General features: G+C 34.0%; 3 protein-coding genes across 3 annotated transcripts; 1 reads left to right on the forward strand and 2 right to left on the reverse strand.

Annotated features, from left to right (window-relative positions):
• Positions 1-6689: 6689 nt before the first annotated feature.
• On the reverse strand, positions 6690-18750 carry LOC124364934 (proteasome assembly chaperone 1). Its single transcript, XM_046820764.1, has 5 exons — positions 18545-18750; positions 13240-13328; positions 9766-9962; positions 7606-7789; positions 6690-6917 (listed from the first exon to the last, which is right to left on the reverse strand). Exons 1-5 carry the CDS (start codon positions 18625-18627, stop codon positions 6709-6711), a joined length of 762 nt encoding a protein of 253 aa, XP_046676720.1. The 5' UTR covers positions 18628-18750; the 3' UTR covers positions 6690-6708.
• Positions 18751-22949: 4199 nt separating this feature from the next.
• On the forward strand, positions 22950-30550 carry LOC124365567. Its single transcript, XM_046821559.1, has 2 exons — positions 22950-23106; positions 29984-30550. Exons 1-2 carry the CDS (start codon positions 23077-23079, stop codon positions 30548-30550), a joined length of 597 nt encoding a protein of 198 aa, XP_046677515.1. The 5' UTR covers positions 22950-23076.
• A 13238-nt stretch (positions 30551-43788) lies between these two features.
• Positions 43789-44373, reverse strand: LOC124364936. Its single transcript, XM_046820765.1, has one exon. The coding sequence runs from the start codon at positions 44261-44263 to the stop codon at positions 43832-43834; it is 432 nt and encodes a 143-aa protein (XP_046676721.1). The 5' UTR covers positions 44264-44373; the 3' UTR covers positions 43789-43831.
• Between the last annotated feature and the right edge of the window lie 27716 nt (positions 44374-72089).

A 72089-nucleotide genomic window follows, 5' to 3' on the forward strand; every position in this document is an offset into this window, starting at 1 on the left:
TGAACAAGGATGGAAGGGTAAGGAAATGTTGACGAGGGAATACTTCTCGGCAACTCTCCTGGCTCCCGAGACTACAAATTACCCTCACAACCTTTTTCTGCAATCTAAAAACCCGTTTGAAAGAGGATGACGATGAAGTTCCCAGAAGGGAATACCATATGATACCAGTAAAAAAAAAAACTATTATAAACCATTTTAAGAATGGATTTATTTAAAAATCCAGATAAATATTTAAGAGAAAAAAATACAACTGTTTAATTTCCTACACAGCTGATCAATGTGAATTTTCCAGTTAAAGTCAGGATCTATGTGCATCCCTACGAACGGAATTCGATTCAAAACCTGCAGCCCTCTTAAATACAGTGGAAGATAAACTCTTGTGAAAAGATAATAGAGCTTGTAACGTGGTACGTAGGTTCCTCCTCGCCCAAGGACGAAATAACCCGATTTATTTTGGAGTCAAAATCCAAATGGCAGTCAGTCTGTTCGTCCATCTGGGTGATAACTTTTTCGTTACATTCCGATGTACAGATTTATCTGTATTAAATTCTACTGTTATTGTGTCAGTGACCACTGGTGTTATTGTATTGTAATACGTGACCTCCCTCGGGATTGCATTTCAAAAATCATAAATATTTATGCACAGCTTATGTTTGTAACTTGTTTATGTTGGTCAATTAAGTCTCTAATAAAATTAAACACTGTAAATAGTGATGAGTAAAATTACTAGCGCATGATAGTCTCTAAGAGCTTCCACAACGATACAAATACCGATTTTTTTCAATTCCCGGTCAAGAATAAAAGATAAGAGGGTTAATCGTAGAGTTTGTATGATTATGTTTTGACGGAGAAGATTTATATGCTATGCCCATTGATGTAGCTTACCACCAGGCAGCGCTACAAAAAATAAGTTTTCAAAACGCCTGGACATTATAAACTGCAACTACGAGACAGTCACGTGTATTAAATAGCCAAACACTATTTGAAGGCGCAGAGTTATGGTATATATACCATATATATTTGTCTTTAAAATACATTTATAGTTGAACTTAAAGTCAGAGCACTTTATAATAAAGTACGTGTGCGTGTACAGTGGCTATAAACATATACTTCTATCAGATTTTCTTGATCTTGGCAACAAGGTAAACTCTAAATCGCCGTTGGAAATATCACTTGAACCAGAAGTGCTCATACACGGACAAAGCTTACGAAAAGCGTGCGAAGCCGCGGGAATTTAAAATTTAGTCTTAATCGATCCGAGTTATGAAGTTTCAAAGTTGCAGTTTGGTTGAAAAGTAACTCCCTCTGTGGTGGCTTTACGAGTTAGTTCGTGGTTATCTTTCAAACTCACGTATATAAAACTTTTGATCCGAGAGTGGCCTATCCGAAGTTAAGCGTTGTTCCAGTGAGATTTATGTAAACCTTTTTCTTTTAAATGCTTGTAATTCCTCGTATAGTTATCAAATTACATTGAAATCCGTAGGAGCACAATTAACGAGCGATGAGTCACTGGAAGCCCTTAGGTTACTTTATGGTCAAAACAGTCATTTTGAAAACCCTTCTTTAGAAACTCCATTTTTGAACGGTGAAAATTCTCTAAGTTTTTATTACGTCTAATGACAATAGAGAATTCGTAAGCATTCGATAGAATTTATCATCCTATATTGTTGAATAAATTGGCTGATTTTACAAGGGTCTCTTTGGAAATTAAAATAACAGAATAACAGAAAATAAATTGAAATAAAACTAGTGACTCAGAATAAATATGTACATTTTGAAGATTAGTAAAACTACCCAAATTAACATTTATTTGAGTATTTTGCTACAGTCTTTCACGCACAGATGGGCCAAAGGATCTGCGCGCGTGGGCTGAACGTTAAAGCGCGGAGGAAAGGGGCGTCTTTTCAAAGAACATTGCACTTTTCCTTATAGCCCATACTTCGGTATTATCGTGACTCAAAAAGCAAGAACTGGAATATATACTGATTTATTCAGTTGTCTCGCGGTTATATTCAAATAAAAGGTGTTCCGGCAGTTCAGTTCTTTTAAATCAATCACAGAATGACAGCGCGCACGTGAGGTAAATGTTTCGTGGATGGCTAGTACAGCCTCGGCCGCGCTCTCAGATCCCTTGGTCCATCTGTGCCATGGCAACTTAACACACAATAGTAAGTATTGAGGGAAAGAAAATTAATAATGAGCAATAAATAAGTTATAGTAATTGTATATTTAAAATTACAAGCACTTACAGAAGAGAAAAAAAACGTGCACAAAGAAAATTAACACTAACCATAAATAAATATGATCAATTATTTAAAATGAACGTAGAAACTAATCCTACCAATATGCAATGTAGAAGCACCAAAGCGCCGTAATGGTATCTACAAAACTGCAGGCGCACATAATAACCAGTTCCGGCGATTGATCAAGTACAGTAGGAGAATCACAGTCCTGCGATAAACTTTTCTTGTTAGTTAGATTCAGCAGGCTTTGCCTACTTTGGGCATGGTTTCTCATTAACATTTATTATGTATTAAACCAAGTTCCACTTTTAACTCAGTTTACTTTGTTATTTATAGAGGGTTGTTCAATTTGTGCTAACAAAATTCTGCTCGTTGGATGTACTGAAAACAGCCTACTTTGGCATAGTACATCCACATTTGACCTACGGTTTGAGACTATGGGGCAGCTGTTCTAAATATAAATTTGATAGAGTATTTAGGACACAAAAGAAAGCTGTTAGATATGATATTAAATTAATTTTGTTGTCTTTTTTATAGGAAAAATTAAATTTATAGAAACTACAGAGCAATCTGCATAACTGATTCTTGATGAACAATAGACCAAAATAGAATCAAACAAGTTACATTGGTACAAACTTGCAAGAAAAGTGAATTATAATTGAACTTTGTTAATAACTTTGATTGAATTTTGGAAATTCAGTAATTTATTAATATTTAATTTGTACTGTTTTATTGTGAATTATTAATTAATTGGAAATTAATTGAACTTTAATAATTGTTTGAGAGAGTTGTATCTGAATTATAAAGACTTGAAAGGTACAACTAGTGGAAAGGGAAGGTTGACTTTTTATTTTGAATTTTGAGTGAAAATTTTTATTTTAGTTATTTCCAAGGAGTATTTGATTTTTATTTGAAAACTTTATTATTTTATTTCAGAAGAGAGCTCTGATTTTTAGTTTGATATATTTGATTGATATTTTTATTTCTTGCCAAAAAAAATTACTAAACGGTTTGTCAATTCTTTGTGGAAAATAGAGTGATGAAAATTCTGAAAAATTGTACTTATTGATTTGCCAGTTTAAAATAAATTCATTATTTTTATTTAGAACTGTGATTTTTATTTAAGACAAACCAGATAACATTTTATATATAAAAATCTAGTAATAAATTTTACTGAATATTCACTCGGAGCTTACTAATCAAAAAAATATTTTATATCGTCTTGGATGTCTGAATATTAATATCTACAATCCAAGTCATTATAGTTTAGTTTATAGATTTTTTAATCAATATTATGATAAATGACGCTTGCACTACAATTTTGTTAATTGTTTTACTGCAATAAAGAATTATTATTATTATTATTATTATTATTAAGATTATATTGTTATCGATTTAATTACTTTAAGGGAACAGCAAGTTGTTATTATAAAAAGAAATACTAGTAACAACATTTATACTTAATTCTATTATCAACACTCGCTATTGTCTGTTATGCTATGTAGGCAGAGCCAACTCGAGGATGTTTCTTTATGTTTTTTATTTGATACTGGAACTGGGGAAATATTATACGCTTTCACAAACACTGTTTCTAATACATTTTTGTTGAAACTCTTTAGCTTAGTGCATGTCCTCTCATCAGACACAAAGGTTCTCACATCAGGCACAGATGCATCTTCTTGAACATTTTGAACACTTTTACATGTGTTACTCGTGGTAATAGTTGCCAATAGATCCTGCTAGGAAGCTTTCTCTAGTCTTCTTGTAGATGGAGTGGAAAATCATCGTCTCCAAATCGATAACAGTCCATTGGAAGAAGACCTGTCTCTTCAAAACCATTGACAGCAGCTTGTACGCTTTCATATAGACTCTGCCAAACAGTTCACCAATCTAATAAAAAGTCACCGGCCATCTGATATGTCTCCTAAGTCACATCTCACCCAGCAGGGATCACTTCTGGCTGGTTTATACCTACCAGTTGAACCCACCACTGCACAGCCAAAACCGATGTGCCACTTTAATCTGGGCAGCCTTATGGATGTCCAGTAGCGGCACATCACTAACTGCAAATGTTGAGATTCTGGGGTTCATGGGCAATTCGATAGGTCTAGTCTACTGTGGAAGATGACTGTTGGAGTTGGTGGGGTTTGTTCCCTTACCTCAGAGGTTCTTGTTAACCTCAACAAGGGTGTGCCACCCCCTGCCTACTTTGACTGGAGAGGCTGGTTCAGAGCTGGCCTCCCCTTCTTCTGGGATGACTTTGAGATGTAGTGCCCTAATTCTTCCTTATGGATCTCGATAGGAGGTGGCCCCTACTCCCTAACCTTACCCATCCTGAATATCCTATCACTCCGGAAGCAGCGCAAAGGTTCTTACAGGTCTAAGTGCAATTTATAAGCTTCTTGTCCTAAGAGAACAAAAAAAAGCCACATCTCAATTTCTTGGGAGTAGAATGTTTTAAATGGTTTCATAAAACGTACATCCATTGGCTGCATCTTGTGGGGTGTTAAACAAACTATTATCACATGACTTTCTCTTGTAAAACTGCCTTTGTTTTGCTTTCATTCATAAACTATTCAACAAATTGTATTGAAATTTTACATGGATATTATTAGGGTCCCTGCAAGAGCATAGCCAGGAAAAATTTTTGGGGTGTCACGACTCGTGGACAGAAAGTAAGTCAAGCGCAGTCAACCGTTTACTCCCCATTTTGTTCCTTACAAAGTTCTTGACCCATTTCAACGTTGAGAACGATCTTTCAGCAATAAAAGTCAGTACACATACTGAATAATAATAATTGTTTGCTAAAAAAGTAATTGAACATTTGAGGACGAGGGGGTTGCGGACCCCCTTTGCTAGCTATGTCCTTGCTTCATTCCTAAAGTGAAGTCTAGGAACCAAGAGCCAATTTGTAATGTATAAGGACACAACCTTGATTTTCTTGAAACCCTGAGAAAATAACTTACCGTTAGCTGTGCTAATTTCAATTGAGCACTTAACCCTTTTGATATACTCACATTTCGACCTCTACCAATATCGGTGCAGCTGACGTGTAATTTCTTAAAGAAATTTTTCATCCATTTAAAGAAAATATAGGTTGTGTGCTTATACAATGCCAGTTTGGCTCTTGGTTCCTTAACTATGACTATTAATTGTACTTGTTGATGCAAAATAAAGTGCTGCTGTACATGTAGAAAATTTCATGGCCTTAATATACATCTTAGAACAAAGTTTTTAACATCTTGTAAGCTCTTTGGGCATGGCAGTATTCCAGCTAGGCTCTAATTAAACTTGTATAACCTCGAAAAAAGGAGCTGAAGATTGACACCTTGTCTTCTGCAGGCGACACCTCAGAATATGAAGATTCACTGGGAGTGGCGATGGCCGAGCGGTCTAAGTCGTTGAACTTTGGGTCTGAGTTAGAGATAACGCAGGTTCAAATCCTGTCAGTGACCATTGCACTTTTTATCAGTACCATCGACCTTGTACTGTATCGACTCTCCCCCTTATTCTGTTTGATAAGATCCTCGCACAGGCCAGTGGCCCATGAGGGCGGACAGAATAAGGCCTTTGAAAAAAAAAAAATCATTAAGAAATTTACCTGCGATTGGATGTGCTCTTCAAAGTTTAACTTATTATAAAATGTTACACTCAATATTCTACGGCTGCCAGCTACAGGGATATATTAATTTATCAACTGTCAAAATACAGTCTACAGCAATTTTTCTTCTTCCAACATATAATCATGTTTCATTTGTTTGTGCTGTTCAAGGTCCACCAATGCCTCTTGTAACCAAACACACACAATGCTCTTTACGACTACAGATCAGAGTTATATCTTCTGCATATAGCAAAGGCTGGAAATTTCTTGGTAGATGCAGTGTACAGTGAAAACAAAATAGGACTAAGAACACAACCCTGAGATACACCTCTGTCCAACAGTTCTAGAATTATACTCTGATTGCTAAAAAAGATCAAAATCCTATTACTTAACCATTTACGAATGTGCAAATTAAATTTTGGAGAACTCCTATCATGTATAGCTTACTAACAAATGTTGATACAGAAACTGTGTCATAGATGCTACTCAAATCTAAAGAGACTACAACTGTTATTCAATATTTGTGAGATTTGTCTGAATATCAGCTATCATTGTCAATAAGAAATCATTGCAACTTTTCATTTTAAATTCAAACTGATTGTCTGAAATTTATTTATATTCATTAAAAAAAAACCATCCCAGTCTCTACTTCACCACTAACATAATGTTTTTACAATACATAAGATTGTAGAAATTAATCTGCTTCGTCTGTCTCTTAAATGAGCACTTTCTCTTCTTTAACATAGTAATATGTCAAAATGATTGCATTTTCAACAATCTTTTCAATTAATTACCTAAATTGTATTAATACAACAAATCTCAGGGAGGGAAATCACAAAACAAAATAACTGTTTAATATATATTTTACAAGTACAAATTCGAGTTTTGTAGCTGGGCATTGTGAATGATAACTTGTAGCTTGTTAGTATCCTGAGAGATGGGAAGGTGACATAAATGTGGTGTTTTCATTAAGTGAAGGAGTGGCTCAGCAATGATGGAGTCTAAGTGTGGGGACTCAACGTATACTGTATATACCACAGCACTCTTTTTGTGACCTTGGCACCATGACATCACTGGAAAACACAATAATAAAACATTATTTCTGATCAGAAATACATGTAGAATATTAAGCCTTTTATATTTCTATCAAAAATAGAGAAGAATCTTGGAGCAATTGGAAGAAGTTTAAACAAGTAGATACTAAAACAACTCTTTTCCAATATAATATATTATTAGGGAATCTCTAAAACTACACAGTATTAACAAAAATAATATTGCAATATCTGTATTAAGTTTCTTACTAAATGATCGAAGACCAATTTTCTTCAATGACTTCACTATTAATTCCATTCATTATCTACAGATCTGTGACGAGTTAAATAATCTTAATGAATGATTCCACAGAAAATAAAGAGTATTGTCACTTCCTGAATATTTAAAAATCATTCATTTGTTGGTTCATTGGCATGGTTCTGGAGATAACTGCAGAGGATTGGTAAAGATTAAAATACAAAAATTCAAGCAACAGTTAGATGTTCTGTGCATATTCAAGAGTTTAGCTTCGGAAGCTGGGGGTCAATTTATAACTGTATCAGGTCAAAATTAACCAGAAGATAGACAGAGTAATCAATTACAGAATCTATTTGAATATTTTTTTGCAAAACGTCTTCCTACGACAGTTTTTGAATATTCAATCATTGGTTAATATCAAGGGGATGTATAATGTGTTCCCAAAACTACTTTCTACTTATACCAACTCACCGGCAGCAGGCAGTCCTGATATTGTGTTCGGCAGTTCCAAATTTGGTGATTCAACTTTCATAGTGCAACAATTTGTACGTAAACTCCTCATAAATGGCTGCAATCCTCCTCTAGGTTTGAAATTGGACATGTGATCAGTAGTCAGCAATATTGTATGTTTCGCCTTTTCAATCCAAGGTTTCAACTATAGACAGATGAAGATTTATTACACTAGTACTAAAGTGGTTAAACTATAAAAATTAAAAAAAGCAAATATCTAATATATTAAATATAAAGAAAAACAAATAACTGGTGAACAATTTTAATATTAATTTAAGTTATTAGGGTAAAAACATTATTATTACATAATATTACAACCTTTTTAACGGTTTTTAGCTAGAGTTATTTATATTTAGATAATAATTTGTATAGTTGAACATGGTGGCTTTTAAAAATAAGTAATAGATTAATATATAATGACAAGAAAATAGTACCGGTATGTAAAACACAGCAAAAGACTGTGTTTACTGGCCAAAAATGAAAGGCCTTAAAGCTATATTTTAATTGCCAAGTATGCAAAAAGTTCAGCAAAGACAACATTGCAAATACCCTCACACAAGACAAAATACCATCGAGATCCCTTGGTTCTTAGGTGCCGATTTATTTGAGTTCGGAGGAATAAATTAGGAGACACTTAATCAGAATATATATTTCCAATTTGATCTTCTGTCGAGCACAATTACCAGAGTATTGATAGAAAAACTTGATAGAATAAGATGTTTTTAAAATCATGGAATACCCGATGAACTAAAGTCAGATGGTGGTTCTTATTTTAGATCAGCAGAGTTTAATAGTTTTACTTAATACTGGAAATTCAGTTACAGAGTTTTTTGATGAAAATTCTGATATAAATTACTATGCTATCACAACTACAACATTCGGGAATCTGGGATCACCTTTACAGAGATTCATGGGATGGAGAACAAAGACTCTTATACCAACTCATGAAAATCATTTAGTCCCAGCCAGCCTTGGCCAAAAATGTGGCAAAGCAACTAAGAAACATCAAAGCGAGAGAAAAAATATTTGGTGACAAGGAAAAGAAAGAGGCAACTACCTTTACAACTGGTGATCGAATTCATTATCAAAATAGGTATAAACTTTGGGAGCCAGTCAAAATCATACAGATTTGACCAGAACCCACTTCTATCATTTGACTCCAAGAATACTGAAGAAACACGTGGTTTTGGCACATGGACTTCTCAACAAATTAAGGTTAAAGAAGAAAAATTACATGTAGATTTCATTCAGCTTGTATCTGCTTACAATGAGCTGTATTTTGATTTGTTATTATTATTACTCCTTTTTGAAAAAATTTGTGAAATTGTTGGTTTCAAAAGTAACAAAACATAAATAAATTTTATTCTCTCATTTTTATAGTTAATTATTTATTTTATTATTGAAAACTGTTGATAGTTATAATCTTTAGAACATAGCCTCTTCAGCTGGCATTTCTCAACAACACCCTGCTTAACACCTTCACTGTAGTTCTATACCGAGAGATTGTGATTAGTGACACTACACTCTGCGCTGCAAGGCGTCTGCTGCAGTCAACACGTTAAACACAGTCGAATCTTCAAGGGTTAAGAATAATTAGAATGTAAGCTTAAACTAACTAAATTATCATTACTGTGATCAAGGTATGTTGGTATTCAAAGATATAGCCATATATTTTAATTTTCATGTAACATATCTTTTAACTTCTACTTTTCATCTTATGGCTATAAAACTTAAATACAAAAATTACAAAATAATAAAAAGAAAATTTTTAACACAAAAAATAACCTTGGCTTTAAAAAAAAAAAATTTATTTTAAGTCTTGTTACATTATTTTACAAATAATCTGGGCTGTTATCAACGGTGTACAGATCTTATATTCACAATCTCATATAAACTGAACTCTGTTAAAATTTTTATATGAAGTTTCGATAAACAAATAAGTTGAGACCTACATATTATTATTACAAATTTTATAAGCTACATTTTATTTCAAGACAAACATAACTACTCAATTGCACTACATCCAAAATTCACTATGGTAAGTGTAAAGAATTGTGTTTAAATAAATTTAGTAAAAAAGTCAGCACGAGCTTTATAAATGCATCATGTACACTTGCTTACCTTAACTAATAAACTGTTGGCAAAGTAAAGATGTGGCAGTTGTTCACACACAAACAGCAATGTGTTCGCTGTCAAGTTGTATAATGTATAAGTCATTTTCTTCTTTGTATACTTGTCACTGTCACTTGGTTTAAGCACTATGCTGTATTTTTCAACAACCTTGGTGTGATTGGAAACCAAGAAAGTCGTGACAAAATCTGAAATAATATATACAACTTTTATATGCATTTTTATTTTAAATTCATTGTTGAAAAGTATATGTTTTCTTGTGAAAAATTATTGATAGTTAAAATGAATTTTATTGTAGTTACAAATCGCAATAAAACAAGTCGGATCAGTAACTGTGGTGACTGGTAAATCAAATTTTTTTTTTTTAATTCATACTTCCAGTTGTTATATATAATAAATGTCATCATGAATTTTATTGATGCAATTACTTATCAGTTACTAGTAGTTACCAGGCGCTTTGCACATAATTTTGTAGGTTTTACACCTGTATGAGCACTTCTGGTTCAAGTGAATTATATTATTTTCTGATGCCAATGTTGAGTTTGCCTTCCTGCCACAAGCAAGAAAATATGTTAAAAGTGTACATTTAAGGTCATTGTAATTTCCTTTGGTTTTTTTCAGTTGATTTTGCCTTGTTTCCTGATCAAGAAAACATATGAACACAGATCAGAGAAGCCTTTCATAGCAGGTTTCATAACGCAAGATAGTAACTTTGTCTTTTATATCTAATACACTAAAAATATACAGTTAAAAGTACGTTAACAATGATACTATTTACGTGTTGTTTCTTTATAGAACAAAAAATGTTTTTAATATTTTAAGACATTTAAACCTGGAATTGGTACATTATTTCACAAGCACAGTCCAGCGAACTTTCATCTTAACATAGGTTTTTCTGACTGCTTCAAAGGGAGTCTGTTGTTAAATTATGACCATCTTATATTTAAGGACATTTTCTAAGCTAAGTTAAGTATTTACTTAATCGCTGAAGTAATCACAGCATATTATGAGGGTGAGTCAAATATTAACCAGACCTTTTTCTTTGAATATTAATTTATAGATTAAATTTTATTTTGAACACATGTAACTTTTTACATAATCTCCTCTTTTATTAAAATATTTTTTTTACTGAATATATAGTTTTTTAACTGCCTTCATCAAAGAATAAAAATGTTTGTGTTTATAACCAATTTTGCGTGAAAGTGTCCACCCCTTCGTCGTTGTCAAAGTGGTAACCCTCAATTCTCCTTGGAGTAACCTAAACATGTGGAAGTCAAGAAGCAACAGATCGGAGCAATAGGGCTTCTATTTAACTGCTTCCCAATAAATTTGGTCAATTTTATTTTTGGTCTCCATGAGTCAAAACAGCTGTGTGTGGCCATGCGTTGTCATGGAGCAGAATTACACTGTGAATATGCTTATAGTTTGTATAAACATGGGTCCGTAAATGCTTCGTTAGCGAGTTATGGCTAGCAAAAGATTTCATCTGGATTTCAACTCACCATGTAAAACAAGGTCTACCTGAAATTCTGGTAAGGTATATTAAAGGGCAAATTAAATAATTTATTATGGTTATTGACCTGATAAATTGGATAAAACTGGCCTCAGAAATATTTGAGTTCAGTAGTATTTGAGAAAATCAGAGTCAAATGCAAAAAATGGAGTGAAAGAAAACATTTTTTTATCTTTGGGCAACAATAACTTTATTATAAAAACTTTACAATAAAACTTGTAGAAAGTTTTTTGGTGAAATAGTAAAGTTATTGTTGCCCAAAGATTAAAAAAAGTGTTCTTTTACTAATTTTTTGCTTTGGTTTTTCTCAAAAACTACTTAACTTTAAACTCTGGGAGTTTTATTCAATTTATCAGGTCAAAAACCATAAGAAATAATTTAAATAGCCCTTTAATCTACCTTACCAGAATTTCAGAAAGACCTTGTTTTACATGGTAAGCTGAAATCCGTGAGCTAGCCGTAACTCGCTAACGAAGCATTTCCGGACCCATGCTTATATAAACTTTTTTCATTATTATTACATTTAGAATTAGCTCAGACATTTACTGCATATCTCCATGAATCACTCACTCTGTATCGCCTTTTATGCCGATAGGCCAGTTTCATGACATCAAGCAATTAGCAATAGTAGGCAGCATTAACTGCACGTTGTTCATGGAGAACATCAATATGTAACTGTAGTAAAAAATCCACAGCATAAACTTCCTTTGCAGAAAAATGGGTCTAGGATTTCCACAGTCGGTATGCATAGCTCTTGTTTTCAAGATTCTTGGCATTTGAAAATTTGTTTGTGTCAGTCTTTTACTTTACTAACTTAGAAATTTATAACTTAGTAGATTCCTTATATGCAAAATATTTAGCAACATATTTATTTTCGTTACAAAAATGTTTTTGAATATCTTAGAAATCTGTAGAAATAAAATGAGTCATCAATTTTTATCTGGCATCATTCATGGTTGGTTGATATAGCTTTCACATGTGTTAAGCTTAAGAATTTCATTGTGGTTAGAATCTAATTTGGACCTTTTTCCTGATCCAACTGCCACTGATGTTTGAAAAAAGTATTTAGGAAAATATGTGTTAGTTCACATTTTACATCGCTACATAGTACATAAGGATATATCATTATGCACTAATTTTATATGTACTGATTACATTATACTATAATAAATAAACTGTCTTCTGTCTTTATAGTTTCTGGATTATAAACTGTTTACCTACACAATTAGAAGTTTTGGTCCGCATTTTCGAAACACTCTTTATCTTTAATACATATAATATTAAAAAGTCAATCTATCCCTCGTCATAAAATATGAGTTAATGAGTTGAGCCCCTAAACTTAAATTCTGCTGAGTAATACTATCAACTCAATCTACACTCCTACCCGAAACAAATGCTTTAACCAAAACTATATACAGCTATTGAGAAATGTTATGGCATGGTCATGAATAAATAAATATTTATTAAGAAGATAAATACTTACATAGTTCCACAAATAACTATGAGGGAAGGGTTATAAAAATGGAAGGAGCAGATGGAGGGGTGGTGGATTGGGGGAAAGGAAGAGAAGTCTTGCACACGTTAAGTTTCTATCTCGGTCCGCCTCTAATAACAGTTAAAAAGAGTTGATTTTCTATTGACGTTACAGTAAGTTAATTGTTTATTTTCCTATTCTCATAATATAAATGTGCAAGAAGTTTTTATTTAAAAATTAATCCTTTCATTTATTATCCTAATCATAACATTTGTCTAAACGTGCTTTGAGTATATAGTTTATATAATTTTGAATTTTTAAAGGGACCCAAAATGTCACACCATTAGCCACTAAAATATATAAATACAGCTTTCTAATTTTTAACTTTGTTACAACAATATTTTGTATGATTATTACTATAATGAAATAGATTCAACTTTAAATTTGTAAAATGTTTATTTAAAAAGTTAAAGCTTACCGTGCATAATTTTTCCACAGGCAACTAAGACATACTCATGTGTTTGTACTTCCTCATCAGTAGTTACAATGTCAGACTCAAGAGAGTACCTATAAAAGAACAAATAGTGTAGGTTTGTGACATTATTATCATGAACTTTTAATAGTATATCTTATACCTCTAATTGAACAGTTTTAAGTAAAAGTATCACCAATTTTGTTTCCTGAATTAATGTCATTGCTCAGAAAAATAACAAGCCAACTTCTAACTTCCCAACTAGAGATGGCAGAAGTGAATTCGCTCAACATTTAGTGACAAATGGAAGTTTTTTTTCTTGATATGTAAACTATACATTCATACTAGCAGTTACCCACGGCTTTGCACACAATGTCCAGCTGAACAACTGGGACACATAAACATATTATTTTTTAATGACACGCCAACTACTACATGATAATAATTCATATGTTAGCTACATACTACAAAAAAAGTTAACAATGTTTTTAAATTGAGCTTTACCGGAGACCTAAAAAAGTACATAATAGGAAAGAACAGACTTTATTGGATTATCTTTCAAAATTAGATGTCATCATGACCATTGGCTCTTGTTTTCTTTTTATATTTTTAGTAACTACATATGTATTTCTTCTTCTTCATCTATGGGGCAGCCTACTGCCATGCACTTAAGCCTCAAGGGCATTTTGCCCAGCCCGAAAGCACACCATGAGGCCTACCAGTCTTTGATTTCAGCAGTTCCACAAACCGCCGAAAACAACTTATCAGGTCCTCCTGGGGAAATTCATCACCCTTGTCCAAACTACCAAACATGGCATGCCGCTCCCTTGCCAATGCAACATATGATATGCAGCCTGAAACGAAATGTAGATACCGAAGTTAATGTACTGAGCTTCACTCTAGATACAAGGCTGACATGGAGTGGCCACATCAACAATGTTTGCAACAAGCTGGCGAGAATAACCTTCCTCTTCAGAAGACTTAGAAACATGCTATCTGAGGCACATTTGGTCACGATCTATCATGCCTTGCTTCATAGTCACATTAGATATGGACTGATGCTCTGGGGTCACGCAGCGGGGTGCTTCTCCTTTTAACAATAGGGACTTACCCTACTGTCAGCTTAGTAAGACAAGAGACTGTATCCCAGTGCTGGTATTCAAGATGTTTAACAAACTCCCTGAGGCTGTTCAATGTTTGGAGAAAAAGGCATTTGAATTCAAAATTAAATTATGGTTACTCTCCAAATCGTATTCGTCTCTTGATGTTTAGGTGGAGGAATGGACTCCAACCTCATGTAGTACCGCCATCTTGCCTAGAGTTTTATTTTAAATAGTATTTATTAATTTTAAGTACAATGATGCAATCTATCCAGCTAGTCTGGATAGTCTTCAGCAGTTTCATCCGACTCATCACTTCTACAGAGCAGAGCCTCCTGAAGGATGCTCTGTGAAGATGCTTCCTCAAGTGACCATGTCCCGTGATCAGACCTATAACCCGTGAAGACTATATTGATCTATTTAGTGAGAGAAGGTCAGAACGCCACTCTGGAGGAAGGTGACTGTAGTACCCTTCTGCTCATTCTCATGCCTGGATGCAACCTCCACCTTCTCTCATGTTCAGCGCGAACCCATTTCGAGACAGCTCCAAAGGATTCACACCTTGGAATACCGCAGAACGGTTGAGGGCCTGTCATAATTGACGCTGAGCCCCGGATGGCCAGGGCATCAGCTCTTTCATTCCCAGGAATCCCCTTATGACCAGGAACCCCCTTATGACCAGGAATCCAACAAACAGTCACATTGTTGATTCTGGCAAGAGAAGAAATGACTTGACAGCAATCCCAGACAAGTCTGGATTTGAACACACAAGAGTCCAGTGCCATCAGTGCTGCCTGACTATCCGTGAAAATATTGATCGTCTTACTCCTATATCGCAGACGAAGATTCTCACGAGCACATTCCATAATGGCTGCGATCTACGCCTGAAAAACTGTAGGATAATGACCCATAGGGACCACCAGCTCCCTGCATGGTCTCACCCCCACAATTCAAGTGCCTGTGCCGCTTTTTGTTTTAGAGCCGTCTGTAAACCATTTAAGCTCCACTGGTGGAAGAGGTTTCCCTACCTCCGACGAATTGTCCCTAGGAGGTATCACAATCCTAAAGGGTTTGTCAAAGGAAAACTTTTGAGATCATGTGCAGAGCATTCCTCTGAATCACGATGCTAATTCTACAGTGCCCACTGCTGCAGCCCGTCCAGAGTCCTGCTTGCTGAAGACAGTAGGCACTCCTCCTGTCTTCAGTCTTATATAGCTCGAATAAAAATGTCCAGGAGGGCGAGGTTGAGGCAACAGTCTAGAGCTACACCCGGCGCACTAGAAAAAGCCACAGTGATAGCAAGGCAAGCCATCCTTTGGATACAAGCCAGACAAGCTACCGCCAACGTGGCCTCCATTTTTGGCCACCCGACAACAGCTCCATACATAGTGCAGGTCTACTTACTTATGTAGTGTATTAACAAATAGATAGGGATAGAATGGTCAACTTCTTGCTGACATCCCTTCCTTTAGGTAAAACAAGAATCGATCGTCCAAATGACATATAATTTTCACAGTAAGTCAAATAAAGTCTGTTCTTTCTAATAATGTAGTTTTTTAGGTCCCCAGTAAAAAAAAACTTTTCCCAGAATATCTAGGCCTACTTATATATTCCGGCAACAGTAGTCTCTTGAAAGCAGAAAATACATGTTAAATTTCGGTACTTTGGGATTATACTGACCACACCAGTATGAAGAACACAAAAATATAAATTTATAGAAACAAACATGATAGAACGAAAAAACAACTCTTTAATTACAAAGTTACAAACTTACAAGCATTTCCAGGTATTGTGATCTGTATTGTCGTCGCTGTTATCTTATCTTTCTCGAGAATCCCGATTACGGCAGGAAGGCGGCATCACATGATTATTTAAGTTTTTTGTGCGGTACATAATTGCCTTTCCATTACAATTAAATTTATATTTCTGATCAGCCCCTCTTGAATTTGATATTTTACTGATAAGTACTATCTCGAGGGATGTTTTTCTTTCGTTGACTTCAGCGTGGGCTTCGGCAGCACCAGAGGTGCTGATGGCCGGAGGTACTCGCATTTTAGGTGGCGGAGTGTGATCAAGAATAAAAACAAGTTTTTGAGTGTTTTTTTCAATAAAGAGTTTAGTTTTTGTTTGGTAATGTTTGTTTTTGTTGAATTGTTGTGTTTGGAGAAATGTAGGGGTAAAACACGGAAGTACAAGAAAGCGACGCACCAGCTGAACGGGCGGCGAGACTCTGCAATCACGTTATCTACTAGACCGCTCGACTTTGACCTCTGTCTGAGGATGGGGAGAGGTTTGTGATAAGACAATTCCTGTTTTATATTGACGAAATATTGTTCTACACTAATCTAGTAATCAGTAGAAGCAAAATGTGAAATAACGATTCATGTTTGGGTGTAGTCGGTATAATCCCAAAGTACCTAAATTTCACTTTTTCTAGAAGTATGGAAAGTTAAAAACTAAAATATTGTTTCTAGGAATTTTAACCCCTTTTCTTAAGAGTAGTTGATCTGCATGAAAAATCTCCATCATATCAATTTTAAGTCATGAGACGTGTATGTCAAATATCAACTTTGTAAGATACCATTATAGAGGTTGAAACACTATCAACCCCTATGGGTGCTTGATTTTTATAAAATATTTTATTTATATGTTGGGAGCATACAACATATGTATGTCAAATGCCATCTTTGTAGGATATAGAGAAAAAAAAAACAAAATTTAGTTCTTATAATAGTTGTAACCCTATTTCAACATATATAAATAGTCGATCTTCAGGAAAACGCTTTTGTTATTTACTATTTAAGTCACAAGGCATGTGTGTGTGTCAAATTTTAAATTTGTAGGACAAGGATAAATTAAAAAACAAAATTATGTTTCCTTTAGGGTTACAACACCATTTCAATCCCTACAGGTGGTTGACTTTCTAGAAAGACAATTTTGCCCGTTGAAAACACTAGACAGTTTTGTGTCTAATTTATTCTCTGTAGGACATCAAAAAGATGAAAAACAAAATATAGTTCTTCTGTCAGTTACAATCCTATAAGTAGTCACTTCATAAAAATGCTATTTTTCTATTTCAGTTTTGAGGCATGTGTGTGTCAAAGGGGGGACTTTAATAAGCGGCCTACACTCGTTTCTGGTTGTTTGTATTGAACAATTCAACTATATTATCCAACTTCGATATGTAAAAATCGTACACAATAAAAAGTTTTACTAAATTACCGTAACAAGAAGAATCCTGTACATTACAATTTTAAAAACATAATTTTAACACTAACATTACAAAAATAAAAACTAACTATGGCCTACACTTAGTATAAAAGAAAGCTTACAATATTTATAACTTGCCCAGCTTGATATCAATGAGTAAACGCTTTTGTGAAATGAAGGAAAGAATTCTCCCCATGGGTTACCAGGAGCCAAACCACTCCACAACACACATGTTGAAACCACTTACACAAATCTAGTCACTTGTAAGAAATATCTCATATATTTTCCTCATACTTGTTGCCATTTTAAAAGCATAAAATATTAGTTACTTCTTATTGTTTACTTTTTACATTAAAAGTACTATAACTTTTTTTTATATATATAAGGAGAGACCGATCCCCTTTTAAGCCTTATTCTGTCCGTCCTCATGGGCCACTGGCCTGTGTAAGGATCTTATCAAACAGAATAAGGGGGAGAGTCGATACAGTACGAGGTTGATGGTACTGATAAAAACTGCAACAGTCACAGACAGGATTTGAACCTGGGTTTTCTTTAACTCAGACCCAAAGTCCAACGACTTAGACCATTCGGCCATTGGCACTCCCAACTAATAAGTTGGAATCATGTGCTAAGTTAAATAGGCTAAATTATAATATCAAATTATTCCTTCAGATAAAAATATCGAACCATTTGATAAAAACAACCGAATAATGAATGTATGAGTGTAGGGTACCCACTTCAAATTTAAGCTGTTTGTTATCTGTAAGTTGGAGAATCAATTAATCGTGAGTGAGGGCTTCACCTTTTATATACATGAATTAGTTTTATCCAATTGTAATAGACTTAGGTGTAGTAATGCTTAGTTATAGAATTTCCACTTGTCAATTCTGGATGTAAAAGAAGATTCAATAGACTGAGTACGCCTTGTCTAAATCAAAATATTAATACCAGATATCTAAGTAACAACTTAGTAATAAAAACGGTGTTTTATTTATACTAACCTATTCTCAATCGAACATTCCTCTCCATCTGTTACAAAACATCTTGAGTTTGGTTCAATTATTTCTCCAAAATATGTTGCCATTGCCGTTTACTAAAGGGTATTTTTTATAATAATTATATCAGATTAATAACCACAACACACATAACCTATATAAATTCTGTTCTCTGAAAGTGACTTGACTAAATAGTAAATACTGAGTAAATAAATAATTTTTTTTTTTAAGTCTAAATGCCTTACGGCTAACTTGGAATTAAACCATGAAGTCAATTTTCACTTAATATAACTTTAGCACTGATTTTATCTGCGATTGCCTTTGATCATTATTCCTCGATTAGGCTATATGTTTCTTTTTATGGTTGTCAGAAATCAACTTATTTCCTTATATAACGTTGCGTCAGAACTAGATAATTTTTTTTAGTTTTCCTGAGGTATCGTCATCCGGTATTGTCCTAATTTGTTGGAAACATGAGTTCCTTGCGTAGTCAAATTGTGGGCATTTCATAAGTAGATTATCCGCTGCATGTGCATCCGCAGTCTCCTTCACTCTTACAGTACAATTTAAGCACAGAGGAGTGAAATAAAGTTTCATTAGATGAAGAGTCTTGTTCACTGTGACATTAGTCTGATTACATTTACTATACCCCTTCTGCTAAGTCTCATATCTTGGTACCATGGCAGTAAAGGACTGATAGGTTGTATACTCCTATACCACCTGGCTTTTGTTGTATTTAGTAACAAATTGTTTTTTTCTTCAAGTATCTTCCTCTTTTGGGACGATTTGAGGTCAGTTAATGGAAGGGCCATGTCTTGAACAGAATATTCCATTCACCACTGGCTCTTTTGCGAGCTTGTCAACCATTTTATTACATTTCAAACCTACACGGCTAGTTATCCACTGAAAGGTTATTCTGTTCTTGGAGTCTACGCAATTTTTTTTTTAAATTATTTCTAGGCACATGTTATCTTCTATTATGCCATCATATGTACTTTGTGGTGATTTGGTGGCAGAAAGAGTATCAGTGCAAATTAAAATGTCTATTAAATAAATAGTAATAACATACCACTACAGAATACAGTATAACCAACCGTATCAATCTCGACGACTGGCGAGGGGCGTGTGACTTATGAAGATGATAAATTATTAACTTTTTTTACGAAACTCATGTTCATTTTTATTTATTTTGTACCATATTAAAGGCCTAAACTTTTAATAAAGCACTTACTGCATTCATAAGAATAGGATATAATTAATTTGAGGAATATAATGTTTTTAATGTTTCTCAAAACTAAAACATTGTCTATATAATCCATTAAAAAGAGATGTTTATTAATTTGTGATCGGAAAATTTGGAAATTTCCGTTCCTATTCGAAATATTTCCAAGTTTTCGAAACTTTGAAGAACGTTGCTTTACTGTTTCTAATACAATTTTATCTCTTCCTTCTAGGATATTGAGATTGCAAACTTCAGGGAGTTTATTCATTATTGTTGCAGGAATAGATCCTTTTAATATGAAATAGAATTTCTTAGAGGTAAGATGACATCAAAGCAAACAAGATCGTTCATTTTCAACGTACAATTTACATTGCATAGCAAACGTCAATTATTGAATCTAAAATGTTTCATTTATTCCACATCAAGGCTACATTCAAACTTACAACATTCAAACATAATCCCAACTAATTCCACCCGACATATTCATGTATATCTTGTCTTCTAGTTAAGCCACATTTAGACAAACAAAATAAGATCATTCTGGGATGTAGATACATGGTAAAGTCAGTTGTAAATTTTTGAAAACTATCCTATACGACTCTCTAAAGTTAAAATTTTCGATAACTTGAACGATTATTTTGTAGTTTGTTGTAAATTGTTTTTTTCAAATACTCTCCACAATTCAATTCCATAAGAAAGATGGGAATAAATTAAAAAATAATACCCCGTGATTAGTACCCAACTCTTACACTATTTTGACAAAGATCTTAAGACAAACTTCAGGATAATTTGGCACAACATTATCAATGTATCTATTCCATGCCAACCATCAATTAAGGTGTATTCTAAGGAACTTTAAAGAGTAGGCTTCCTCCAATAATGTATCTGCCACCATAATGTCGTGTCATCGGCGTACTGCACAAAACTTCCGTGCAGTAGTGACGATCCAATGTCACTGACATATATCAGGAAAAGAATATTGGACTGAGTATTGATCTCTGAGAGACTCTCCATAGCTCGTTGCAATAGATTTTGAAATTCAATTCGAAATTTGAACAGCGTGTGTTCTATGGCTAGGAAATGAACTAATCCATAAAAACGGCACGCTTCGGACGCCATGGAATTCTAATTTGTCTAGCGATGTTTTTTAGTAAACACAGTCAAATAATTTAGAAAGGTTAAGAAACACGCTTAATGTTTGATTATGGCCCTCTTCAACCATATCGACAAAATTCACTATTGCGCCAATTGTCGATTTTCTCTTTCTGAATCTACACTGGTCTTCTGAAAGCTGGTTGTAGTTTTTTAAAAAATTTAGCATTCTTGACAAAAACCATTTTTTCAAATATTATAAAAGTACTTGGTAACTTTTAGGAGATAGGAAAAACTCCTGTTTGAAAATATAGATTAACTACTAATTTGGTTAGTGACTTATCTATATGCTTTGAGCACTTATTTATGAGCAACACTAACATCAGATTGACGTTATTAGACTTTTGTTTGCAAGTTGTTGAATGATTTAAATAATATTTTACTCAAATACAGAAGCCAATGAGGCTGCTTGACTCTGTCTAAGCACAAGGGTTGTATATTCTTTATTAGTTATAATTTTATTGGTTTCTGAAAAACTTAGGTTTTTCCTCGAAACAAGAAAGGTTTTTGTGATCAGATTTGTTTGTCTTTTTGTACAAATTTTAACTACTTTGGTGGTACAGCAGGTACTGAAACGGAAATTGAAGTAATCATAAAAGTCTTAAACTGCTGTTCTATGGGTTGTGTCGAATTTAGAAGATTATTGTGTTGATGACGGACACTGCGATATTAGAGACGTTAGTAATGGTATTGTCAATAGCCTATTGTGTGTTTGTCTCCATTGGAGGTCTATCTGCAGTATGCGTTTCCCAATTTTTAATTTAGAATTTGGTTAAAACCATTATCGGTTACAATAAATATCTGTTTTTATAACCTCACACATAAATTGAAGTTCTTCCAATTTGTTAGTTGCTGATTGGGCATTTTCATGGAGCAGTCGTAATGAACCTTCATAGTATATTCTGCTTTTAACAATATGAGTTAGCTTACTTAATCTTTTGCCGAAAATTGGGCTCTCTAAAATAATCCATTGCTTATTCATTTGTTGAGAGTTAGTCTGTCTCATATTTGGCAGTGCTCGTTGGCTTCCATGGTGCCAGTAAGGCTCTCGAGATACATCGAGCAGCTTGACTAATACTAACTCTCTGTGGCCCTGCCGTAGCAGATCTGGACTCATCGTCACAGTCCAGAGTCCGGAGCAGTGGATCCCATCACAATTTCAGCTTACGAAATGTCCTGCAGTCTTCTAGGATGTTGAAGGATGACAGCAGCTGGTTTCTGGCAAAAAATGGGAGAGGTAGGGGTTGTTGGACTCGATAGGCGTAATGAACTGGAAGGTATCATCGACACAAACCTCACAATCATCTCAGCTAGTATCCGCGTGTCCCTACTTGTTAGATTTTGACCGTACCCCTAGAATAACTTTCAGCCGATCTCTCCCAAGATTAGTACCCTGATATTGTGCTGGGCAGCCACCAATTCTTCAATGTTAGCATCGGTGTCAGCTTGCTGGGTTGCAATGTGTCCTTCTAATTGGTAGCATATATTATTACTCTATGCACAGACTGCCAAATAATTTGTGGCGGCAATCAGCTCCTCACAGCGGGGCCCAGGTCCAGAGGATGACTGGTTGAGGTATTAGTCAAGTAGTCGGGCAATAGGCAATAGGCATGCACACTCCGCTAAACGAGGTCGCGGCTGCACTCAACATTCGATTTGTACTTTGTGTTAAATACCAAATTGGCAATAACAAAATCACTGCCTATCTTTAATTAAACGAGCTTTCTTGAAGTCACAAAAAAGATAGCAGTTCGAATTATTCCAATCTTAATTCTGGATACACTGGTTACTGAATGTTGTGAAAAATGCTCAAAACCTTTGCAGTCTAGTTTGGGGTCATGAGATAGTACGAACCTTTCAATTTATATATCCTTTAATTTGAGTCACATTGATAAAACACAGCTACATTTATTTCATTATTGATGACGTTCTAAAAATGTTAAACTTAAAAATTTTGTATTTGTTGACTTTGACTCAGCTGATCGGAACTCCTTTATCTTTTCAATTTACTTTTTTAGTCTTTGGGAAGCTTACGGGTTATGATCGAGTTGTCTGTTGTGTTTACATACATGTGCGTCTTTAACCTCAAAGTTAACTACTCGTATAAACTATTTGATATCTAATGGGATTTCATATTTTATAATTTTATTTTAAATTTCAATATATGTTTCCTAGATTAATAAAAAATTATTTGGTAAGTATTGAAATTAATTGAAATCATAAAATAAGTAAAATAGACTAGTCTACCGCTTTAACAAACCTTAGAAACTCTTTGATATATGAAATTATAATACAACTAATATGAGTTAACTCTTATTTTACCCTCATAAAAACTACTAACTTAATGGCCTGATATGTAACAGCAACATGAACAGTGTTGTTCAACTATGGCAATAAATGTTTTAAAAACGTTTGTAAACATTGTAGGGTACAGTTTTCTATTTGCCAACCCCTCAAATAAAATTAAGTAATGGGTATACACGCATAAAAGCTATACATGAATAATGTTAACGAAATATCAAAAAATATACTTGACTTGACCTGGGTGTTATCAGATACAGGACATTCCAAAATTAATTGTGATGTCTGAGTATTTGAGTCTATTTTCTGTCTAGAACTAAACTCTCCCAACAGATCTATTTGTTTCTCATAGGTGTTTCCCTCTGAGGCCATTGTGATATTTCTGGCCTCTTAGATGTTTCATTTGTGTATAATTAAGAAGTGGATCATCTAGTTCCAGTATCTGATAAAACGTAGCCTACACAATGCAACAGAGAAAGTATAAAATAAAATGGAGTAGGTATTTTGTTGTATGCTATGTAATCAGTTGGAGCCAGATCCACTTGGCTTATAGCGTTTTGTCAGAATTGTGAGTTTTCATTCCTCCAACACCTGTTTTTTTACTATTGAACTCGTGAAACACTAGTAGCTTAAAACAATCAGAAAATATGATTATTAACTCTTAATGGGCGATGAGTCAATACTTATGTTGGAATTGCACTGAATGTGTTAACTGTAACCTTTGGTAGTAAATGTGTTGTTAATTGCCTGTCTAAATGATATTTTAAACTACGTTTCATAACTTGACACGGATGTTTTCTCTTTAAGCCTACACTATATATCAATGATATAAATAACCATATACATATAAAACTGCACAGTAAAGAATAATTTATCAAACAACTACCATATATTTTTTAATGTTAAAACAAAATGCGTCTGATTTTTGAATAGATGTTCTTATTTTACAATGTTAAGTAGAGACACAGGTTTTTATTTAAAGAATTATTACATGCAGCTTTAACTAATAACAAATAGTGGTTACTAGCCTAAACCCGCGGCTCCGCTCGCGTGGCAGTAGAGAGGGCTGTTGCTGCAACACATTCCTAGTGCCTCGTTTGGAAATTTCCGTGCATGGCAATGTGGGCAAGTTACATTCATGTGACCGATATTCATTTTTGGGTGTTGATTGTAGTCTGCTGAAGGATCGTAATTAAAAGCTTGTTTATACATGTCATGTTGAAGTCGTGCATCGCCTGATCTGTTTGCAACCGCTCGATTACTTTGCATTCTCAATCTATCATTCAAATTTGATGTTTCTCTTTCTTCTTGCGACAGCATCATTCTTGATGCTGATGTTCGTATTCGATTCAATTCGTTTACCTTTGCGCGCTGGTCGTTGCTTTGATTATTACGAATTCGTTTTGTTGCTATCGCACGTGCGCTGTGACGGCTTAAAGCACTTTTTTTTCTTGGCGGCATTATGTTATTTTCCAATAAAATTCGTCAAAAAACTGCTCAAAGGAATTCTGTAAAAAAAAAATGTTGAGATAAACATTCTTCAAAGAATATTTACATGAGAAAACAAAAATACTTGCCTATTTTTTTAAACCTTTTACTGATGGAAAATAACACTGTTCTTGGAAATTGTAAAAAAGATATCAAATCACGTTTATCAAAAATTTGACATTTGTGACACGTTGTAAATGTCAAAAAATGTTTGTTTACATAGAAACGTCAAAAATATTTTATGTTTACTTAGTTACTGTCAAAAATAACAACAATTTTTTGTCGCATTATATATGTTTACAAAGAACAGCTGATTAAAAATTTGAAAAGACTCTTTCACTTAATAACATATGTTTGCTGCAATGCATTTCTTACGGGTATTTCTGTAACCAGTGGGGCGGAATCCTGAATCGGGAAAGGGATAAAAAGTATCCTATAACCTTCTACAGATCAAGACGAACAAATTAAAAAAAAAATTAGGCGAATCCGTCCAGCCGTTTGTGAGTGATGCTGTTACACACGAACAGTTTCATTTTTATATATATAAGACTAGCGGACCCGGCGCGCTTCGCTGCGCATTTCAATAAGTTTCCCGCGGCTTCGCACGCAATTTCCCGTTGAAAACAGTACACTATATTCACTTATTCATTTTCTATCACATTCTAAACATTGCTGAGATAATTGATAGTCGTTCCTTCGTGAGCTTCTTGGGCGCATTATGAAGGTATGTACCACATTCCTGATACTTCTGTCAAAAAAAAACAACTAAGGTTGATTTTATAACATTCTTTATATTTGTAGCCAACGTAAGATAGTAATTATGATATCTGCATTGCTCTTCTGATCAAGCATGAGCATGGTTTATATTAAATAAATATTGCAGTTAAAGGTGAATTTTTTACGTCAAATTTGAATTGTATTATCTGGATAGTAAAGTCTATGTTTAACAGTGATTGCAGAAACAGTTTAAACAAAATTTGTCGTTTCTCTTAAGCTTACTCTATGCTTTAAAACTATAAGTGTAGTAATTAAATTATATATAAATATATTTTTGTCGCACTATATATGTTTACAAAGAACAGCTGATTAAAAATTTGAAAAGACTCTTTCACTTAATAACATATGTTTGCTGCAATGCATTTCTTACGGGTATTTCTGTAACCAGTGGGGCGGAATCCTGAATCGGGAAAGGGATAAAAAGTATCCTATAACCTTCTACAGATCAAGACGAACAAATTTAAAAAAAAATTAGGCGAAATCCGTCCAGCCGTTTGTGAGTGAGTGATGCTGTTACACACGAACAGTTTCATTTTTATATAATAGATAATGATGCGTCTTTCCAGCTACGTGAATTTTAATAGTGTTTATTGTTGTTTTTGTACAAAAATTCACATAAAAGTGAAATAACCACGTTTTATTCATTAAACACAACATAATTATCCATCAGTTTTGTAAATTTTAATTCGTAATACATTTTTAATCCTTGATAGTGTCCATATCATAATGGAAAATTATTATCTATTACACATAGGTAATAATAGAGGTTCATTATAGAGATTAAGTTTAAAAACATTAATTTACTTTATCTTATACAAGTCTTCATTTCACTTCCTAGGTTTTCATTGTGTAGAAGGAGTACCTCATCTCGATTTATGACCAGTAGTTCATTTAAAATGTTATACTCTATTACAATATTTTATTCTTCTTCTTCCTGAGGGAAAAGGACAGTTTGTCCCCGCGCTTAGTCCTAAAAGGACCTTTGCGCCTCCCTTACTTTAATTTTGTGTCCTCAAAGTCCGAGGCTTTTGCAAAAACCAAATCAGATTTGAGGGCTCCTGTTCTCTGATATCCTTGGGGCTGAGGAGATATGCTCCCAGGTATCTTTTCCGAGTTTCTAAGATGGCAGGACAATCTAACCAAATATATTACACTAGCAGGATTAAATTTACCTAAGGAAGTGATCAGATTACACGACTAAAAACATAATATTATTTATTGTATTGTATCACTGAACAATTTCAAATATTGTAAATACTATAATTAGAATAGTAATGATATATAACTCATTCACTACTAGAGGTTACAGTAAAAGCGAGTAGAACGGATATATATGAATTACAGTATGAAATAATTTCCACTTCCACAAGAACGCACTCAAGCAATGTTGCTTTGGAGAACTGAAAACAACTGTTTCTTTGGTTTGCTGAATTCAATGAGAATCATGCGGTATTGGAGTAGTGTGTACTGAATATGCAAGTTTAGTTGTAATATCAATTTGAAAAATGGCTTCTATGTTGAGGTGCCTAGCCTGTATTATTCTATACTCCATTATTAAACCTCATTCTGGGGTGTGATGAATTACCTGGCAAACTTGTTACAGAAGCAATTTTCATTGCAAAAAACTTTAATTTTGTTCAGTCTACTTTTGGTCCATCAGCATAATATAAGTAATCTTCATAATATCTTAACTTGGTGGCTTTGTAAAGCGAATGAAGTCAACTTAGAGTTACTTTAATAATGGTTTTGCTGAGAAATTCATAGTTCTAGTAGGTATCATGTCAGAAGTGCAATATAAAATTGTGTCAACCTTTTTTTAACCTTGTTCAGTACCATATTCAGTACAATTTTTTGTATCCTTTTTGTTTACATTTTTGTGCCTTTTTCAGTACTATATTGGGAAAAATGAGATGTTGTGATCACTCTGTTTTAGAAAAGTGTGTGGCTGCTCAGATATCTTCCTATGCCATTATTGCTAATATGCTTGACGGTGGATTAGGTTTCCGCTCTCTGGCCTTCATCACTAGTTTAACTGTCAGGAAAAACAGATTACAGTGCTAGTACCCACTTCTTAAAACCTTCACTGCTGGTCTATACTACGTTACTGGTTTTACTGCTGAGTAAAATATCTAACTTATTGCTCACATATTACTGCCCCCATAAGAATAAAAACCCTAACTCCAAGAAACAAAACTGTTCAGGAAATGAGGATTACTAATTTTTTTACCTGCATTAACATTTTAGCACTTTAAAAAAAGGTTTATGCTAAAATGTTATTGATAGACCTACAAAATATTTATGTTGATGTGAAATTTCATTGATTAATTTTTTTTTAATAGAAAAAGTGGAGTTAGGGGCTTTTATGTCACAGTTTGTGTTGGCCTGAAGCGCACCCTTGAAAAGCCCTAACTCCTTCTATGGGAGTTAGGGCTTTTTATCGTCAAAATGGACTTGTTTAGTTGTGACACCTAATTGGCATAATCATATTTTAAATGTTGCTTAGTGTTAAAAACTGCAGTTTAAGAAAACAAACCAACATGTAATGTTATTTTATTAGATTTTACTCAAATAAAACAATTGAACAAGTACAAACAAAATATTTATGAAGTAAAAGTTTATTTTTTAATTTAAAAGCTTGTAAAAAACAATATATTCCTTTAATCAAGGATCAATTTTAATTTGTAAGCTTATTTACTAGAAATAAGAAACCTATCTCGTTATATTTGTTGACATTCATAAATTTAAAACAGTAAAGTTAACAAGTACATACAAATATTTCAACAATTTTACAAACTTTTAAAAATAAGTTACTTAAAATGAGAAAAAATGTTAAATTGTAGGCTGCCTACTACTTAGAAAAAACTAAATATACATTGTGTGTTTTAGACATGACTTAAATAAAAAAAATTAGAAGTAATCTATGCACAAACAAAGTTTGTTCTGGCACAAAGTCATTAGAATAGTTTAACTTGTAGACCTATTACACAGTTATGCTGGTGATAAATAAGTCCCCACTTACCTTAACTTTAAACAGTAATAATAATAAGATTAGCTGAAAAACAAAAACACTTCTGCCATTTATAGAATTGATCACTATCTACTTTAACTTTTGGCATTAACTTTTGGAAATTAGTTTTTTACTCATCACAGTCAATCAAGTCTCGTTCTCCTGACTCTGGAAGACTTGTCCAAAACCCCCGACGGTTGGATGGCATAAGGGGACACAGTTTTTCAACAATGTTTTTCTTTTTGGTTTTATTGAAACCCCGAACTTTATTTATTTTTTCTGGCATAGGAAACTTCTTGATATACTTGGATTGAATGAAGTTCAACTCTTTTGATGGAAATTCTTAATATTTCGTAGAGTACAAAAGCGTAGTTTTACCTCTGTCAGCAGTTACTTTCACAACATCTTTGATATGGTACATTTTCTCGACACTTAAGCTTTTTGTTTAGAAGAACAGTCCTTTTCATTCATACAAGTCACTTTCACCAAGTTCTTTGATGTCTACCTTTCCTAAATTAGCTTTTTCAACACATTTAACAAAGTCCTGGAAATGATAGACCTTTCCACTGTGTATTCATGTTCCATTTTTGCAAATCAACAATTACAACTTAAAAAATAAATTACCTGAAGTGCAGTAGAAAAAAAATCAGGCTATCTGACACAATATAATTTAAAACATTGTAAACCGAATAACTAATTATAACCAAAAACACACGTTCATGACACATTAACTTGATAGGTTGTTGTTACTAAGTGAGAAACAGCTGCAAACAACAAAAACTCTAGCCTAGTCATGCTGTTATGTTTGATGAAAGAAGGCCCTAATTCCAGGAAATCTCCTACTTAGTCTTATGAGAGAAGGCCCCAAGTTCCTTGATGCTCTTGGGTGGACTATTGAACCATAAGTCTAAAGGCCCTAATTGCAACTGCCTATGCACTTAGGGTGTTTTTAAACAATTTAATTGTTACATAGGGCCATCTTATGGTCAAAAACCACGACATTTCGGAGTTAGGGCCAATATAAATTGTAGTAATAGTAACCATGAGAGTTGAATTTAGGGCCTTTCTATGTCATAAAAAGACGTATTTTATCCCAGTAAATCGAAAACAACAAAAAAAGTCAATTTAAAAAATTTTGGAGTTAGGGCCTTTTAACTTATGGGGGCAGATTAGTCAAGCAGTGTGGTGTCACATGGAAGGAAAGAAAAAAATGAGCTTAATCTCTCTTGCCATTTATTATAGTAAAAGAGATTAACTCAAACAAGAATCTTTTTTCATTCGAACCATTTCTTTCACCTGACTACGGATGATGAATGGTATATGGTAATTAAGATGTGACTGGATTCTATTGGTGGTAGTAAATGATTTGAATTGTTGTGATTTATTTTAATGGTAATAATATTATTAAATATTGTATAAAGATCAATAAATGAATAAATAATACCATGTGTTACAAAATATTTTTATAAAACTATACATTTAAATGTGTTTCTTTCAGATGTTATCAGGATTAGCATATCGAATCACTGAAGGAAGCATAATATTTGGGCGACTTAACAACATAAGTGTTTTTAGAATACTTGGATATCACCAAAACAACTTTGCCCGTATTATCCAACGATCACACAGCAAAATGAGTTCTGATCTCTCGGACAGCAAAACAGAGATGAACAGTGAAATGTCAGAACCATTTCCAAGCCAAGGAAGCCCAGAGCATTGTGAAAAAAACCTGGAATCTTGTGAACCAGTTTCACAAACATTTCTGGATAAAGGTAACACAGAAATTAACTTGGAAAAAGCCAATATTTTAAAACCGGTTTTAAAAACGAGTCCATCTGAGGTGAGTTTGTGCGCGGTTGTCAGTGTAAGTGAAAGTGAAAGTGGAAGTGAGTGGAAATCAGTGGGAACTCAGTGTAATGGTTCCAGTGATGAAGACTGTATTGTGGTGTTCAAGCAAGCTTGGTCCGAGGGAGAGGAGGAAGTGGAGGAAGACACAGCACTGGATGAAACTGACAACACAATACAGGTAAGTTACATCTTTCAACAGCGTACTAAAATAGTTTAAAATTAATATATAGGTGGTATTTATGAGCTAGATGTATACAATACAAGACAATACACAGGTGTTAGAATTGTAAACGTGCTTGTAGCTTTCTTTTTTAAAGGTTGATAAAACATAATGGATCTATATATTTGCACAATGAAAATAGCAACTGAAAAACACATTAAAAACTTTATAGGTGACATAAAAAATTCAAAAATTAAACTTATGGATCATTGGAAATATTAGTGAGTTGCTAACTTCATGTGTTTAACGTCAACTCTCTATATATATTTAAAATACACTGGTGTTTTTGTTTACTGTGTTCCTGAGGCAATGTCTGAACAGATTTCTGTTTCCTTTATTGATGATACTTTTGTGTAGGATCTAATGTCAGAGTTCGATTTTCAAGTTAAGTTTTCGGTTTTTTTAAAGCATCATAATATTTAAATTAAATTAAACAGCCAATAGCAGCATTTTTAAGTTTTAAAATTACTTATTTGAGAAGTTACAAATGAGCTGTTTATTTACTATTTTTATATTATTCAAACATTGGTAGGAACAATAATTTTTTATTAAAATGTGTTTATTTTGCTTATTTGTTAATGTCGAAATGATTTATTTTACATTATTTTTCATAAGTCTTCTGTTTCTCATTGACCATGTGACCTATGTAGTAGAAGCTGTCATGGAACTGTTTGTTCAAAGATTAGTTATATTGTTACCACGTAAAAGCTGTAAAGTATATTTCACAAAATTAGGAGTTAATAAATATTTTGTAACAGGTGATAAGAGCTACCATTAATCAGTCATATCCAAAGAAGAAAATTTTGATTTACTGTAAAGAAATCATGAATTAGCTGGATGTAATAATCTTTTTTATTAGAGTAACTTTTTCGTATACTATATAAGCATATACTGCATATATGGTAGACAATAACTTTCAGTGTGGATTCATAATTAGACATTCTCCATTTCACAGATGCTTAGATGGAGGATACTATGATTGACACTAATACATTAACACCTTCACCGCGACTTTAGAACAGCCGGAAGATTAGTAAGTAGTGTCCATCGCAGTCAATGTATTAAACTATGGTACATCTCTAGCTACAGAATATATATTTAACAACTTCACTCATGCACCGACTTTAAGACAGCCAGAAGAATAGTAAATAGTGTCCACCGCAGTCTATGTGTTAAATTATGATACATCTCTAGCTACAGAATACATATTTAACAACTTCACTCATGCACCGACTTTAAGACAGCCAGAAGAATAGTAAATAGTGTCCACCGCAGTCTATGTATTAAATTATGGTACATCTCTAGTTGCAGAATACATATTTAACAACTTCACTCATGCACCGAGTTTAAGACAGCCAGAAGAATAGTAAATACTATCCACCGCAGTCTATGTGTTAAATTATGATACATCTCTAGCTACAGAATTCTTAGTTCACCCTTTCAGTGCGTCACGAGTCATGTACCAACCTTAGGACAGTCGGGGATGTCTAGAGGTGTGCCCACCGCATGTGTTATACTATGATACATCTTTAGCTACAGAATACTTAGTTAACCCTTTCAGTGCGTCACGAGTCATGTACCAACCTTAGGACAGTCAGGGATGTCTAGAGGTGTGTCCACCGCATGTGTTATACTATGATACATCTCTAGCTACAGAATACTTAGTTAACCCTTTCAGTGGGTCACGAGTCATGTACCAACCTCAGGACAGTCGGGGATGTTTTGAGGTGTGTCCACCACGGTCTATGTGTTAAACTATGATACATCTTTAGCTACAGAATACTTAGTTAACCCTTTCAGTGCGTCACGAGTCATGTACCAACCTTAGGACAGTCGGGGATGTCTAGAGGTGTGTCCACCGCATGTGTTATACTATGATACATCTTTAGCTACAGAATACTTAGTTAACCCTTTCAGTTCGTCTCGAGTCATATACCAACCTTATTATAGTCTAGGATGTCTTGAGGTGCGTCCACCGCAGTCTATGTGTTAAACTATGATACATCTCTAGCTACAAAATACTTAGTTCACCTTTTCAGTTCGTCTCGAGTCATGTACCAACCTCAGGACAGTCGGGGATGTTTTGAGGTGTGTCCACCACGGTCTATGTGTTAAACTATGATACATCTTTAGCTACAGAATACTTAGTTAACCCTTTCAGTGCGTCACGAGTCATGCACCAACCTTAGGACAGTCGGGGATGTCTAGAGGTGTGTCCACCGCATGTGTTATACTATGATACATCTTTAGCTACAGAATACTTAGTTAACCCTTTCAGTTCGTCTCGAGTCATATACCAACCTTATTATAGTCGAGGATGTCTTGAGGTGTGTCCACCGCAGTCTGTTTGTTAAACTATGATACATCTCTAGCTACAGAATACTTAGTTAACCCTTTCAGTTCGTCTCGAGTCATATACCAACCTTATTATAGTCGAGGATGTCTTGAGGTGCGTCCACCGCAGTCTGTCTGTGTGTTAAACTATGATACATCTCTAGCTACAAAATACTTAGTTCATCCTTTCAGTTCGTCTCGAGTCATGTACCAACCTCAGGACAGTCGGGGATGTCTTGAGGTGTGTCCACCACGGTCTATGTGTTAAACTATGATCTTTAGCTACAGAATACTTAGTTAACCCTTTCAGTTCGTCTTGAGTCATATACCAACCTTATTATAGTCGAGGATGTCTTGAGGTGCGTCCACCGCAGTCTATGTGTTAAACTATGATACATCTCTAGCTACAGAATACTTAGTTTACTCTTTCAGTTCGTCTCGAGTCATATACCAACCTTATTACAGTTAAATATTTAGTGGCCCAAATATAATGAGTTCCCATGAAAAATATCAATTAGGCTGTACTGTACTGTTACGAACAAAAGTAAAAGGTAATGTTTTATACAAAATCACAAGAAAGTTGTTTGGATATGTTAGTGGATATTTTTTCAAATCACATGTTAAATAGTTTCTTATTACTTCATGGATATGTGTAATAAGTGTAATAACATTGCTCTCCACCTAGTTTTGACTGTGAGAAAAATATCAGTAGGCACTTCAGCTTTGGTTGTAGTAATGGAATAATTAAATCATTCTTATTTGAATCCTCATGTCTTCTGAGCTTTAGAAACTATATCTTGGCGTTGAATACTAATGAATGTTCAAAGCTTTAGAAATAATATTTGTCATTAATATAATTTTACATGTTTGGTCTCTTTAATACCAATTTATTGCAATACCACCTAAAAAATAACTCTTGTTAACATTGTTTTAACATTTTATGAACAAATTCATCATTTGATTTCATCTCTACATGTAAACTATAAAAATGAAAGATCATGTGGCTTTATATTTTTTATTTTGCAAAGGCCAATCAAATAAGAAAGGCACTTCATTCTAATTTTGATTTCAGGAAAGACATAATTAAGTTAATAACTCATCAAGCTTTTGTGTAATTCTTACATAACATTTTACAAAACTATGCATCAAAAGATTGTAGAAGAAATGCAGAATCAAAAGAAAATTATTAATGAAATTCTCTTGAGATTTGTTCATGAACATCACTTGGACCAATGCTGCTTCAATGAACCAACCATGTCTCACGTGAAATTGTTGACTGTGTCATGCCCTCTAATCTATGTAAAACAGTTTATTCTAAACATGGGGATCTAAAGATAATTGATTTTGGCAGTATGCACAGGGGCTGTATGTACTACTTACATATGGAGATGTGGCACTGAATAGAATATCTCTATGCCAACAGGATAGTGAATGAAAACTAAGATTCATGAACATCGTATCATGCGTAAATATATTTTATATAGACTTGCAGCTCTGAACCTCTCTAAGATAAGAGGTAAGTAACTTAAGTTCTCTCTCCAGAGCTGGGAAACTAACACAACAGTTATTAGTGGATTTGTATGGGTGAAGGTCAAAATTATTTGCAATCATCAAAACCAGCTTGAGATGAATACATATCTTGCATTGCAAATGCTTTGAATACAAAGATAAACAAAAGGATCTGATAAGTGACCATATTTAGTTTTCTTTTCTTATATTAACTGTAGCAAATGAAATGACATAATTATCAGGATACAATGGCTATGGTCAGATTTGGAAAACCTGACATTTCATCACATTTACTTGTAACAGCTCAGACCATATGTAATTAATAGTAATTAATTATAAATTGAACTTTTGATGTTCCTAATGTCACTGAGCGTTATTGTAATGTTTTAATAGTAAGGATGTCAGAAGGTAAATTTACAGTAATTCATTAATATTATGGACATTACAACATTAGAAATGAACTGTTATAGATACTATTTAACTGGATGAGACACTTACTTAAATAATAAACCTGACCGTACTTTTCATTCCAAAGACAAAAATCCCATTAATAACAAAGAAAACTATTTTTAAAGGTTTTCCAACTTAATGGGCTGCCACCACACAGCCTAAAACTACAAATTTGAGTAAATGTAAGTTTACCAAGGAATTTGAATATAGCAAGCAGCTTATTAAATGGAGAAAGAATAATAAGTGAAAAAATATTTTAACTATTTACAATGAACAAGAAATTCGTACTTACACCAATATAACTTTGAACATGGTTTATAAAGGAATGGGAATACCCTTATCTAGAGAAGACAAGTGAATACCTTTAACACTGGATAACTGAATTAAGAAACAAGTGTCCTAGTCATGTTCCTGTTAGCTAGTTACTTGTGTAGTCAGCAATTGTGAGGGCTCTGATATCACTATTAAACTATTAGATGTTGGAGAAAACTTCATTGAAAGTCATTTAGTAAATGTTTGATGTACACCACACCATGTATGACATAACAGGCTTCACTGAGGTTGCATGCAATCAAATTTTAAGTGTTTTTGAAACTTTTAATAAATATAGAATAAAGTATTAGTGAATAATACATACAGATAGAATAAAGTATGTAACAGAGAAGTATTGTAAAAAGGTCTTACATACGCCAGACAAAATAATTCCAGTATTAATTTAATTCTTTTATGACTGGTTTAAGACATATTAATTCAAATTAAAATCTTCTTTACTGCATTAGAAATTTTTACAGCTGTATTGCATACGTCAGTCATATAACTTATATTAATACAATTATGTACATTTGTATTAAGTATAAAACATTCATTTTGACTCAAGTTACATTAATCTCTTTTTTATCAATCATCAACATTAAAATTTCATTAATTTTGACAACAGAGTGAACAAAAATGTTTTATTGTTCCCGGCGATTTGTCATGAACTCATCAACAGAATAAAATGCATTTGACACTAAAAAATCTTGATACATTTCTTTGTTGCCAATTCTCAGATGCACTTGGGAGTCTGTTGTTCACATAGATACTAACCTGAGATGGAAGTTGTTCATAAGCCATCGTGTGACACTGAATTCTCAAGTTGTCCCTTTCTCTCGTTTACATACGTACATCACTACCATGGGTCAACCCATATTTGTATTGACACCACAGGCTCCAGGATATAGAGATAAGGCAAAGTCATTAATCCTAAACTGAATATCTGCACAATTCTTTAAATTTTAAATTTGCAAAAATTCAGATGGGTATCTTTAGGAGTTGTATAGGCTTTTTCAAATTTGTATTTTGAGCAGCCACCCCACAATTTTATTCGATAATGAAAGTGTAGGTATACTAACTCGTAATAGCCATTTTTATAACACTTTCAGAACAAAATTTTTCTAGGTACACATAGGAACTATTAGCAACTCTGGAACATAACACGTTGATGTGAACACTCCAAGCACCTATACAGGTGTATAGGTATATTAGGTATATGCACCTCACCTGTATTGAGGTGTATTCCTAAAAATGTAGTGGAATCGACTTCCTTTAAAGAGAACTGTTCACTATGAACACTGGCAAATTTTCATTTTCTTGCTGTTGCAAGTTGAAATTAATGACGTTTGTAAGGTATTTTCAACAAAGAAGGCATGTATAAATGCAACAATTTTAGTCTGTAGGTTCGACAGACATACGACAGAAAAGAAGTTTTTTAAGTCCGTCAAGAATATTGTGAAGAATCCAGTGTGAAATTTCTAAACTCGTAATCGGTATAATTTGATTTCAGGTGCATTGGCATTAATAGTAATTTGACTGTGTATGTTCGCACAATCATCATGTAATCTTCAGTCGTGAAGAGGAGGTATTGTGTTTTCATACACTGCCAACGTGCCAACTCACGAGCCGAGACGTTCAGCCGGAACTGTTGTCACGTTGGAACATGTAGCTACTTGTCAACTGTCCTCGCTACTAGCGGCACAGGCACCATGTGAATCTGTCAGCTTCGTTGAGACATATTCTATGCGACGATGAGCCAATTACAGAGAGGCTTCATTCTTTCCTTAGAGAGCTCTCACTAATGAATGCGGTATAATTTATAGCCTAGTTAATTTTGGAGTTTAGATTGTGTATTAAATTGTTATCTAGTTTGTGGTTGATGGCTTTTGTACCATGTAGAACATAAGGCTGGGGAATTTAGTGAGTGCGAGCCTCACATGTCTAGAGGAACCGCTAAGCACCCTTTAGATATCTGGTAGAGATCTCCCACCACCTTGAAGCAAAACCCTGTTATTATTATTTATTGTTATATTTATCGAGCTGACCCTTTTACAGCCATTTCAGTTTAAAAGATATCAAATTATTAATTGGATAAATTTTTATCGTAACGTTTATTTTTCATTTTATTTTCTGCTCGTACGAATATATGTTTGTGTAGCAGTCTGACACGATACGAGGAGGTGTAAGTTTTCACCAGGTGCGTTGATAATCAAAGTGTTTTCGCAAAAAGTTATCTGCAGTAAAGATGGGTGTATTCACTGTTATTGACAAATTCAACGACTGTACAAACTCCACGTAAAGGTGATGTTCTTCGTGCTTTACAATTTTGTCATGGCAGTGCTGTTTTCATGATTTCAAGGATCTAAGAAGAAAAACAAGGATCCTAAAGTAAAACGCAGATGTTGATATACAGTAGTCACGCTGCTCTAACGGTAACAAACAGTTCACAATTTTACGAATGATCAAAATCCGTCCTTTGTCATACACGTAAAGCCTTTTGACGGGAGTAAAATATAAAAAGCGTCAAACGGCTTGGAGTTTTCACCAGTAGAGCTGCCAACTGCAGAAAAGGAATTTCCCCTATGGTGAACAAGTGTATGATTTGGGGAACTTTTTGACTCTATCTTATAAAATAATATATTCTACAACATTCTCCTTCGATGCCAGAGTGGTATCCCTCACATTATCGAAGTAAGTGAAACCCATTGAGAAAATCCCTTCATATCAACTGGAAGAATCCCCAAAGGAACTAAAAATGTATATTATACAAGAAACTTGTGTTTTCAGCCATAGATGGGTTATGGACACCCCAAGTAAAAATTAGTGAAACTTGCCAATTCATCTGTTTCTAAACGTATAATGTGCAAATAAATAAATTAAAAATACGTTTCAAACATATAAGGTCACTCAAGCCTCACACCAACTCAATTCAAAATCTGGTACTGTATTTACCATATCTTGTTAAAATGTAATTGTTTTGATGTATATTACATACAAAAACAATGTAATAGGTTAGTTGTATCTATGAGGTTTCCGAAATCTAAACCAGTTTTTCCTTAGCGTATTGATTCTGCACTAAATGTTAGCATTGTTGTTTAATTCTTTTATTATTTGTGGCTCTTTATAATACCATCATGTAGTTTTTGGACTATGAGAAACTAATGAGCGACTAATTTGACAATAAACAATAATATGATTCTGTGCATGTTTTAGTCATACGCTGTTGAAGTAAACAAACGCTGATATATTGCATTTTAGACATGTTTATAAAAGATTCTACATATAAAAAATAATGTATTTTCCAATAAGTATTGATGGTTTTGTTGACTTTTTGTACTGCCCAACCATGCAACGTACTCAAGGAGATTGTTTAGTAAAACTGCAAAACACAAGTGCTGATACTTGAGTTAGCATAAAGTTCCACAACTAGTGACATTGCTGCAGCCAATAAAGCTAAGGTTTAATGAAGGTATACTAGAAACAGAAGTGTGAACTGCGCCCCCCGTCCCTCTCCCCCTAGACTACACATTGTGTTGGCTTAGTGACTAACTTATGTAATGAATGCAGGTTGAGAACACCTAATGCCAGTGAGCACACAATATAACTAATGCTGCTTGCCGAGCTTAAACCCTCTTATAAATGGCCGCCGTGTTACAGGTCACACATCACTTTAACACCGATTTACATAATTTAAGCGCTAATCTCACTTGTTGAACTCTGGTCTGCAAGTTTACTTTGGGTTTGTGGTCGTCCCTGGTGCGTCGTGTATGGGCCGCGTGTGTGAGGCTGAAATGTTTTCTTGCTTCAAGTAAAAATGTTTTATGAACAAGTTATTTTGATTTATTATTAATCTTGAAAACTGACTGATAAAATCCGTGCACACGTATTGTTGTTTGTAAAAAACTAACGAATCTTTTAATAATAAAATGGTATAGTATTGGTGGCAAAAGTGCCAAAAAATAGTTGCCAAATAGTTTAAAAAAAATGGTATCCCTACTTAAATCAGTAATTGTACCTGCTAGTTAAAATATTTACTTGGCAATATATAGTGTGTGAGACACGCGACAGAGCATATGATAAATATAGACACATTCTAAAATACTTCGAAGTTATTGTAAATCTATACAGTGTGTCCATAAAGTACGGATGTATGAAAAAGCTTAATAATGAGATATATAAATGTTTGTCTGTACGTCCTTTATAGAATCGTAAACTATTTGACTGATCATCATGAACATTTGTATTTAAATGTATTTTTCTATGGAAAAGGTGGATATTATATACTATGCTCATTGATGTAACTCGCCACCAGGCAGCGCTGTACAAGATTTCAAAAGTTTTCAAAGCGCCTGCACACTATAAACTGCAATTACGAAGATTCGCGAATATTAAATAGCCAAATACTATTTGCAGGCGCTAATTTATGATGTATATTTATCTTTAAGATAAATTTCTGGTTGAACTTAAACCTTGAGTGTTAGACCATTTTGTAATAAAATAAATGTACGCGTATAATGACTGTAAACATACACAAATCTTCTTGATCGTGGCAACAAGGCAAACTCTACATCGGCGTTTGAAATATAATTCACTTGATCCAGAACACGTATACACATACACGGGCAAAGCTTACTAAAAGTGTGGGTAGTCGCGAGAAACAGCTAGTACAAAATAAACATTAACCGCTAATATGTACATAACATTATAGTTACTTTCAGTTTGGTAAATTTTTATTTTTGCGGCTGCTGAATCGGACATTTTGGATTTAGGTGTATTGTTTCACGTACGAATAGGCTCGTGTGACGTGCTTTTATTTTATCATGAGTTCAATGATGAACAATGTGGTTAATATCTCAATGCGTTTAAAAATTATTGCAAAAACAGAGTTTTAAAATAATTTATTTATATTAAACATAATTTGCCTTGACAGTGTTTAAATTAGCCTAGTAAGTGCCAGAATACAAAATTAACCCGCTTAATATTATGATAGTTAAGTGAAAAACACCATTATTTTAAAAGTAATTAGTGACATACACTTTCACAGTTCATTTATTTAGGCTTTTATAGTTTCATATTTTATAAACAAATTGTATAATAATTCAATTCTTGTTAATAAGTTACAGACCTTAAAGTTGCAGTTTCACTACTGAAATCAGAATAAAACAAAATTTATGATCTCATGGCAAACAGTTTTATGCCTATTAAAAATATTAGTCATAACTTGAAGATGGCCGCCAAAACTCAACACTGGCCTAACTGAAAGTAAGTTTTGCCGAGTAAATCTGTCACTATAATGATTTTTCATATTTCTCGTATTGGCAAGACCTCCCCATAAAAATAAGGGGGGTGGGGGTTGGTTACTTATAAAACTATGCTTAGTCTTTTGAGACACCAGCGTTATTATAGTTCATTTAAGTGAGGACGGTGAGGGGGGGAGGGTTAAACCCCTATACTCCAACTTGTTACGGCCTTGTTTTTATCAATACACTGTCCTTTAAATTTAAACATTACAATGTTCTGATCAACTTTTCTGGGAGCAATTTTCCATTCTCACGTGAAAAGTTGGCCGCTGTACACGAAGGAGATGTAGGACGACAACATTATTTAATCTCAGTGTTGTTGGCCACGACAAGTATCGTGTGTCCGAGACAACTGGCGCGGCGCGGCGCACTTGTCACCGACACTCGACAAAGACAGAAGAAAGCTGATATTGGCAGCAGAAGGGATTGCTGAGGGTCGGTAAATAGTTGGAGCAGCTGAACTAATAAATCGCTCCAAGGTTCAATTTCTTCGGCCAACACAACATGGCAACGAGTGACAAACTGGAGGGAACAAACAGTTTTGCCGTGTCTGCCAAGTTTTGTTCTACTTTAGGCTATACAGCATAACTCTATTTCTTGCCCAACTAATCGGACATTTAAGGACCAGTGGTCAAATTTGAGTAATTTATTCTCATCAACTGTAGAGTGTTCAGTCATAACATTGCTTTCGCAGTGATTAAATTTGTTGAAAAAAAACGTGATTAAACGTGGATTAATTGTTTCCTGAAATCAATTTATGTGCCTTCAGCCATAGTGAAATAATTACGTTATGTTTCACCCCATAAACAAATATAGAACTTTGACACACTTTTACATCCTTATTTTTGGTTTTAGAATTATGGGATTTTAAAGATCTTACTAATACTCTTCCAAACGCTTTGTATATTTAATACTTTTCCCATATGCAAACGATAAAGTACTAACAGGTTTTGCTACTTTGGAATTATTCGGAGGCGGCCACTCTGTCCCTATCTACTATTTGTTTTTACGTTATAATAGGCCTATAAGTAGGTAAATATATTCGTTCGTATTATGAATAGAACAGATTAAAGTTAACATTTATGAGCGCTCTACGTGATCTGAGCTCTAATGTCGAGGGATGTTTTTCTTATTCGCCATAAGTGTGGGGAGGTGCCGAAATCACCACCTAATGGCTAGAGATATTTCCGATCGGTACTATCCCAACCTCGGATCACGCTCTAGATCGTCAAACACCAGATTCCGGCGTCGCTCGGTGGCGCCTTCCCGCACTTCTGGCGAAAAAAGAGAAGCATCCCTCGAGATAGTACTAAACTCAAGAGATCACGTGAGCGCTCGTAAAGGTTAATTTTAACTTGGTACTACTAGTAACATATTTATGATAAGCTAATTAAAATCTACTTTTACCGCGTAATAACAAGTATTATAGTAATAGGGACAGAGTGTCTTGACCTTCAGATAATAGTACTAAAGTATCATAGTTTGTATATGTTTGTTGAAAATAACCAATAAAAATAAAAAAAAAAAAAAATAAAAAGCGTTTGGACGTGTATCAATTATACCTTTAAAAAGAATTGTCTCCGACAATTCTAACACGATACATATACACTCTGTACTAGAAGAGCGTAAACTTTTTTAAGTTTAAGATTGTACTTATGAATTGTTGTTGTAAAACATCGTGTACAAGTGGATTTTAAACGGGTTTTAAACTAATCTGAATTATTTTCATATAAAAATAAACATTGCGAATGAAGTATGAGTATAATCTCAAGGCCATATTATACGCAACTGAATAAAAATGTTGACTCTAATAATTTATAGTAAATCTAATGAAGGTATCAGAAAGTATGCACTTTATAACACGTAATGCTCCAGTTGTAGACATTATAAAAATAGATCACATATATGTTAAAAAATAGATACACAATTTGTTGTGTAGCTGTTTAGTGAAATTAGTTAATTTCATACGAAATTAATTAATTTCATACTTGACCCTCTCTATATCAATAACACGCAGTAACGGTCTTAGGTTCGGTAATAGGATCACAAACTTAGTGTTAAGGCAAATAAAACCAGTGAGCTCCGAATCTGTAAACTGTGTAGTAAAAGTTATAAAACTAGTAAAGAAGTCTAATGAAAATATATGATGTAAAGTTTAATACTATGGATATTATGGTACTTTGGGATTATACCGACCATACCAGTATGAAGAAAACAAAAATATAAATTTATAGAAACAAACATGATACAACGAAAAAACAACTCTTTAATTACAGAATTACAAACTTACAACGATTATCAATTATTGTTAATGTGGTCAGATTCCGTTATATGCCCCCAACGCTTAAACCTTTTTCAATGAACTTAGAACGTTATTAAACGATGTAGTTGAGTAACAGAACTAACATTCCATCAATCAACACGCATTTCCAGGTATAATGATCGGTATTGATGTCGCTGTTATCTTATCTTTCTCGAGAATCCCGATTACGGCAGGCCGCGCGGCATCACATGATTATTTAAGGTTTTTGCACGGTACATAATTATTGCCTTTCCATTAAAATTCAATTTCTATTTCTGATCAGCCCCTCTAGAATTTGATATTTTACTGATAGGTACTATCTCGAGGGATGTTTTTCTTTCGTTGACATCAGCGCGGAAGGTGCTGCCAAAGCCCGCGCTGATGGCCGGAGGCACTCGCATTTTGGGTGGCGGAGTGTGATCAAGAATAAAAACAAGCTTTGTGTGTTTTTTTCAATAAAGAGGTTAGTTTTTGTTTGGTAATGTTTGTTTTTTTGAATTTTTGTGTTTGGAGAAATGTAGGAGTAAAACACGGAAGTACAACAAAGCGACGCACCAGCTGAACGGGCGGCGAGACTCTGCAATCACGTTATCTACTAGACCGCTCGACTTTGACCTCTGTCTGAGGATGGGGAGGGGTTTGCGATAAGACAATTCCTGTTTTATATTGACGAAGTATTGTTCTACGCCAATCTAGTAATCAGTAGAAGCAAAATGTCAAATAACGATTTATGTCTGGGTGTGGTCGGTATAATCCCAAAGTACCGATATTATTAACAAGCTCAGTTTGAAAATCCATACTTGGTCAAAAACTGCAGGTTCTAAGAGAAAGTCATGATGGTAATTTATGTTATCTCTGGAAATAATAAAAAAAAAAAAAACTGGTTGGTTACATGCTACTTACGGTTTTGTGCAAAATAATTCTTGATTTAGTCGATAAAATAGGTAGACTTATTAAAAGTCGTAATTTAAATTCCTTCTGAATAAGACAGGTAAGCTATAGCATAGGCAAACAATAATTTTATCTAATCCAACCGCATCACCATCTTTATTTCACTTTTGGCGTTTCACACTAACAATCCTCTTCATATATTGGTGGTGGGCACTTCTTCGGTGTGTCTATGGAAGAAGGCTGGGGAAGCCTGTAAGTCATCAGTTCGACTTGCGCGTCGTAGAAGGATGTGCAGTGATAGCTGAAGTATTCTGGATTCTTGTAAGTCCCCTCTTTTGAAATCCCGGGAAACGACTGTCCTTCACTGATTTGGTAAACGTTGGAACTCAAACCAGGAACGTCTGGGGACGGTATGAAAGGTTCTTTACTGATCTTGACATCTTCCTTACCTTCGTCTTTTTGGCCGCTTTTACAAGGAGCAGATGCACCTTCCTCATCTGAGGAAGCCGAGGACAGGTCATCTATCTCTGATGATATTGACCTCGTTTGTAGTGCAAATATCCTTATGTTGGAGCACTTCAGTCGTCTAAGGAATCGCAGACTCATGAACATAAAAACTGTCAAACTTATTACTTTATTTAGAATTAAAAGTGGAAGTGTGAAATTATAACTGATTCTTGTAATGTTTTATTTCAATAATCAGCTGTTTAGTTCTTTAACATTACATACGATATCTTAGAAAATAGTTAGAAGATTGTTAGTCATCTATTACAATAAGAAAAATATCATATTAATATGCCTTAGTAATCAGTGCAATTATGGAAGTACTACTTTTTTTCTTTTTTTTTAGTAGATAATTGATTGATTACCCTTTCGTACACTTAATATTTAATAAGCTGGATTTTTAAATATTAGGTTAGCTGTTACTCGCGCCTTTGGAAGCATTAAACTGAAATATAATAAGTACAAAATATAGTTCATTTTTTGAAGTTCTAATTCTAGTTCTGTAACGTCAAAATCATAAACGTCTAATATTGTGACTTTTACTTAGGCTACTATTTATTGGTTCACGACCACATTTGGAAGTTTATACCGTATCAAGTGTGAGTGACGTAGCAGAGGAACATAACGTGACATATCGTTACGTGACTATGTACCTATGTACAAGTTTTTTGTAATATATTTATCATTCAATGTGTTTGTTTGAAATCCTGTTCATTTTTCAGCGTATATTTGTTTGTATCCCCATATAAAACAATTTGACCGAACGTAGGTTTAGATTAGGATATTATAATTATGTTACTAGTAGTACAAAAGTTAAAGATAACTTTTAGGAGCGCTGAGCTTACATTTCGGCACTATGGCAAGGGATGTTTTTCCTTTTTCACCAGATAGCGCCGAAGGTACTTGCCCGATCTCAGGTTACGTCTCAGATCGTCCAACTTCTCCTCAGATATTCTTCTTACAGTGTTTTGTGGGCATATAGCCGAATTTGGCCGTTTTTCCAAGGTCCAGATTTTTGACAATGACTATCAACTTGATGCTATAAACGATAGCAACACACAAAAGATAATTAAGTAACAAATAACTAACTACATTCTACAATACAATACAATACAATATAATGTCATACGGTATATATGTAACAGAGCGGTTCTGAAACACATGGCTATGTGTTTTGAGGGTTCTTTACCAGGATTGGTGTTATGCAAATTGCATTAATGTAGACATTTGAACATAAAATATAAGTGCGTGTATGACAATTTTAAAAGATAATTGTATTTCCCAACCTTCCGTAAATTTCAGTGATATTTTTATACCATTAGTGAAAAAAGAAATCCATTCCAAAAATTATGAATTGCAAACCATATTTTTCTACATAATTCTTTTATAATTTATTAGTTTTTGGTCTTTACAGTTAGTTTTAAATTTGATTCTATTTTATCATATGTTTATTCTATTTTACACATATGTTCTTTTCTGTAAACAATTCAAACTGATGATGCCTTAACCGGCGAAAGCGCTTTTTAAATAAATTTTACGTGGAAGTAGAAAAAATGTCTTTTCCATTAAAACCTACACACTTCCACCAAGAATACAAAGCAGAAAATAAAATATACAGTTATTAATCACATTGCAGATCAAGTGAAGTGGTTTTGTAAGTACATGTGATGCCAAGTCAAGTATAAACTGACATTCAAGAAACGTGAGAAGGTTGCCGATACATGTCACTGTTATAATATGATGAACATCGTGTTAATTAAACTTGACATATAAACTAATAATGATATGGCCGTATGTGAACGATTGAATAAACTTTCTGTCCAATATCCACTACTAAATGCAAAATTTTATTGAATTTAAGGAATAAGTTTGTGACAAATCTACTATCACTAAAATAAGAATATCGCATAAGATCAAAACGTTTAAATACTAGATAGCAACGTAGTACAGACCGCGCCAACTAGCATGAAATGTGAAGAGGGGAGGTCGATCCGCCCCCCACCACCCGCAAATAGCCAACCCCTCTCGCGGTTCGCCCGAGTACAACCTGTTCCAAAGTGCACGCGCCACTGTCAATACAAAAAGGTATCTCGAGAAAGATTTCAAAATATTTTTTAAATATTGCATGTACTGTAACTCCATTTCTTCATAATTAAGAATGAGCTCTTCATGGTGCATGTGTATGAGCTCCGGCTTAGAGTCATTGAAACCTGTCATTCAGTAGGCTGCCAAAATTGATCTTTTGTCTAACTGGGGGCTGTTTTACTTCTGATTGGTCGTCTGCCACACACATCTCGGGAATGGAATGAGCTGTAGATTAAAAATGTTACATTTAACTTTTTTTGAATCGCGCTAATCCTGTTACGCTATATGCGGTCTGGCGTACTTTTATTCTGTATCAATTCAATATTTATATATTTTTACAAATTAATAGCTTTTATAGAGTAAGAAAATCCCTGATTGGTGGGTTGTCTTTAATATCCTATACAAAACTTGGGTATGAAATCGATTTTAAATATTGAAAATATGTAATAGTCAAGTAAATGTTTTATTTTTCTTATTATTGGGATGGTGCGGCCAATTCCTTTTTAAAACGGCATACTTTTCCAAGTGACTGCAATTCTTAAGCTTCAGCTTTTCGAATCAGAATCGTAGAAGTTATAGAAATGAAACTTCACCAATGACTGAGTTTGTATTCTAGACAGTTACAATACAATACCCTTAATATGCCCTTGAATATTCGCTTAATTTCCATAAAAATGTACATAAAAACTCCAAATACAGATTTAGATACTTCATGATACTCAAACATGTAGCCAAATCAATATCCTATCCTAAATAATTAAATAATTAATTAAGTTATTCTAGTTTTAATGTTCAAGGTATTTTGTAGAATTTATTTATTTTTGCTACAAAGGTACTAGGAAGAGCGCCAAATTCAAATGTAAAACTAAAGTGTTTAATGCGATCAATTATGTCCCTTCCTGTTGGCAGCTGTTGCACCAGTTTTTCTAGATATCTGAGAGAAAGGTACAATTAATTATTGCTGGAAGCTGTAAAACGTCTCAATAGATTGTTCAAAGGGAGAATATTGCTTTCTGTGCCAACGAATGAAGCATGTGCTCGTGGAATAAATTTGCCCGCTTCGAATCGTAAAATGTTAGCGTAGTTAATATAGCTCCATAAACTTAACAATATGTACGGTTTATTTTAAACTTAGTAATTAAATGTGGCAATACACTCTTCTGTTACTAACTTAAAATCTGTGTATTGTATTGTCGTTTCTATGGAATATATTAGATTTACAGTAGGCGATTTAATTCTTAGTCTCAATTCTGTTATCTCTTAATATATTAGTACGTTTTTATTTCTAAATATTTGTTATATATAATATTACAAATTGACTTAAAAAAAATTGATAATACTCATTTCTCACACTAATATTCCTTACATATTTTAGTACAGAAGGTCGAAATAAATTAAATTAGCACTTTTTAATGTATTATTTTTTATCGATTTTAAAATATGAGTTTGAAAAAACTCACATGATGTTACGTGTTGTGTAGTGTTTCAATTTAATACTTATATACATGGTGTGTGGTGCGTACTCCTCTACTCGTCTACTTTTCCTGGAGAAAACAATGATAATATTCAGGTTGTTCCATAAAAAAGTTGATCATATTAGAAAATGGCGACGGTTTTTACAAGTTTAAAAGGACACATTTTTAAATGTCTCTAAGAACAAGGAAAGATTTTCTATTTAAAGTTTGCTTTCAGATTTATAATTTCCTCAATCACAATGGTGGCACACCCCCCCCCCCCTGCAAATGGTGGTAAAACACTGTATGTATTTAAATAAAAGAACGGTTGTTCTGTGCTTGTTAAGGCAGAGAGAGAAACCATGATGTCAGGGTGAGCGGACGTCTAAAATTGTACCAAAATTATTATACGCGTATTTCAACAACATAGTGGGAACAAGTGGAGTCCATACGACGGCAACAAAAGCCTCTCTAACAACATTTCCATGTTAAACACTGACCGGCATGTAAGCCAGGGATTGTGAACAGATTAGAGCTGAAGTTCGCTTCATCAGTTTTTTGTCCGCAGTTTCAGCCTCGAATCATTCAATCAGTTCACTTCAACAGAGGAAATATCAAATTAAACTTTACTCCGCCATACATGGAAATTTAACAACTGATTTTCCGTTCTATTGCTAATACTAGTTCGTGATTTTCATTTTCGATATATTAAAAAAATAATTGAAACGGTTTTCAAATTTTTAATGTGCTAGTTTTATATTTATCTACGTTTTTCTATAAAGGGTTTCAGAAACTTCAACATCTAAAGTAATACAGTTCTATCAGTTATTATAACAGAATAAGAATTGAGATTAAGCAATCTATTTATTTAGGCATTTTTGGGGTTCTTTTGAAGCCAATATTTTCCCTCCATCTCATATCAGGATGCAACTTGCTAACTTTTTCTATGTTGGGTGCGAGGAATATACGTGATGAAGGTTATCTCGACATGGGGATGGAATAGACAGTCGGTTGCACTTTGTGACTGTGAAAATTAAAGCATAGTCCTACATTATTTCGTCATTTCTTGTTATTTGAATGTTGGAGGTATTTTTTGCACACTAAAGTTAATGTTAGGAATACAGAAATTGATAGATTGTAAGTTTTATGTCTGCCAGCACCATACATATTGTCTGTGAAACTCGGGTGTAATCCAAACGAAGTATGCTCTGTGTGAGCCATAAACACGGTATTTTATCGCCGTGTCAGGGGCCTCCAGAGGGTTGGCAAGCCTGACTCTGAGCGCACCTGCACATGTACGTATATACCGTGTCGTGGTCAATGTAGGTACTGATTACATGTTAACCAATTTGAATCTCAAAATGATAATTTTTGCTCAGATTATGTTTTCATTTCTAAACTTGTATTTGTTAAATAAAATAACGGCAATGGAACAACAGCCTGTGGATTATTGTATTGAGCACTTGGACAAAAATTCACTTTACTCGATTATATTTTCTCTAGTGTTCTCTATTCTCCGGTACACCATCAGTACTGCGTGTTGGATAGTACTACTCAAAGGACCTGTGGATTTTTAATGTTTATAAATTTAAATTATTTATCCATGGCTTTTCATCCCTTATATTTAGATTACGTATTATAAAACACACAAATAAATAAATAATAGTTATCTTTATTGTTGTGTTTTCACCAAGGCAACAAACCAAATCTCGTTTTAGCAGTGAAAAATTATGTTGGTCAGTTCAAATTTCTGGAAATTCTAATCTCAAAATTGTCACAAATGGCGGCTCCTAAATTGATCAAGCTCAGTATGCCGATAGTGGGACAGATCCGCCACCAGACGGGTGTATGCGGCATCGAACCGTTCAAGCCGGACCCACCCCCGCCGTTCCCGGCCCCTAAGAAGTTCCCGGAGCACCTCCTGAGACCTCCGTGTCTCCCCGGGGGCGGAACCGGCCGTTTCCCCCCGGACTGCTTCACGTTCAAGGGTTACTACTGTCCACCGGAGAGGATCAAGTACATCTATCCGCCGTTCTCGGAAAACATCGACTTCGTGCCCTCGGGCGAGGTGGAGTGCTGGTGGACCCGACCGCGCAACTGCGACTTCAACAACATGGACGAAAATCTGCCCATCAGAATTTAGAGTAGGTGACCGACTGTAATAAATTCTCGTCGATGCGACGCCACTCAGTCGCTGACTTTGGTACTTCCATCACTCCTGGCGGTTATGGTGCAGCGTTCTGGGAGAGGTGAGAAAATTTCACTCAAATGTACGTTTCCTAGTCAAGCCATGGCCGTGGATAAAATACAATGTTATCTGACACAGTGCTTGAGTTTTATTCTCTTTATTTATTCTACTATTTTGCTTCCTATTTTTTTTAACTTATCGTAACTGAACCAATATAATGTTTAATTTTTCTAACTCTCATTTCCAGATGACGATTTAGACAGGCTAATAATGAACAGTTACACCGTAACTAGCACTGGACGGTTAGCATTGCAATAAAATGACTAAATCATATTAATTTTTATGTTGTAGAGGACAACGTCAGAAGTAAGGTATATCAGTGCCGAATTGAATGTGAACGCATTTATGTATATATTGGGCTTGTTCATTAATGGAATGAAATATAAAAAGTTCTCAATCGTAAAAGAAATGTCTTTACAACAACTCCTAATTACGTCAGAACATTAAAATTCCCATTCCAATATTCATCAAATTCGCGATCGCCCTTCTTGGAGACAAGGTGAAGATAGATAAGGCCTACTGATTATGAACAAATGGCAGTATTTATTCCAATACAATATAACAAACCCTCTAAAGGCTAATCACCAACTGGCAATGCTTCCATACCTACAGATTTATTTTACGCAACTGCAACATACGTATAGTGAGGATATAATTTAAATTGAACATCCTGAATATTGAATGACAGGTATAGTGATACACGTCCAATTCACAAATGGGTTCCTATTTATAGGGAATATCAAACCAAATATATTATGAGGAAATAAAAAAAAGTAAAATTTAAAGATTTTATACATTAATGTTGAAGAACAAGCCTTATTATTATCATATCTTGCCATGTTATTCTGTGGAAAAAACGTCTTACACTCTGCAATGGGAATTGCTAGATATATTAAGTGACAAGAAGGCATCATATTAATCAGCTTTTGAGTCTTCAGGATCGATGATTTATGATTTGAGTGAGATACGCTTGGGTTTTTTGGTTTTCGTGATTTCTGTGCTGTCAATTTCTGGAAAATACTTTAAATAGCAACTCGATACTCTAAGAAACAATATAGGTCTCAGTAAATCATATTTCGTCCAAAGTGATTATTTGGATCGTTGCTTTATCAGGCAGTGTAAATAAAATGTACAACTAAAGATAGCATTCGGAAAGTTTTATAAGTTCATATTTTGAAACAACTCAAACAAACGTAATTATATGTTAGATTAGTTATTTACCTGAAGAAGAGAACAAATTGCAGATCTCGAAACGTAGTGTTTCTGATTTTGTTTGTATCACTGAGCGATGGAAAATGTCCGGAAACTCCTGTTTCCTTCACAAACAAAAGGTTTTGTATTCGTTTCTGAATTCCTAAATAATGAACACAAAGTGAACAATGTTAATCATTTTAATTCTATGTGAAGTAAGCCAGCCAATCCTTAGGTCGTAACTTTAGCAGGTTCCTGGAGATACAATCTGGAGAGAAACCATCTGTAGGTTTATGTCGGAGTCCCGCGGGATCTCGCCTGGTCTCTCAGGTGTGAAATTAGAGTTTATAGCTGGAGCAGGGCACTCGTGTAACTGACGTGTGAACCTTGACCTCAGTATATCACCTGACCTGACGTCACAGTCACCTAACTGTCGCGTTGTAGCAAATATTTAAACGTGGCAGATAAATCTATACAAAGTTTAGTTTGTGTGAAAAATCTATAATGCAATTAAAATACTAAGGACACCTAAGACGTATAAAATACATTATATGTATTAGGTTGTAAAAGATCAAAACAAGTTTCGTGCAATTGTTTTAACCAGAGTACTTATAAGGATGAGCAGAATGTATTAATGTTACATATTGCTGCCTGATTCATCGCTTGCATGGTTGTAATGATTTCGTTACTTCTGTCTGTACCTTACAATAAAATAAGGTTTATGGTATATTTCTTATAACTTTTGATAAATAAATACAAAGCTAAAATATAAAACATTTGTTAAATATAAGAAAGTCATGTATTAAATAATTTACAAAATCCCCTAAGAAGAGTGTAAATTATGAATGGAAGTTCAGCATTGCAATCGCAGTATGTCCACTTGATTTAAAGATTTTACAAACTTATTCAAACCACATTTTGCACGAGAGAAATTATACATAGTCCTGAAAGTTGTACATTTTGAAATTTATTGGTAAGGAGTCTCCCTTAATTTGTTAATTTATTAATATTCAATATAAAATTGAAAATAAAATTCGAAGTTTGTAAACTTTTATGGTGTTTGTATGTAAACTAATTGTTGTGATCATATTGTATTGCTATATAACTTACATGAAATATTGAGCAGTCAATTATCTCTACATTCTTGTTTCAATAAAAAAGAACAACTCTGTCTTCTGTTTCAATCTTATACAGTTACTAGAGACAAAACGATTCTTGGAAAAAGGAATGGCTACACATCTTACTTATTACAAACTACGCCCAGTTAAGAACTTTCTGTAACGCTCTATAACGGTTGTCCCGTTGTAAACAGTTAATATGATTTAAACTATTCCCAACTTGTTTGTGCGAACCTTTAATGTTACAAAACGCACCAAATTGCTGACGAACGATTTTAATTTTTTTATAGTTTTAGTGTATTTATTCCTTTGCCTAAGATAATGAGCCAATAGGAGATGAATTATGTATATAATGTGTGAGGTGCTTTGTGGAGTCATTAATATCTCAAATAAAAAGGGACATTATTTAACTGCCCATTGGCCAGGGAATTAAGGTACTACAGTTTAATGTGGACTCCTGGATATCGGTCCGATTTTGTTTAGTGAATGACTAGGGCAAGTGTAATTTTCCATCTTATCCGACTTAAGAGTGACGTACTCTAGATAACATGAACATAACACAATAGTATAATTTTGTGCGCACATGGTTACCAAGTAAGAATCGCTAATTAAAATTCACCGTCAAATTTACGAAATATCTAGCCTCAAGATAGCTGGATTATCGCCCAACGGCCACAGGAGGAGGTATTCTTTGTCGCTAAAAGTAAAAAAAGGTAAAATGGAGAGTGACTTAAGTGATTAGGCTTCCTTAGACCGACATTGGTTAAAACTGCCAGAGCCTGTACATAATCGAGTTTAAACTCACAGAATTCCTTGTTCATAAGTCAACACTCTAGCTGTCACAATACGATTTCAACGATTGTAACTAACGATTTTTACTAGGATTTTGAAACTGGGTTAGTGCAACTTTTTCTTAACTTTCGACTTTTAACCACTTTCATCAATACAGAGAATGGTGAAGCCACGTGGGGACTACCTTAGATAGTAGCAGCCACTCACAAATCCAAGTACGAACAGGACAATCTCAACCAGTCAACTCTCCAAATGCTGTATTCAACACCTTAGTATGTTAAATGCTATCATTTTTAACGATGCCGTGTATTTAATTCGGGTTTTTATACGATCAACGTACAAATGGATATCGCAAGTAAATTATGTTAAATATTTATTTTCCACGTAAAATTTTCGCCTCATAAATAGCCCAGACACAATATCCTTGCATCTTGGACACCAGACCTTCTCCAGTTAACCTGGCCACGAAACCCTTGTAATGGGTTCCCACTTTGTTGCGACATTAGTGGCGTGGTGGTCCTTTTCGTCAATTAATACTATAACCTAAGGCTCAAGACTCCGTACATTTATTATTTAAGATCACAAATGATCAATTCGGAATAAATAGATACTTCCCGGATAGCTCTTTATTAAAATCATGTTTTATAAAGCAAAAATCTATTATACTTTACAAAATATTTATATTTACTCACAATCTGACCTTAATGAAATATGTTACAACTTTTGGTTCGATCGAAGAAAATTTCGATTACCATCTATAAGAACTAATAGTGTATATAGTCTGTATTGTAACCACATACATTTTACTGGGTGACTTATCTGGTTACCGTACTGTGAGAAGATGGATTTCATCGAATATCGCCCCCTTCTGACGAGCTCCACCTCACATTAGGCGGCCTTGAAGTAACACGGATGGCTCACTGTCCCATAACGCCGATGGATTTATGTGTTAATAAAGGATTCGACTGAACTGCTCAATTCATCCGGTCCAGCCTATCAAATAAAACTGTCCCTTTAATGAATTGTCCGCCCAGTAAACAAGCCACTTCTAATTCCCCAGGATACACCACACTTGGCGCCACTCTCCCTCATACCAGTTCCTATAACCACACCTTGGCATTAAACACACTTTCGGCGTGAGATATTTAAGTTCCTTAACTATCCACCCTGGGCCAAACCACTTATCCATCTGTTACTTTTTTCTTCGACTTCCTTCCCCTCTTTCTCCTCCTTGATTTTTAACGTTTTTCCCTTATTCTGATCATGTGACTGACATATAGAAAGCGCGTGGATTCTTGGAGAACGTCCTACCTCCGGTTCCTCTGGTGTATTAAAATCCCTTGTGTTTCCGGAAAATATCTCGGAAAGTCCGTGCCGTAGACGATACTTATTTGTTGATTCAAAATATTATTACATTTTCTTTTCTTTTAATTTGATTTAATTAGTGACTTCATACTCTCCAGTTGTCTTGGCTATCAAATCCTCCCGTTGTCTTGGCCAGAGTTGTTTGGAAAAGGGTTTCTCCAGTTGTTAGAAATGCATTCCTTGGCGAATAACAGTCGGTTGGTCAGCCATAACTATGCCTCTTCTAGAATATCGCGAATTCAGAAAAAAACTTCAAATTTACGACGAGAAAACGTTTCTTGTAATATTTTGAATAAATGATTTGAAAGGAATTGAGCAAGTATTGTTTTCAATTTGTAATAGGCTAAGTTTCTTGTCTTTTCATCTAGCATACTGTTTTGTATATCTTTAAAAATTAATTTATATCAAATGATTTTTCCGGTTTTTTTTATTCTAGCCGATACAAACCCCATCTGTGACAATCAAGCACAGTAATGACGTGTACAAAATTGGTTATTATTTGTCTTTTTTAAAAGCTAACAAGCCGTTTATATTCGTCACCCTTTACAACACAGAGAAGACATTGTATAAGGCAGAGAGTAACTGACTCTTTTGGCTCCATCGGAGCGGGTTCGCCTCGTTAATCCTAGATCGCGCTAGTGTCAGTCAATAGGTTATGGTACAGCAGGAAGCGGTACCCATTCACTACTAACCTCGACCTGGTTCCGTTAGAGTTTGGTAGTAAATTCGTGCCGAGCATAGCGTATCTCTTAGATATACTAATATTATGTTCTCCAAGCTTACATATTCATGTTTTTTATTTGACGCCTGACTGTATAAAATCAAATTAGTTTCCTATTTCCAGTATGTAATATATTTGGACATGGGTTTTTTTTAACAATGCAACTATGACTTGGATAATCCTCTTTCACTAACAACATCCTGGGTACTTGTGATATTCCGAAACACTCGACAAATGTGTTGTGATTTGCTGATGTAAGCTTTATTTCAAATGCTCTTGAAATCTATAGATTAGTAGATTGATAATATTGGCAAACCCAGTTATATCCAAATGCATTCCAATCTCTGCATTTTACTGCTATACAATACTTTGGCACTGTTTACATTAAGAAGAGAGAGATAGGACTTATCGCGAGATATAATGCGCATAATTCCGGTTATGTCTTTTATGATTTCGAAGGTTATTTTCACAAATGCGTTTTGCTCTAATGTTTCAAAACAGAGTACTGAGATTTCGCCATTTTGAGCCGTTATGTATACGCATGTATATTATGCAACAAAGATCAATAATTATACATTTTTTCTCTACTACGCTTTTAGTTAACATTTGATGGTTCGCTTTTTAAAACTCAAATGCCAGCAACCCTTTTTTTTAGATATAAATAAATAACAGGAATAACAGCTACTATAAACGTTTCAGTGATATGAAATAATTTATTTACGTTCTACATTAAGTATAAAACTATAAAATTGTACGTTATTAAGTGTAAACGACCTGAATTTTGAAAGTTCCCCAAGTTAATAAGCTTAAAACATGTTAATACTAATATAGTGTAATAGGTTAAAGCTGTGTCCCTAGATTATAACTGTAATAATAACGGTAATCTTTATTAGGCATGATTTGTTATGGTTTTATGATCAAATAAGATATGAAAATAGTTTTTGAATTAAATGACTGCAAATGAAAGATTTTTGCGTCTATCCAGAGTACTTTACATCTAATAAGAAGTGCGCCCAAGCAAGTGTTGCGTAATAGAATTCACTAAGAATAGAATTATTTTTATTCCTCGTAGGGACATGCATCATCACAGATTTAGATGTTTCCTACGTGGTGATAAATGTTAATGCAGCATTTAAAAGCCATAGCTTTGGGATATCCTTATCAGGTTCGCTAATGCTCTGTCAAATCCTATATGAGGACAAGCTTTATCATGAACTTGTTTTATATATATATATATATATATATATATATATATATATATATATATAAAACAGTATATAAAACTTATATATATATATATATATATATTAAGTTTCAGCAACTTCGGCAGTTTATGGCAAAATTCGTTTTCGAGATATTCTGCGGACAGTTAAACTGCACTAACGCTCACTTAAATCCCTCTATCGTACTTGCATCATTATCGAACTCGATCCTACTTACGCATATATGGTGTGTTAAGTCTGGGCTTAATTTGTTCTTGTGATATTCTGTGGACAAGCTGAAAACAATTTTGTTTTCATTGTAAATAATAGATTTTGCTAACGCTCAGCCAATAAACTGGCTCAGTGCTGCAAAATCCACCAACTTGGAGACCTGGCGTTTGGGAGTTTTTAAGAGGTAAGTTGTATTTACCACTCTTTCATGTTGTTCGAGTTTACATCTACAATTTTCGTGTGCAATTAACATGAGTGGCTTACTTTGTACTGGGTCGGATCACGGCCAAAATGAGAATTGACTTTCGTCGATCAGACCAGTACTTACGTGCTTCGGATTCCAAGTTAAACTGTCACGGCCAAAATGAGACTTGAGATTTGACTTTGTTGATCAGACCAATACTTACGTGGTTCAGATTCCAAGTTAAACTGTCACGGCCAAAATGAGAATTGAGATTTGACTTTGTTGATCAGACTAGTACTTACGTGGTTCGGATTCCAAGTTAAACTGTAACAGCCAAAATGAGAGTTGAGAGTTGACTTTGTTGATCAGACCAATACTTACGTGGTTCGGATTCCAAGTTAAACTGTCACGGCCAAAATGAGAGTTGAGATTTGACTTTGTTGATCAGACCAATACTTACGTGGTTCGGATTCCATGTTAAATTGTAGATTCACTAGTTTAAATTGTATTTTTTATGTAAGTTAATAGCCCTTTCTAAACATCAGTCGTTCTTAGTAACAAGACTACAGGGGCATTGTTTCTTAATCTAGTATCATATTCTTATATTCACTTGACTTTCGGATCATTAATGGAATAGGAGAAAAATGAAATAATCAAATTTATGTCTGACATTAAAAAAATTCCGCGTTGATGATTTTTTAAAGTATTTTAGAGAGTAGATTTAAATGTTTCAGTATAGTTCTAACATAAATAAATACGTTACTTTAGTGAGCAATGAAGTAGTAGCGGCACATTGTACCCATTTTAACGTAATAAAAACTTAATTAGGGCGTACAGCAATTAATTACTGATTAAGGCAACTGGAGCTAACTAGTCATTTAGGCGTAACTTGTAGATACTTAATGGTATCAACTAATAATAAACTTCAAAAATATTTCAGTTTTGAAGGTAAAAAACTGAGTAGATTATATGTGTGGAGGAAATTCATTGTCTGTGAAGGCTTTCTAGAACGTCAGCAGGTTTCGCTCTGACCGACTAATTCAATAAGTAATTGAAATTTTTATCAGTGTTCAAACCTAAATTTATCCAAATCTTATGAGTTTGATTTGAAAATAGACACATTATCCCATTTATAGGAAACTAAAACAAAATAATTTTTAAGTGTTTCTTTTAATAAAAATAAGCATTCCTATGTAAAATGATACATTCGAGTATCTGTAATATAGTATGAGTGTTTTTATAATCTCAAATACTAAGTACCAGCGCTAAAAAATCGATGTTGTGCAATAATAATAATAATAATCTTTGACAACAAATTAATTCCAGTATAATGTGAAAATTAAAACCTAAGAAATAACTTTTGTAATATGTCGCGAAACTTGATAGAAATAAACTTGAGGAAGTTGTGTGTTATCATTCATCTTAGATTGTATTGTTTTGTTTCTGAACAGAAGGAGAGTCTCAACAGTCATTTAAAGCGTAAACAGCCTGCCATTGAACATTCACAACGCGAGGTTGTAAAATATCCCACAAACTGTTGTCATTCCCCTTTAATTGCGTAGTGTCGGGTTTGATACTTTATACAACGCTTTGGGGGTGGGTTGTTCTACTGATTAATTTAAAGTACTATGTGTGGCTAGTTTAGTAACGCCACATTGTCATGGTTATCATGGATGAGCTTGTTTGTGGTTTAAAAAGCGTAAATGCTTAAATAGTATGCAATACGATACATCAGTAATAATGTTGTATGCACCTATTTTAGGTGTGAATAACAACACAAGTACCAAACACACACACACGCACACGCACACGCGCGCGCGCACACACACACACACACACACACACACACACACACACACACACACACACACACACACACACACACACACCGAATGAGGTACTTCAAATGTGTTCTAAGTAGTTCGTGTCCTTTTATATAGCAGTACTTGACTAGCTAAAGAACATTATGTCATATATTAATACCTGACTAGCTGAAGAAAACTATGTTAACACTCTCAGGCCCACGTGAAGATTGATAACAAAATTATTTGTACTTATTGTGGAGCTACAGACGCGTAGAAAACTGTGTTAAACAATGCTACATTTTGTGTGGTTATACCAGATAACAATTTAAAATCATGTTTATTGTTAAAAATTCTTTTATATAAACCTGTCTTATCAGTGACATTTATTTATTCGGTAGGTATTTACAATACTACAATTATTGTAAATTATAGTTCACATAACGTTGAGTATAATAACTTATAAGGGGAAATATCAGTGGAGATTTAAAGGTAAGTAAAATCCTAAGGATCCCAATGATTTTTAAAATTAGTCAATATATATTTCCCAACATAAATACTTATATAACACAATAATTATAGTTGTCACTTGAGGACGAGCAATTGGCAGATCTAATAAAATGGTACTACTGCTGTACGAAGATTGCAAAAAACTAGGCAGTAAAACTCTTGAGGATGAAATATTGGCAGTGCGAATCACGTAGAAAGTTGTGATCAAAAATAACAATCACTGGAGAATCTTGAAAACGTAATATTGACAGATTTAATTAGATTGAACGGCTGCTGGGCAGTTGTGACCCAAAATAACCTAATCAGTGGAAAATCTTGAAAACGTAATATTGACAGATTTAATCAGATTGAATGACTGCTGGGTAGTTGTGACCAAAAATAACTGTAAACATATGAGAATGAAATAATGACAGATTCTATCAGATGAGATTTTGTGACCTGGGAGATTGTGAATGTTAATTTGGATCTTAACGTCCACCCTTCAGGCAGCAGTTAAGTTTGATGTTCACTAACTAGCAAAGGTTTAATATACTCAAACCAATCTTTTCGTATTTATACGTTGACAGAGTTATGGGCAATGACAAAGATTTTAAGGGTTGATAAAACAGTCTTAGAAATAATTTTTTTTAAATTAAAATAGCAAATTATAAGTATACATGTTATAACTAGATGTCTGTTTTGTAAATATTCTAACTGATATGTCACCTTTTTCAAATTTAATGCCTGCTGTATATACGGTGTAAACTTTACTGTTATCACATCGAAAATATGCATTGTAATAATGTAGCATTGAACTTAATTTTATAATTATTAACGCAAAAGTAAAATATAAATTGTTGCAGCCAGTATAAACCTATTTTTCTTGTGTGGGCGCCAAGTTTTTTTCCTTGTATACAACATTTTCTATGGGGTACGGGCTGTGATAAATCATAATGTTTTTATGGAACGAAATCTCCTAGGGTATCAAAATACAGTAATTGTATTTCTATCGAGTCAGTAGCTTTGTATACACTCAGGCAAAAATTAAAATGAAAAGGAATGTGACGTACCCTTAAATACTAGATGAAACTCGGAAACGTTTGTAATAAGTTGTACTCCAGTTCGTACAGCAGAGTTTCTACATCCATATTCAGTTTCCGAGTTGGAGGAAACTGTTAGATCAAGGCGATATTGTGTCTGGGGGATCTCAGCTTTACAAAGGAACCATTTGTCGACCAGCGACTCATACTCGTATTTACTCAAGGCTCGTTTAAAGAACATAGAACACAATATTGTTCACTTTGAAACAGTGAGACCCTGCCGGGATATTACAGTTCTTTATTACTATCTTCTTTTTTGTTCTCGTTGTGCGTGTGGATGGAAATTTTCATTGTTTGTACATATTTAGAAAAAGTCAAACTTAATGTACTTGTTATTTTGCGGACACCCATTGAAGAAGCAGACTTGCTATTTTTGTAACATAATCTCGTTATGTAAGGAACACATTTTATGGCGGTCGCATTCAATGATTTAATTTAAATAATGTAAAGATACCAAGTTTTATTTTTAGGTACAGTCGTAATAGTTTAAATAAAATGAGATGTTTCTAAAAAAACCATTTGTTACAAGAAAATAAAGTATCTTGTAAAATTCCACGCAACGGGCTCTTGTTTGATTTAAGAAACAAAGTCCCAGAAATAAATGTCTGTGATATTTCGTGAAAGTTTTGACAAGTTTTTATGTGTTGAAAGTTATGCGTTATCATTCATCTCAGATTGTGCTTTTTTGTGTCCGAACTGGAAGGAATGTTCAACATTCAGTCGGAGAAAGTCCATTTGGAATGAAAACAGCCTGACATTGAGCATTCACAAAGCAAAGTTATAAATTATCTCTGGAACAATCGACATTGCTCTTTCATTTTGCAAAGTTTGTAGTTGATATTTCATATATCTTTGTATTGAATTGGTTGGCTTGTATCTAATATGGTTTCTCATACAGAAATTGATGATAACAGGATTTCGTAGATATGTGTTATGTATAAAAAAGCATAATAATTACGTATTGATAATTTCCCTTTGTTACCTCTTTCATTTTTCAAATCCATTTGCTTAAGCATACCCGAAAATTAACAAATCAACAAAGTTTGGTAAAATCGTATTAACCATCAGAGTATTCCGAATTCAAAAGTTCAATGGTTTGAGCATGTCCATTTCCGCATTTTATTGGTCTTAGATATTGATAACTGACGAAGGAGACATATTATACAGGTCATCGGGTTGCGAGTGTTGAATTGACTCCTGGAATATAGAGTTTTGAGCTTTCTTCGCCAACTTTTTTTCTCCAAGCGAACATGATCGAGATACCAGCCGTCAGCTTCTCGACTCGGCACTAAGGGGATTGTATTTGATCTGCATCCTGTTATTCTTTCAAACCATCTATCACCAATATTGTCTACCCAAAGAACGCTCATTTCGTTGTATCCAGTTCTTTGTTATTTGTTTAAAAATTCTCATTTTTTGTTCGAAATCAGTTACAAGCAATGGAAGGGGAATATCATAAATGTCGCTCTCCATAACCCATAAAACAATTGTTTATATATCAATGTTCCCCATACACTTCAAATTCATTTATAATACATCTTTCACTGTAACCGCATGGAGTATAACCTTCCCGATAATATCAGGACTAATACTGACCACTCTGAGTATTTATGTCAAGGACGTTCTTCTGCAGGATGAACTTTGGTAAAAGTATTGTGTTTCTTCAGTTTGTGATTGTGGGTGAAGATCTGCTTTCTAGGTAAGTTGTGACCAGAAAGTTTACTCGATGAAGGATAATATTTTTTTTATTCTTCTTTTAAGTTATTTATTTTATAATAAAATATTATGGGAATGAGTGAGAGTATTTGAACGAGAGCGTGCGAACGGTACTTGTCTTGTCGACTCGCATTGGGCTAATGGCTGCCTGAAGGACTGTAGAAATAAATTCCATTTGAGCCCAACCACCCGGCACTGCCCCGTTAAGCTTAATTGGACGGGCAGTCAGGACATGAACGAACCGAGCACGCAGTATATATTAATTTGAATCGTAAAAAATTAGTACTGGCATCACTCATACACATAGTCTGTAAGGTTTTAGAACTTCAACAATTCCCAATAGGCTGAGTGTTCTTGAGTAAGAGTGCTCCAGTAACAAATTATTGTATTTGCGTATACGAAAAGTTAGTTGACTTTCGGTACATAATCCAATTCTACTTACGAATTGATCCCGAAAGGTTTTTCAAAACATGGGATAGCGTAGAATGATTTGAATTGAATAGCTACTTTTGTATAAACATGTTACACTAGATTTTTCTTTTACTTTTCAGAGAGTACCAATAAGTCGTCAGTGAGATTAGGAGTGTGTACGTATGTGTATTTACAAACATGTAAGGTACACATGTAAACGTAAAGGGAGTTAATATTAATACATACTTCCATCAAACTGTTCAAACAGTGGGCGTGGCGAAAGATTTATGAATATGGTAGGTTGAATTATTTTTCTATTTCGTCAAACTTAGTCAGATAATTTTAATTACAAAATAAATAGTTGAAATCTTGATACTACTTGTAAAGTATAACTATCCAATGTAATCCAACCAACATCTTCTCTCTGTACAAAATCTTTGGATAGTTTATCTGCACTTATGTTTCAAGTTAAAAAATTAATATCGACTTTGGTAAAGATAGACATAAGAATACTTTCTCAAATAATTTTGAAACGACATAAATTGATTTATTAAACGACAGTTTTTAAAGCTCAGAACTAAATCAACTTTTTGGCCAACCCCCCAATCAACCCCGTCTCTTCGTGGGTCCTTTCTTACGTTTTTATTTTACCTACTTAACTTGCTTTAACACTTGTATAATTTTATAAAAACATGTAACAAATGCTACAGTAGGCATAACGCTACTGTACGAGGGGAATCAGCTAGTGTCACTTGCGTTGTCTCCTACTGGCCGTGATGTTGTGTCGTGTTAAATATTCGTGTGTGATTAACCTATTAAGTGTTGTGTGTTACGTTATTTATTATTTTGTATAGTCATTACAAGTCTTAAACTGTGACTAAATGGATAGTCCTCTCTTTTAATAGTAGAAGTTGAAACTATACAGAAAATATTTGAAAATAAGAGACCATTTTCCAAATTTCTTTGGCCCTCTGGTTCTGGGAAGGTCCTTGACTCCGTCTCTTCAAACCGTTTTATTACTAGTTGCTCTATTTTTCGTCCAGCCAATGTAAGAGTTAAAGGCAACTCATTTCACTTCATTTTAATAGCACTTAACGTTTTAGACCAAACATGGCTATCCTAAGCTTCGTTAGGTATAACGATGCAGCAGCTGACGACGACGCTTCCATTAAAACTTCGCTCGTTTACTTCAAACTGACTGTATCAGGTCAACCAATTAACTTATTTATTATTATAGGCAATACATATGTCCTTTTCATTCTCTCTTGCTATTACGCAGTTAGATATTGAGTTACTTGGTAGAGCGTTAGTGACAGGCTAAAAAATAAATAATTTCTGTCTCTGTCCGTTTGTACGATATCTTGAGACTTAACTCACCTATAGTCTTGGCATGTTACATGATGTGTCATTACTATATAAGAGAGTTCGAACGTGTTGCATGTTTCACTCTATGAAATTTAGCTGAGCGTTAGTGAAAACCTTCACATTGGCCTTATTTGTAAGCATAACTGCCATTTGTAAAAAGAATATTATAACAGTAACATTTATAATATTTTATCATATCAAATGTAGCCTAATGGAATGAGCTATTGACTTGAAACTTGAAATGCAACGTCAGCGGAAGCTGTTTCGCCACTCGAGGTGTTGCATATTCCAACTTGATAATTTGCTCGAGTGACTAAATGGAAGGAAAACTGCATGCGCTAACGGCACAGCTTAAAAATAGAAATTTATCCATTCAAGAGGGATGGATGTGTGTGACATTCACGAGTGGGTCCTCCAGGCAGCGATTACGCTTGGTGTGCGCCAAGTACAGCATTTATAGGCGGTTTAATCTCCTTTAATAGTCGATTACATAAGGCAAGGATTAATATCTCTACACTAAGGACAGTGTTTGGTGTGTTACAATGAGGTCAGGTTGTTGTGTGTATCTGTGCGTTGTGTGTACGTGTATCAACTCTACTACAGGCCAATTTAGTTTTATTTACATTCTCTCTGTATTTATATTTTTCGTTTGATTTTGTTTGTAGTAGATAGCAATAAACATTGTTTTAAGTTTGTCAGTGTGCATAAAAAGCTAAAACTAATTACAATTATAATAAAACGAGAATACAATTATAAGATGAAATAAAAAAACACTTATATTAGTAGCCTAGGTCTAATTTGCTTTGTTTAGCTAAGTATAAGAACTAATCTTAGTATTTTGAAACCCTATACAGATATTTGAAGGCGATAAAAGAAGGAAATTGATCAAAACCAGGCAAGTTTTCTGCACGGATCAAAATGGATGAGGTATCGAAAGGGTTAAAAATAACAGATGATAGTTTTTTTTCTTAGTTTGGCACATCAACTGCGAAATACGCGAAAAAGAATTAATTTAATAATAATTAATAAATAATTAATTAATCAGCGTCAGGTAACCTAGACCATATTCTGGGTGGATATAGAACTTTCACTCTCTATCATGCTGTATATCGGTGATATAACTATTATTTTATTTTCTGGCGACAGTTTTATGTGACTACATTTATATACATACATGATCCTTCTTAAGTGCTAGTGAAATTCGATGTTTGCCTAAACGTCAAGGCTTTTTCAAATTAGGCTGAAGCTGAAAAAAAAAACGCAATACTCTAAAGCCATGAAATTGAACACACATTTTTATGTCCTCTCATATTCTCACATGTTTTCACAACTATTCCGGCTAAAATGATTATAAAACTAACATGGGAGTAGAGTTAGGGGTGAATGATTACAAATATGCCCACCACTGTTTTAATCGTATTCTATAACTTGATCCAGTGTTTGTCACCCAGCCAGATTAAATCCAGCAAGGATCCTACTGCAGTACTATTGTTTGAACTTTGCTAACAACCGACATATATCAGATTGCTGTAACAGAGATCATTCATGTAAAAATCCATTTATTAATAACGTGTTAAATTAACATCTAATTGAATTACGTTAACTATAGATTATTCAATTACCACACCATAAACACACGTATTGAATAATTGAAACCAAATATAATAAATTGTACTACAAGTAACGAGTTTTTAATTTCCAACTATAAAGTCCAACACTTTCAAGCTGGTCTTTAATTGTGATCACTGAGGTTTGATGTACAAGCGCAATAAGCCGAGTAGTGCGTGATCAAGTCGGAGCAGAAAGCTTTTCATTAGACTTTTACTTTTGAAGCTTGTGTTATTGTTCTTATGCACCAGCGGCCTGCGATGAAGATAAACGATCGCAGGGGCTTTCAATAATTTTCAAATAACGTAAATGTAATGATTAGATCGTGTGTGAGTTAAGAATACAACACAATGAATGGAATAAAATAGTGTGGCTTTTAGATTTAAATTTAAAAATTCAATAATTCTATGAGTACATACAAAGCCTCGAAAGGTGTATGCGATGATACAGGTCCTATTGTGATATATATATATATATATATATATATATATATATATAATTTCAATAAACATTGAATCGCAAAAAGTACTTGCTCCGCCGGGAGTCGAACCCGGATCTCTCACTTGCCGGGTGAATGTGCTACCACATATATATATATATATATATATATATATATATATATATATATATTATATACATATATAACACATATGCAAAAGCACACACATATACGAGTATATATATATATGTATATATATATACATATATACATAAATAAATATTTATTGTATATATATATATATATATATATATATATATAAATTTTAAATACATGCTTAGCCCGATGTATAATGTCAAGTCTATTGCTCATTAGACTACATGTGTTACTATGTAACATTATTGTACTCAACTTGTTTCCAGTGTAGCAAATACAGAGGTTACAGCAAGATAATTGAAACAAGCAACATCGAGCGTGGCTGCTGCTTCGATAGGTGACCGCTGAGCGATCCTGTCCCTTCTAGCAGCTCGCCTGCTCAGGAAGTCTTTCGGAAGTCATCGGAAGCCGTGCGTCCCTAGATTACTGTTAGAGAAGGATTCTGGCTCTAACTTTGCTTGCTCAAATAAGACTTCCTTTATTTTTACCTTTTATTTTGTACAAATTTGTTTATTGTCAAATCTTCTCGTTGCCATCATTGTTATCCATAACACGAATGTAAAGATGTTTTCTAACGCTAAGTAAATGTCATGGAGTGATATGTACTATTATTAAAGTTGGTTTTGCTTCATAAAAATGTAAATCCTGTACTTCAGTTCGTTCTTGACAGATCGTAGGGACATTTGACAGCTAGACAAACAGACATAATTGAAATTCGGGTAATTCTAAGCAATATATGGCTCAACCTCGATTTTTCTCATATTACAATATAATGTTCCAATAGTCAATTAGAAAAGGAAATGACTAGAATTTCTTGCCGGAAAGTAGTTATAGGGAGCAGGCAACCGCCAGACGGTCATATATTGCTTAGAGTTACCTATTAGTGATCAGGGGCACTGACGTGATCTGGGCTTCAAATTTGGAACTACTCGAGTTAATTTTTTTTCTAAAAGAGCAAGCAGCGCAACGCGCTGCGCAGCGGGAAGGCATCGTGCGTGATCCTTTTTTTTATTAAAAATTTCTGATAAATTGTTATTACATATTACAATATAATGTAGGTAATGTATGTAAAACAATGTTAAACACATAATTACATGCTGGAAAGCAAAGTAAACCAATATAATCCGCCCAATACAAAATCTTCTTAAAAATCTGGTAAAGGAATCTGTGTCATTCCTCTGGCCTGAATCAATTCAGTATATACGAAGCCCGCTGCCCGCTGCGCAGCGCTTCGCGCTGCTTGCTCTTTTAGAAAAAAATTAACTCGAGTAGTTCCAAATTTGAAGCCCAGATCACGTCAGTGCCCCTGATCACTAATAGGTAATTCTCGCGGTTGCCTGCTCCCTATAACTGCTTTCCAGCAAGAAATTATAGTCATTTCCTTTTCTAATTGACTATTGGAACATTATATTGTAATATGAGTTGCCTGCTCCCTATAACTGCTTTCCGGCAAGAAATTCTAGTCATTTCCTTTTCTAATTGACTATTGGAACATTATATTGTAATATGAGAAAAATCGAGGTTGACCCATATATTGCTTAGAATTACCAAAATTCGTTTAGAACCTTGAGTGATAGGCTTCGCCAACGCGTAGAAAATAAACAAGATAATAAAAGCTAAGTGAACAGGTTTTCATTAATGACAATTTTTCTACTAGTTTTTCGACTTCCTAGGCGAAACGTTACTAACAGCTTTTTTTAGCATTTTACTAATCAACAATCCAATTTGGGGTCCTTTTATAGTCCTATAAAAATTTAATTATTTAGATTTCTGGACATGGATTATACTTTTTTTAGTATCGTGCGTTTGTATTATATTTTGTGTCCTTTTTCGTGTTGTTTTTGCGTGTGTAGCCGGAAATGTAAATAAAAATTGTGCAAAAAGCATGCAAATAATTAAAAATCGAGAAACATAAAGTCGTGAGTCAAACCCGCCATCTGAAACCTTATAATAAAAAGGGGAAAAGAAACAGATCCTCAACAACATAACACAGCGACCTGGAATGCCTGATACCTTGTTTTTCTTAGCTTGTTTTCTGTGTTCTGAATTGGTCGCGTTGCTAATTAATTTAATTTTGCGTTATGAACGGTTTCATAACTTCATTGAGAATTTTTACAGATTATGTATCTCCGTATATTTTAATTCGCGATTCACAGGTAAAAATGGCGTTTACAGTTACACCGTTATAGGTAAACCCTAGATGAATAAATTTACTAAAATTTAATAACCCTTACTACAAACTATGTTCTCAAATATCAAGACTGCAGTTAAATATAACTGAAATAAGAATAATATATCATGAAACAAAAATATATCCTAAAAGCAAAAGTTGTGGTATAGTAGGGTTTGCACAGTAAATATCATTAATAATTAGAACTTTACATTTTCAACGGTTTTCAAAACGAAGAAAAACTGTGTAATATTAAACAAAAAAACTACAATTCAGTTTTCTTTATATTTTTAATACATTTCTCGGTCGCAATAATGCTTTATTAGCAACTGATAAGATTCTATTTGATAAGATCCAAATAGGAATTAGGACAACAGGACAATTATTAATCCTTCAGTCTTCAGTGTCTGCACTGCCGACCTACCGGTTCGAGTCAGTTGCATGTGTGATAAGCCTACCTTGTGTGTGTGTGTGTGTGTGTGTGTGTGTGTGTGTCGTAAATAATTTAACGTGTCTTTGATTCGTTTATTGAATTTGTTGGTGTTATTGAATGGTACTCTTTGTGTTTTTAACCTCAGTTGACTTTTGCGTTTTGAAGAGACTCTAGTTCATAAAAATGTAAGGTGAAATATGCATATAACAAATTTAGGAGAGCTTGACAAAGGAAGGTACCATAATTATCTATAATTAGTTTCGTGGATTATTACAAACTTGGATTTAAAATTTATGATCATATTAACACAAGAGATTAAGAAATGGTAATTTTACCTAATAGCCATTATAAAAGCCCGTATTGCCTAGCAGATTTATCATGCGTATAAATATCACCGATCATTCAGGCCAGGGATATCCGGAGACATCTAATCATCCAGATAAAGATCGCTGATCATTTAGTTCAGGGATGTCTGGAGACATCTAATCATCCAGATAAAGATCGCTGATCATTTAGTTCAGGGATGTCTGGAGACAATCATTGTCCTCACGTATACTTGCTAACCTTTTGATGCCTTACTAATGCCGATCTCCTCTTATGCCTTATTCTGCCCGTCCTCATTGGCCACTGGCCTGTGCGAGGATCTTATCAAACAGAATAAGGTATAGAGTCGATATAGTACAAGGTCGATGGTACTGATAAAAAGTGCAACGGTCACCGACAGGATTCGAATCTGCGCTATCTCTAACTCAAAGTCCAACGTCTTAGACCACTCGACAATCGGCACTCCCAACAAAGCCATTAGAATTAATTTAATGGGTAGGCTGTCATTATGACCACGCATTATTACCTTATTTACTCAGTTGAATTTAATTAACGCGAACTACATATTTTACTTAACTTAATTTCCTTCAGCTTTCTCAAGCACCTTACAAATCCTATTCAAGATAATGTGGGTACAGAAATATTTATATCTTATCTTGAGCCTAGTGTTTTAATTTAGTAATTTATATGCAAACTGATAGATATCGCTTTTTGAATCATCACCCTTATTAGTTTTCAAAAAGAGAAGCAATGACTGGCAACTACATTTAAGTAATGAGGAGCATTCCGTGATGCTGCCTTCACCCCCCATCACTATGTTTCTGTTACTATAATTGAATATAAGTTTCGTTATATTATTAACAGCTTCATTCGAAGACTGGAGTGCCGTATCTCAGTTTCCGTGCTGGAGAAAATGTTCAAACGCGCCGTTATTGAGTCTTCGTAGCCGTAGTTTAACAAGAAGTACATTTGCCGCCCCAAAACTCATATTTGCTCAAGGTCCTTTCGAAAGAACATATAGCACAATATTGTTCACTTTGAAAGCAGTGAGACTCCATCAAGGATATTACAGTTCTTTATTGCAGTCGTCTTTCACATTTATGTTATATTGATGATAATTTCTGTTATTTACGTAACGTTGTGAAACGAATAAAATAAGTTTAACTCACTTCCTTTATTATATTTGAAGTATAAGGGTAATCATTTGTGATATCTCATAGATATCTTTTGTAGTATTCGAGCGAATATTCTCTAGAATGTTTACTAAGCTATAAAACCTCGAACGATGACTTTATATTTTACAACTGCATTAATATAGCAGCATTTGTGGTGGTTATTTGAGTACTAATGTCACTGTTAAAAAATACTTTTTAACCCCTTTTAAGCATTATTTTTCCCGTCCTCATGGGGAATTGGCCTGCCTGCACGAAGGTTATGGTCGGAGAGTATGTGATCTGAATGAACCTCAAATGTCGGTAGTGTAAACATGCTGTTTTTATTAATAGATTTTGCAACATAAGGTTTGTTAAATTACATGAAAAACATAAAACCAATATTTAAAACTTATTGTTTTGTGAGGCCTTTCGATAGCAAGGCCATCATCTTCAGACACATCACAATAAATATTGGTTTTATGTTTTTCATGTAATTTAACAGTGACCAATATAAGCTCCATCTACAGCATAAGGTTTGTTGTTCTTCAAGTGTAACATTGAACGTGAGCTATAGAGGATAATTTATTAAATACTTAATAAATTACAAAAATAATTTAAAACTAACAGATTTGCAATCTGTAAGCTCAATTACAGATACGATATTATATCATGTGTACATACGAAATATTATGGATTTTTAAAATTTAGTTATGAAATAAATGTTATGAATACAGTTAAATTATGATTATTATTGTTACCTTCATATCTCCTTCGAACTAACTGCCAACTACCATAGGTTCAACGGATGGGAGCAACAGGTATACAAAATAAATAATATATTTGTAAATGAGTACAGGAGTACATAAAACCGGTTTGCCGTTGTTCGAGTGATTAAAATATACTCAAACAATGATGTAGACTCCAGCCATTGGTGTTCTAGTTTGGTAGCGATACTGGATATTAGGTAGGAGTCGGTAGTTAAGGTATTGCAAAGGGTATTTTGGCGTAATTGTTCTCCTGGCTAACTTATATTCGATATATAAAACAATGTGTAATTTTATGTAAGTAATTAGCGAAAATTTCGCTATCTTGTGAATACAGTAATTTTATTTTTAATTGTAGTAATTATATTTGAATATTTAAAATTTTGTTTAAAAAACTTAAAAAGTAAATTTTATTTGTTTAAAAATGTTCAAAGTTACCTCACAGAATAAAGATTTATGTTGGTTGAGTTTAGTTTAGTTAATATGTTTTAGTTACGTAATTATATGTAGTTGAAAATTATTCTTATAAATTATATATAATTATAAATAATATATAAATTATATCTATTATAAATTAGTATATAAATTATAAATAATATATAAATTATATCTATTATAAATTAGTATATAAATTATAAATAATATGAATTTGAAAATTTTTAATAATCATTTAAGTTTTATGTAGTAGATATTTTTAATTTAAAATGTTTATATAATGTAATAAAATAAATTCTGTGGATTTTAAGATTACTTTAAACTTAGTGCTACTTACAGGGAAAGTTTTTACCCTTTGTAAAATATAGGTGAAACACAAAAACCAAACTGCTCTTCGATTCTCAATATTGCAAGCATTAAAACTTGACCCACTTTTTCGAATTAAAAGCATTTCACGGATAGACAGAATGAAAGGTTACAATATATTTGCTGCAGGAAAGTGAAATAAAGTAAAGGATATTTTATAACATAAATGTAAACTATTAAGTGAAACGTTGCCAAACTTGTACGCGCGTCTTTTTGTACACGACGACTTGATACTTTATTTTTTAATTCCTAATTATTGTTGTATTAAAGTAAATCCTGACTTAACACATGCCTGTGTGTCATATACGGTTAGGCTCATTTGTATGCGCTAGAAATTAATTATATGCGCGTACTCGTGTATTGTATAGAGGTAGTCATGAATTGTTTACCGGTAGTCGGGAAATGTATACTGGTAGTCGTGGATCGTATACAAGTAGTTGTAAATCATATAGTCGTGGAATGTATAATAGTATCACCAGTACGTATACTATTAAAATCTTGCCGGCCCAAATAAGAGAAAGAATGCACGTTTCTTACTAACCCGATAATTATATCTACTATTGATTTCAGTTACTAGTGAGTTCTGTTGACTGGTTAGTCCTAGTTGGCAA

Source organism: Homalodisca vitripennis, chromosome 6, assembly GCF_021130785.1.
Source record: "Homalodisca vitripennis isolate AUS2020 chromosome 6, UT_GWSS_2.1, whole genome shotgun sequence".
In the NCBI taxonomy this organism is placed as follows: Eukaryota; Metazoa; Arthropoda; class Insecta; order Hemiptera; family Cicadellidae; genus Homalodisca; species Homalodisca vitripennis.

Excerpts from the sequence above, each read along its gene's own strand:
- LOC124364934 (XM_046820764.1), bottom strand. The coding sequence starts at position 18,627 with ATGGCAACATATTTTGGAGAAATAATTGAACCAAACTCAAGATGTTTT. Across the intron at positions 9,963-13,239 it reads CTGTGGAAAAATTATGCACG|ATTTTGTCACGACTTTCTTG; the intron begins GTAAGCTTTAAC and ends ATATTATTTCAG. Across the intron at positions 7,790-9,765 it reads CCAACAGTTTATTAGTTAAG|TTGAAACCTTGGATTGAAAA; the intron begins GTAAGCAAGTGT and ends ATCTGTCTATAG.
- LOC124365567 (XM_046821559.1), top strand. The coding sequence starts at position 23,077 with ATGTTTCCTAGATTAATAAAAAATTATTTG. Across the intron at positions 23,107-29,983 it reads GATTAATAAAAAATTATTTG|ATGTTATCAGGATTAGCATA; the intron begins GTAAGTATTGAA and ends TGTTTCTTTCAG.
- LOC124364936 (XM_046820765.1), bottom strand. The coding sequence starts at position 44,263 with ATGTTCATGAGTCTGCGATTCCTTAGACGACTGAAGTGCTCCAACATA.